Below are 72,089 nucleotides of genomic sequence, written 5' to 3'. Positions count from 1 at the left end.
TCCTACTGTCTGTATTTAATAAAATCACTTTTTATTTAGTAATTTACTCAGAGTATATATTAATACCTGGGGGAGCAAACAACTGTGCATATCTCTCTATCAGTGTTATAGAGGGCGAACAATTTATGAGTTTGCCCTGCATAAGCTTTATGCAGGGTAAAACGGATTTATCTGGGTTTAGACCCCATTGGGAGTTGGGCATCTGAGTGCTAAAGACAAGCACACCTCTGTGAGTTTTTTCAGGTAAACTTGCAGCTTTGGGACAAATGATTCAGACCCTGGGTCTGTGTCTGGAGCCAGACGGGAGTGTCTCGCTCAGCAAGACAGGGTGCTGGAGTCCTGAGCTGGCAGGGAAAACAGAAGTAGGGGTAGTCTTGGCACATCAGGTGGCAGCTCCCAAGGGGGTTTCTGTGATCCAACCCGTCACACTCTCCTTTAGTTCTTTATTAACTGAGTCCCATATCAGTTGCTTCATTATCTTGCCCAGGATCAAGGTCAGACTTACAGGTCTATAATTATCCAGGCCATCCCATTTACCCTTTTTAAAAATTGGCACAACATTAACTGTCATCAAGTCTTCTGGAACTGCCTCAGTGTTCCAAGACTTATTGAAAAATCAACATTAATGATCCAGTGAGTTCCTCATCCAGCTCTTTTAAAACTCTTGAATGCAAGATCATCTAGTCTGAGCTCCTGTATAACACAGGCCATAAAATTTCACCCAGATGCCCCTCTTTTCAGCCCAAATACTTATGTTTGACTAAAATCATATCTTCAAGAAAGGCACCCAGTCTTGATTTCAAGACTTCAAATATGCAGAATCCACCATGTCCCTCAGAAGTTTGTTCCAACAGTTAATCACCCTCACTGTTAAACTTTTAAAAAAAAGACAAATTTGTCACCAATTTTTGACCAGTTCTCTTTAGGGAAGTATGCAAATTATGACCAAGTGCTGGAGTCTGTGGAGAGTTGCACTATGATAATAACTTACTTGGGAACATGATTGAGAATGAGAAACTTATTTAAATTCACAAAGAAAAAATATGACTATAATACAATAGCAGCACAGGTTTAGTTTCCACTACAGAGAGATGCGTTTTCTCCAGTGAAAGCCAACAGGGTGCAGCTGGAATGATATTCTTCTCCACTCTGCCTGGTATTTAAACAGCAAGTTCATGTTTTGGATAATATCCCTTTAAACAGGAGATTAGAATATTAGAAATGGATTGTTACATCCCATATGGGAGTGGGGTTGTTGGATAGGGCTAAGGAAAGTGATCAGGATGTGGGTGGTCATGCCTAGTGGTTGGTGCAGGAGTCAGGCCTAGTGGTTACAACAGGAATCGGAGCCCAGGTGAGAGTCAGAGGCCAAAGGTCACAGTCGGAGTCGGGAGCCAGAGGCCAGATGCCAAAGCCAAGGGTCCCAGCCAAAGTCAGTGATCAAGATCTGAGCCAAAGGTCAGAATCAGGTTATTTGCAGCGAGGCAAGTCTGGGGCCAGAGCAGGTGCTATCACAGCCATGGGCAAATGCTTTGAATGACTGCTGGGCTTAAGAGGCAGTTTGCTGACTCTGCCAACCAATCAGACATAATAGCCAAGCAGCCAGCATAATACTTCAGGCCAGCTGCGCTCATTAGGTTGCCCAGAGAGATTGGCTCTCCTGCAGGGTTAAATTCCTGGCAGAGCAGTCTCAGAAAGGTTGTCTTCAAGAGGAGATCCCCTGAGGAGACAGGCAAACAATCAGGGAAGATAAACTAACAGGAAGCTGGGTAAACATGTGAGAAGAACAGGGAAAGGGATGTGAACATGACTTGGAGAAAGAAAAAGGGCTAGAACTGCAAAACTGGGGAGAAAATGAAAGTAGCCACAAACCAAAAAAAAAAAAAAAGTGAGAAACCTGCCTGAACTAGGGTGACCATATTTCACTAAAGTGAAAATGGGACACTGGGTAAGCAGCGACATCAGGTGGCTTGTGCCAGCCCGAGCCACTTGGCGTCGCCGCTCGCCCGAGCCCCACTGTGCGGGGCTGACAGTTCTAGCCCCCCCCCGGCTGACAACCCAAGCCACCTGGTGTTGTGACTCGCCCGAGCTGACATCATGACTTTTCTGGCAAAACTGGGCATTTGTCCCACTTGCTCTTGCCCGAATATTCCTCCGTGCCCAACGTAGGGCAAGAGCAAATGGGACAAATGCCCAGTTTTGCCAGAAAAGTCGTGAGATCCAGGACAGAGCTTAAAAAGAGGACTGTCCTGGCCAAAACAGGACGTATGGTCCCCGTAGCCTGGATGGAAATGAAACCTGCCTCCTGGTTACTGTCTCTCTGCACTGATGAAAGCCTTTGAAATGTTTGTATTATGCCTGGTCTGTCTTTTGCTTAAATTAAAGTGGCTCAGGCTCCTTTGGTAGCTGGTTAGGCTTCTCTCCCTCCAAAACTCACAGAGGAAACAGCACAATACAACCTGACGTTGAAAGAAAGCAGAACTGCCAGCTTCTTCCATTCACGTGCGTTTGAAACTACTCCACCCTTCTATCCTCAGACATAGACAACATCACAAGTTTCATCTCCTAAAGTCTTCCCTCCTTACACGTTTTTCCTCCCAAAGGAGAGAATGGAGTCCAAAGATAAGTTACTTATTTCTCCAGTTCACAAATGACTATCTGTAAGGCCATAGTGAATCAGTCCTGAGTAAGTTAAAGGGTCTAAGGGTGATGATACTAATTCTGGTGATTTTAAGTGACATGGTACACGGATTCCAGCTTACAGTGGCAACTATCTGAACAGGACTCCAGGTCATCCAAGGTGAAGGACATTTGCAAATCTCATAATCCTCTGCTTGTAAATACATATGATCTGGCTAAGGCAGGTGTATAATAGGATATCAAGTGTGCCCCACTAACCGAGATCAGTTTCAGCTTCTGAAAAACCCAAACATACTCTGTTTTATGAATATGATATCATCAGTTGGGCTGCTGTCTGTATGTGACCACGGGTTAGGGTGACCAGATGTCCCGATTTTATAGGGACAGTCCCGATTTTTGGGTCTTTTTCTTATATAGGCTCCTATGACCCCCCCCCCATCCCCATCTCGATTTTTCACACTTGCTGTCTGGTCACCCTATCACAGGTAAAGGTACAGCATCAAGCTCTGTGGAGGTCACCAACTGTGGCCCAAGCAGGGGCCGCTCCAGTCACCAGCGCACTAAGCGCGTGCCTGGGACGGCAAGTCGCAGGGGGCGGCCTGCCAGTCGCTGTGGGGGCGGCAGTCAGGGAACCTTCGGCGGCGTGCCTGCGGGAGGTCTGCCAGTCCCGCAGCTTCAGCGGTGGGTACACTGAAGGCGCGGGACCAGCAGACCTCCCGCAGAAACGCCGCCGAATCCGCATTACCAGCGGATCTCCCGCAGAAATGCCGCCGAAAGCCGCCTGACTGCCGTGCTTGGGGCAGCAAAATACATAGAGCTGTCCCTGGACCCAAGCACCGAAATGTTGTTCTACAGGGCCATGGTCGTCTATTTTTTGTTGTTGAATCAGGACTCGCCTCCATGAATACCCAGATAGAAGAGCCCCCATAAAGCACCTCTCTAGCTTTGAAAATACACACCTGTGGTTCCAGGTAGATAAAATATATACCACAGACACCAAATGAAGCATACAATAAAATATTCGAAGGAGAATCTTCAATTTAGGTGAGATTCATTAATATATTAGAAGAAATGTTACACTGGTGTGAGCAGGTGCTGTTCCCAACCGACTCTACAAATCCAGTCCGTACAGTATGTAATGTTCAAGTTCATCCCTTTCCTGCGATTTAATTTTATTAACAAAGACTGATAGCAACAATAAGATCAGTTCATGCCTTCTACCCAGGCTGGACTGTCCCCAGGGTTGCTCCCTATAACTGCTGAGCCCACACCTTAGAACATCTCTCTCCCATAGTGCCATACTCAAATAGGGTCATGAGCCAAGAAGTCAAAATAACTTTTTTAAGACCCTTTCCCAGTAGAATCAACACCTGTTCAAAGGGCAGAGAGCTTCAAGCAAATACTGCTGTGTTACATTTGGTTTTAGAATTCTGTAATTCGAATACTACTAATTTACATTTATAAACAAGGAGATTTCATCAGGGATCTGTGGCCAAGAGGTATTTTTTAAAAAATGATTGATGGCCTTGCCAATCAGGTACACTTGAAAAGTAACCTAAAGAACTCTAAAGTTTGTGTAGAAATGGTTCTTGCTGACGTGTATTGAAGGGTGGAGGGAGGAGATTTGAATGGGAAGAGTAAGAAAAGTTACCTATTGTAGTACACGTTTTTTATAAATTTACTTCTGATCTGTTATAAGTAATGACATTATCTATCTGCATGGCTAAAAAAGTGTTTGTAGTAAAAGAATTATTTTTAAAGTAATTATGGTGGTAGCCCTTAAACTTGACAATGGACTTAAATGCAAAATATTAGTAGCTAGATAGCTTTGGCATTGGAAGTGTTTCCTATAGTGAGAATATGGATGCACAAGGGAATGTGAAATGATCATTATTTTATTATTATTTGTATTGGAGTGCTTAGGGGTCCTGTTCATAAACCAGGATCCCATTGTGCTAGGTGCTGTACAAACACAGATCAAAAAGACAGTCCCTGCCCCCAAAGAACTTGCAATCTATGTCTAAGACAAGAAACAACAGATGGAGACAACAAACAGACCAACTGGGGAGTACAAAGAAACAATGAGACAATACTGGTCAGTGTGATAGTATGGTCTCAGCACACCATCAGCCTAATCATTGTCAAAATGTTTGTAGGTTTCAGTTCAAAGGGTTGACTTGAAGGAGGAGAATGAGTTAGTTTTGCAGATGTTTATGGGGAGCTCCTCCCAAGTGCCTGGGTCAGCACGGGAGGAAGCACAAAGGTGGGTGTTTAAAAATTTAACAACTGCATGATGGAGGCTGACATCATGGGCCAATCAGAGGTGGCAGTCAACCTTTTGATACTGAATGAGATGACAGGTAGGGTGGGGATAGGTCCTGAAGTAAACAGGGCCATGCAAAGGAGGGTTCAAACAGCCCCAGTGGAACAAGGCCTGGACCAATAAAGGGCCCTGTTTTTATACTACTTGCTCTTTTCTTCGGTCATGGGTCGCTAGCCTTCTCTGTAACTGCTCCCTTCACTTGACCTCAATTGACCTTATCTGTATTCCTGGACTCTGGGCCATTAGTTTCACTTGATATAAGTCTGAGTTTCACAGCAATATTATGACCGTTCACCTGATTTCTCTCAGAATTTTGGTTACACCTTCTACTTGCTACCACAGTCATTCCAAACCTAGTCATTCATTTGTTGGAGAATTCTTACAGCCAACCATAATTTCCTCCATGAATACCTACAAACACAAGAGTGGTGCTCAAAAGCACAAGCTGCAGCAGGCCTACGAAAAAGAAGATCAGAAAAGTGGGCTTGGTCTGCAATGTTTCTTGAAACGTGTGAAGTTTGGCCATGTACATGGTGAACAGTCTGACGATGGTTCTGCTACTTGCACTTCTGAGCCATCCTTAGCTAGTGAGGACGTTGAGTTGGGTTTTTCAGGCTTGTTGAGTGCTGGAGTCTGATTCCAACACACAACTTGGCACTGAATTGTTGGGTCCTGGAGTCTCTGATTCTGGGACAGAAAGTTGCCCGTTGGTTGCTAATGCAATTGTTATGGATGGGGGCACGGAAACTGGTTTGATTATTGAAAGTGTGGGGTGGAATTTTTGCCACAAGTGACAGATTCTGTTTGCCCATTTTTTTTTTTTTTTTTTTTTTGGTAGAAAATGGACCTGTTGTTAATTTAGAAAAAGGCTTTTCACCAAACAAACACAAAGAAAGGCAAGTATTAAAGCATGGTTCTTTTCAAAACTCCTAGTGGGGAGTTACTCCAGAAGTCTTGGTAGAAGCACAGTTTGACTCTTGCTTCCTTGTTCCTTGTCCTTGTTTCACTTATTTGCTTTTCCAGTCAAATTCCTCATCTTCCTCTGCAAACCATAAAACCGGGTTCAGAAACTTTTTCCACTTTAACGCATGAGTATGCCTATGTGAACATTCAAAAGAACATGTGGAGGCAAACACTCGCTGCTGCAATGGTTATTCACAAATTGTTCTATTTTTTGGAATTGTTCAAAGATTATAAATCCTGGTTTTGGCTTTCTGCTAGTTTTTGGGATGTGTTGAGAAAGCATTGTAAGATAAATGTGAACTTAAAGAATTAGAGTTAGTTACCTTAAGATTGGTTAACAAAATATATGTGTTGTAAAGACAGCCCCTGACTAGAAAGTAGGAGGCCTTGAAAATAATAACTTATAAAGCCAGAAGGAATAAAGTAGGGAGAATATCTGGTTGAAAGAGTAACTAAATGAGAAGGGAAATTTCTAAAAAGAAGGCCTCTGACCACTACAGATGACTACAGATTGTTTTAAATAAAACAAAGAGAATATGTCTTAAAATAAGCCAACATGGCCCTTACCAAACCACGCACCAGTCTTAAAGCCTACGTGAAGCCAGGTGAAATGGAAAAACTGTGGGGGAGCAAAAAGGAGCGGAGGAAAGGCTTTGGGAAGAAAGGAGGTTGTAAATCTTATCTGAATTAAGACTTGGTTTTTAGCTAAAGTCAGTACTTGGCAATGACATTACTTTTTTTATACCCCTTAACAAACAAGTGAAGTCTTAAAGGGTTCATTGCTAATACTTGTCTGACCACACTGTAAGTATCTTGATCAAATGCCTATGAATGTTTTGTTAATCTATTGGGTGTAGTAAATTGCTTCTTATTTAGGTTTTTAGGAATGTTTAGAGCAATTGTACAAATGCCATTTGGTGTTTGGATTTAACAAAGGAATTTAAATTAAATTAATGTTTGGTGGTTTCCCATATCAATATTAATAATTTCAAATATGAATAATTCCAACAAGCATATTAGCATTACATTAAAATGCCAAATCATGACAAGATGGTTAGCAAGGTTTGTGGCAATCCATCCACTTCAAAATCAGGTTGAGTGTGTTCTTGATGCTTTAGATAAGATCAACGCTTCACACACTCTTATGCCAGAATTAAGTCGGAAGTTGATAGCTTGCCAACGAACATTTCAGAGTTTTCATTCCTTGTTTTGGCTGAGACATGGTATACTCTCTGTCCAAAAGTTAACGTTGTGAGCAAAAAATTGCCGAGTCCAGACCGTGATATTAAAACATTTACTGCAGTTTACTTGGTGGCCTTTGAGATGCTTTGTTGGAATTATGGTCTTCTGGGTTCATTTCATGTAAGGAAGCTGCTACTTCACAGAATGAGATTCATAGATTCCAAAGCTAGAAGTGACCATTGTGGTCATCTGACCTCCTGTACAACACAGGCCACAAAACTTCCCCAAAATGATTCCTACAGCATCTTTTAGTGAAACACCCCATTTTTAATCCTGAGGAAATTCTGTGCCAAAAAATAAAAATTCTGCACACAATATTTTAAAATTCTGCAAAATTCATTTGTCAATAAAAAAATGTGGAGGCTCCAGCATGGCAGTGGGGCGCACAGGCCACTTGCTGCATGGAGGTGGGAGATCATCCTGCAGCCACCATCCCCTCCCCTCAAGGACATGGACTCGGTGGTCAGGCTGCCCCAGAAACACCCCGGGGCCCTGCCCTCTGCACCAGGGGCACCAGGTGTTAGCAGGCTCAGCCCAACAGGATCCAAGTGTGGAGGGGCTTAGTGTAGGGGGATCCAGGTGTGGCGTAAGAGGGTTTTGTGTGGGGCAATATGGGTGTGGGCAGCTCCGTGGGGGATCTGGATACCCAGGGGCTCGTCGCAGGGTTCCAGGTGCAGGGGTAATGGGACTCTGCAGGGGAGTCCAGGTGAAGATGGTTGGAGCTCAGCAGCGGGGGTCTGGGTGCTGAGGTGTGGGCCTTGGTGGGGTGGTGCCAGATGCAGCTGGTTGGGACTCAGTGGAGTGATGGGTCTGGGTGGGGGCGGGGGGAGGGAGGACTCATTGAAGTGGTCCAGGTTCAGGGGGGTGGGGCTCATCAGGGTGGGGGTTCGATGGGCCTGCTTAATGGGGCAGCCCCAGCTGCTGCTGCTGCTGAGGGGATGCCACATGCTGGGCTCCTGCGCCCCCTGCCCGCCATCTCCTTCTCTTCCCTATCCCCTCCCCCTTTCTCTCCCCATTGGGACCCTGCCCTATTCTCTTCCCCTTCCTCTCCCCACTGTCCCCTGCCTAACTTTCTCCAAAAATCACAAAATATTCCGGTGGCTTCCAGAAACAAGAGACCAGTCACTTATCCCAGATCAATTTGTAACTTGGATCTCACACCAAAGACAACGCGTGTAGCCAATCCTGTAATAAACTGACTAAAGGTTTATTAACCAGGAAAAACAAATAAAAGAGTTATTTACAGATTCAAGCAAGCATATACACAAATGAATTACTATCTATGGTTCCTAACGATGACAGAGATGTGTAATCTGTCATTTCAAAATATCTTTCAGGGCAGACCCAGGGGTAACCCCTGGGGATCTCTGCCTTAGTTTAGTGTCTCTGGCCCTGTGAGATAACCATTTCTTCTTGTGAGCAGCTTTATATCACTTTCTCCTGGAGTTCCACTGATGGTACAAGGGCTACTGCATGCAACTTCTTCATGGGTGGATGCAGCAATCAACAAAGCTTTTTGTGCTAGATGGCCCATTAAGTCTTGATAGTCCTTCTTGATGAGTGGGGGGAACCACTTTCCTGTCTGAGTTCACAAGTGCAGAGCAGGCATCTTTACAATTATAAAACAAACTTATGTTACCTTGCAGCATGGAATACAGACATTACAGGTGAGATTAACGCATGCAGTAACATAAATATTTTATAGACTCTAATCACTAACTGTGTTCTTATAAAGCTAATACCTATTTTGAACAAAAGTAACATACAGGTGAGCTGGTTTGGTTTCCAGCTATGACTTTGTCATAGCTACAGCCTTGGCCAGAGCTCACAGTTGGCTTACCAGCATCACACTGTGCTCAAGTCACCCCTTAACCGTCTCTTTGTTAAGCTAAATAATTAGAGACTCAAGGAGGTCAATGTATCAGGCACATTTTCTAATCCTTTAATCATTCTCGTGATTCTTTTGTGAACTTTGTCCTGTTTTTCAACATCCTTTTTGAATTTTGGACACCAAAACTGGACACAGAATTCCAGCAGCTGTTGCACCAAATGCCAAATGCAAAGGTAAAATAACCTCGCTACTCCTACACAAGACTTATTTATGCATCCAAGGAGTGCTTTAGCCCTTTTGGCCACAGAGATGTACTGAGAGCTCATGTTCAGCTGATTACCTACCACAACCCCCAAATCTTTGACTTTTTCAGAGTCACTGCTTCCTAGGATACAGTCCCCCATCCCGTAAGTATAGCCTATATTCTTTGTTCCCAGTGGTATACAATTGCATTTAGCCATATGAAGATGCATATTGTTTGCTTGCACTCAACTTACTAGGCAGGTCATTCTATATCAGTGACCTGATCTCTTCATTATTTACCACTACCCCAATTTTTGTGTCATCTGAAAACTTTCAGTGATGATTTTACATGTTCTTCCAGCTCATTAATAAAAATTCTACATAGCATAGAGCCAAGAACACATCTTTGCAGGACCCCACTAGAAACCCACCTGTTTGATGATTCCCCATTTACAATTACATTTTGAGACCTACCAGTTAGCCATCTTTTAATCCATTTAATATATGCCTTGTTAATTTTATATCTTACTAGGCTTTTTTTTTTAAATCAAAATGTCATGCAGTACCAGGTCAAATGCTGTACAGAAGTCTAAGTATGTTGCATCAAATGTGTGATCTCATAAAAAAAGATATTCGGTTACTTTGATGAGCTATTTTCCATAAACCCACATTGACTGGCATTTAATTATGTTACCCTCCTTTTCATTAATCAAATCTCATAGCAGCTGCTCCATTATTTTGCCCGGGATCAATGTCAGACTAACAGGCCTATAATTGCCCAGGTCATCTCATTTACCCTTTTAAAATATTGGCACAACATTATCTTTCTTCTCGTCTACTGGAACTTGCCTGGTGTCCAGTGATTAATGGTCCAGTGAACAACTCGGACAGCTCTTTTAAAGTTGTTGGATGCAAGTTATCCAGAGCTGCTGATTTTAAAATGTCTAACTTGAGTAGCTGCTATTTAACGTTCTCCTGCAATACTAGTGGAAATGATGTAGTCATATCATAATGCTCTTTCATCTGTTTTTCCCCAAATACAGAACAGTAATATTTATTGAAAGTTTCTGTCTATTCTGCATTATTATTGATAATTCTACCATTTCCCTCTAGTAATGGACCAATACCATCGTCAGGATGCTTTTTGTTCCTAATATACTTTAAAAACTCCTTCGTATTGTCCTCTAAATCTGTTAGCCATAGGTTTCTCATTGTGTCCCTTTGCTTCCTTTATCAATTTTCTACAATTCATAGCTTCTGAATTATATTAATTACTGTCAACTTCCCCTTTCTTCCATTTGTTGCATTATATTTTTATAGCTGCCTTCACTTCCCTTCTAAACCAGATTGATTTAAAAAAAAATATGGCCTTCCTCAATTGTGGGATTGTGTTTTTGGACAGCTAGTAAAGTTTTCTTAAACAATTGCCAATTACTATTCACATTTTTCTGATTGAATTCTTCCTCCCAGTTGGTTTGGCTCATAATTGTTTTGAAACGTTTAGCAATATCCATGCAGTTCAAAGAGAAATTATCTCAAAGGAGGAGAGTAAAGCCAGGTAAACTTGCAAAAGATGGAAGGTCATCCGACACAATATCAACACAGTTGGAGAATAGGATTCATAAGTACGATGGAGTCAGAGGAAGGTTTGCTTTTTTTCATGGGCAAGAAACTTAAAAGTATCAGGAGTGAAGACTAAAAAAGCACACACAACTCACCAAGCAGCTATCCTGAGGATGTAAACTCTGGAGTGTTGAGAACAAGAATGAGCTTTTCACCAGACTTTGCAAGCGAATTGTTAAGGATGACTTGGAAATGAAGGCACCCGTTGATCTCCTTAGCTACATTCACAAAAGGTCTTTAGATGCAAGAAACAGCACTGTATAATGTTGTGGTCTTCCTGTAACTGTAGCTGCTAATGAAAGGAGTTTCAGTGAGCTAAAACTAAGCAAGAGCATCCACAGGGCAGAAAAAGGTTAAATGATCTGGCAGTTATTTCAATAGAGAACCTGGAAGCAAGACAGATAGACTGGGATGAGTTAATTAATGAGATTACTTCAGAGAAGGCTAGGAAGGTCCCTTTGTAAAAGTTCTTAGTGTTGATTGCATTTCTTGGTTTTTTAGAGTGGGGGCAGAGTTGAGTTTTGGGAACCCTCTCCTGGAGTCAGGGCCGGCTCCAGGCACCAGCCTGGCAAGCAGGTGCTTGGGGCAGCCGCCCCAGAGAGGGGCGGCACGTCCAGGTATTCGGCGGCAATTCGGCGGACGGTCCCTCACTCCCACTCGGAACGAAGGACCTCCCGCCGAATTGCCGCCGCAGATCGCGATCGTGGCTATTTATTTATTTATTTATTTATTTATTTTGGCTGCTTGGGGCGGCCAAAACCCTGGAGCCGGCCCTGCCTGGAGTCAAGCACTTAAGTTGTTTTTTTACAAGAAATGCTGGAGGAGAAACCTCCTTTATAACTTTAGCCCAGTGGCTGAAGCACTCACCCAGGATACAGGAGACCTCAGTTCAATTCCTCACCTCTACCTAATGAGAGAAGGGATTTGAACAAAGGTCTCCTATCTCTTGGGACAGTGCTCTAGCCACTGGGCTATTCAAATGTGGGACTCTCGCCTGTTGAAGGTGTTTCACTCTCGATTGTGTGTTCTGTTCTCCAGCTCAGACTTGCATTGCATGGTTCCCTTTAATGGCTGACAACCACTTGAATTGTTTGGACAAATGTGAGAGACAGATGTATGCCAACTGTCTATTATTGCATTAGAAACTATAACAAAAGCAAATGTAATAATAAGCTTTACTTTTTTTTTTGCTGTATTCAATAATATGCGTTAAATAGGGTGGATTTACCAAGGCTCTTGTACTGGGAATGAACAAAAAACGCTGTTTGTGCTAGGGAAAAACTGAAGAGGGTGCATATACTAGCCCAACAAAAGTGCAGGGAAAATGCTTGTTCTTTCCACCCATGCGGAAAGAACAATTGGTCCTCCTCTGGTTCTATACTGAGTAAACATCCCAATGCGGGTCAAAGGCCCAGAATGAGGAAGAAGAAAAATAATACTCTAAGAACTTTTTTTTTTTAAATGTGAGATTAATTTCTTATCATAGCCCTGATCCTGCAAACATTCGTACACATTACGTTTTGTCTACACTAGGACTTCTGTCAGCAAAATCTTTGTCAGTCATGGGTGTCAAAAAAAAAACACCCCTGACCAATGTAAGTTTCACTGACAAAAGCAGTGGTGTGGACAGTGCTATGCTGGCAGAAGACATTCTCCCACTGACATATCTACCACCGCTCATTGCGGGTGGTTAATAGAGCAGCTACACGGGAGATGCCCTTTGGTGAGGAATGCCACTGGAAAATTCCAGAATATTAGCCAGGGGCTTTCATTTACTTTTGAGAGAGGACTGTTTCAGAGTTGTGAAACTTGTTGGAGGGTTCAAGGAAAATGGCCACAAGTATGTTTAGAACGAAAGTTGGCGCATAGCTTACACGAAAGGCTGAAAATACTGTTATGAGCTGGGTGAAGCCTTGTTATAGGTTGAGTTAAAAATTTGTTCAAACCGATACGTGAACGTGCCCTTCATTTAAGATCATAAGAGAAGGTTAAAGGCCCATATCTCAAACAGGTGGGGGTGGAGGGGAGAGAGGTTGTGCCTGAGTGAGAGAAAGAGAACACACAGCCAGACACCAATGACAGACAAGAACAGAGCAAGAGGCAGAAGTAGACAGCAAGAAAGCCAAACAGTAGCTGGTGGGTAGTGTGACACTGGGAAAAGCAAGAGAAAGAGAGCTTTGGAGTCTGTTGGCTAAAGAGGCTTGAGTCTGTATAAGCTACAAAACTGCTCCTTTTGTTCTTAGTTCCTTCTGTGCACCGAGAAGCAGGACTTTATGCATTCCTTGTAAATAAATGCAGATGCATCAAAGCGAATACCAGACTTCATCAATTTCTGCTTTGAAGTGGAGCATCCCCAGGATCCTGACATTTAACTAATCGCTCGTGTCAAAAAGGGGTAACACCACTCTCCAAGTGTACGGTTAGTGTTGTTACTGTTGCAGGAGTAAACCTCATTATGGTTGAGCACCAAAGCGGCCAAATGATACCCAGACCCCAATGCAGTATCTCAGCACACAGACCGCAGGGGCAGAGACTCAGACTTTCTGGACACAGACTGGAAACGCTTGTTACAGGTATTCCGCATTTGAAATAAAAAGGTGCTGGGATACTCGGGGAAAACTCACACAGCTACTACTCTAGATGCCCCAGGCACACGCACCACAGACACACACCCCGGCGGGCTCCCAGGACACACGAGCCCGGGCACAGACAGACACCCAGCGCCGCTCTCTAAGGACACGCGGACTCCGGGCACAGGCAGCCCCCAAGGGCCGCTCTCCAGCCAGCCACACACATGCTCAGGCGACCGAACCTCTTCTGTGGCCGCTCCCCGCGCACGTGTTCGCAGGCGGCTCCCCCCGGGGCCCTTTCTCTGTGCCAGCCCCGATGCCTCCTCCCCTAGCAGCAGAGCCGCCGCCGCCGCCTGCGCGGCCGCCCTGACCTGACCCAGACCGGGGGAGGAGGCGGAGGAAGGGAGATCCAGCCCGGCCTCCTCGCCGTCACAATAAGCGCTGGGCCGCCCCAACAATCGGCGCCTGCTCATGCTCAAGGGCCAGGGGGGTGGGGGGGGGGACAGACGCTTTCCTCCTCTCCCAGTCCTGCCCCGGCACCGGCTCCACCATCCAATCGCTCGGCGCGGGGCGGGGCTGCAGCTGCCTTGGCCGCCGCCTGCGGCTCTTTCTGGAGTGGGAAGCGATGGAACAAAAGAAGCGCTGAGCGCGGCGGCGGCAGCAGCGCCCAGGCCGCGCCCGGTGCCCCCTGCCTCGCGTCACTCGGTGTCCCCGGCAGCGGCATGGAGGGGACGCTGCCCCTCTAGGCTCCGCGGCGGCGGCAGTAGGACCCGGACCTAGCCGAGCCCCCCGCCCCCGGCCATGCCGAGCGGCAGTGCCGCCGCCGCCGCCTGCCCCCAGGAGGAGCCCCCCGAGGCCCAGCGTCTGACCCCGCCGCCGCTGCTGCTGCTCCAGCAGCCGGACACTCTGCTCCTGCGGGAGTGCCTGGCCGGGCTGGGCCTCCACGATCACGGCCTAGCGGGCAGCGGGGAGGCGGCCGCCCGGCAGCAGGCCCGGGAGCGGCTGGCGGGGCTGCCCCCGCTGCCTGATCCCGCGCGGGAGCCGGGGCCCGACGGGGCGGAGGAGGTCGAGGACGAAGGGGACCTGGAGCTGGAGGAGGAGCTGCTGCTGGCGGCGGAGGAGGAGGAGGAGGAGGACCCGGCCTCGCTGCTGCTCTCCTCGTCCTCCTCTTCCTCGCCCTCGCAGCTGCCGCCGGGGGGGCCGCCGCCGCCTCACCCGCTGCTGCCCGGGCTCGGCTCCGTGCTGCTCTCCCCCGCCGCCGCCTTCGATGCCCAGGAGACGGCGGTGGCCGGGGTGCTGTACGGGGCGGACGATCCCCAGGGCATGATGGCGGCGATGCTGTCCCACGCCTACGGTGGCGGCCTAGGCGGGGGGCCGGCGGCGGCGGGAGCCCCGGCTCTGAACGGGGAGCAGGTGGCGCTGCTGCGGAGGAAGAGCGTCAACACCACCGAGTGCGTCCCGGTGCCCAGCTCCGAGCATGTGGCCGAGATCGTCGGCCGTCAGGGTGAGTCCCGCCCGGGCAAAGGGGAGTCGGGACATTGGGGCGAGTCGTGCCCGAGCAGAGGGGGACGGGGCCTGGGCGAGGCCAGCGGGAGAGGGGGGTGCGGGGCTGAGGCCTTCCCGCTTGGTAGGATTGGAGGGAGCGGAGAGGGCCTGGTGCGGGCGGGGAGGCCACCGGCGAGGGGGGAGGCCCCGGGCCCGGCTGTGCGAGAGCAGGCCTGGCTAAGCCTCGCAGGTGAGGCTGTGGCTCGACAGGGGCAAGGAGGCCCCGGTGAGGTGCCTGGGACTGAAAAGTTGGGGAGGGCTCGGGTAGGCTCCCTGGGGATGGGGTAATCCCGGGGGAGCCCCTTGAGGGGGTTAGTCATGGGTAGAGGTGTGGCCAGCCTGGCAGGTGACCGTGGGAGGATGTTATAAGGGGGGCTGGGGACTCTGGGCCTGCGGGAGGGGGCGCCCCAGCGAGGTGGATGCCCACATGAGGATCTGCTAGGGTGTGGGGGGCTTTCCACGGAAAATGGCTGGCGACCAGTCCCTGAAGAGGGGACGTGTGTTGGTGTGAACCTTGGCCAGGAGACTTGGTATCCCCAGAGGAGAAGCAGGGTGTGGGTTGAGCCTTGCCAGGAGAATAGGCAGTAGCATGCCGGATGGGTGAGCTGAGCTCTGTGGGGACTGGGCCACAGTTCCTGCCGGGAGTTGGGTGGGATGAGCTTTCTGAGGGGTGAGCACTAGGTTGGTAGGGCAAGTTCTGCCAGGGCAATGGGCAGTAGTGCCTGGAGTAGGGAAACTTGCAGAATGCCAGAGCCACTACAATCACTGGCTCAAGCAAGGTGGTGGTAAGTATTTATACTAAAAGGGATAGGACTGTGGGGAGGTGAAATTTACCAGTCAAGTGGCCTGAAGTATGGGTGCACCAATGGGACAGGATGGCAGAACTGAGCTGGCACAGCACAGCTCTGGTAAAATGGGGAAACTGGAGTCTGCTTAACAGATTGGCGTTACTAACTAGACATGGAGGGGTATAGTATAGCTTATTCCAGGGAGAGGGGATGCTGGACAACCGCTGGAGCATAAACCAGCACAAGCCACTGTAGGGAGGCAGAGGTAGGGTTGTGAAGGAGTAGCGCTGTAATCTCTTCTTCTGGGCAGGCTGTTAGAATCAAAGACTGCTTGGTTAAACTTGATAAGGTTTTTTTCAGTTTTAGTGGCTGCAGCTATTCAGGTTTGCATAATGGCAGGAAAGAGCTGAATGAATGCCTCTCTTCATTCTCAGTCAGTGGGGTAAATTCTCCAACCAGTCCCTTAAACTAACTCCCCCAGTCTTTGATTTAGTTGGGGATTGGTCCTGCTTTGAGCAGGGGGTTGGACTAGATGACCTCCTGAGGTCCCTTCCAACCCTGATATTCTATGAGTCTATCTTTTTGTTTGGGGATACAATAACTGGGGCTCAGGGTTGGTGGGAACAGGCCTTTTCATGTAATAAAACATGAGACTGGAACGGCCTGGGAAGCCTGCATAAAGAGCTGAGTGCAAGAATAGTTCAAGCTCATACGTTTAGTGGTGATTACTTGGTTGTGTGTGTGTTAAACTTTAAACCAGAAATTTCAATATAATCTGCTTGAGTACAAATAGTTTTTTACTTTCAGTGTGGTGGTTTTTTAAAATACAATTTGTGGTAAAATTGAGTTTGAAATTTACTAACTTTAGGCCAGTTTCTGCAAACACATGCATGTGAGTAGTCTCATTGGCTTCTGTGGGTATGTGAATGAAGATAGTCACTTGCCTTGCCTGAATGTTTCCAGAATTGCATGCTTAGTCCTTTATTATGGCAAACTTCCATTCATGCTCATTCAGACAAATAAGATGATGAGACTTCCACCGTTAGCAAACATAACGGGGAATAAATGTGTGTTATTTCCCTTGTTGCTATTTTTAACTGTCGCTTGTTTGACTAAGTGTTCTTGCCCTCACACTCCAGTTTTTGCTTCCTGTTGATCTTACTGCAAAGTCACATGTTTGTTTTTCAAATCATGCTTTCATGATAAGGTCATGCTTGTGATGTCACAGATTCAGTATTGTCACTTTCTTGTGGTATCAAGGTGGGAGAGAGAGATGGGGGTGTTGGTAAGATCATTTCATGCACAAGTGTTTCTGGTAAGAAAATTAAAAGCATTTTTTTAATTTGTAAAGGGGGAGGGCCTAAATGATCAAACGTGGTTGCCTAAAGTTAGGTGCCTAGACAAAAGCACTCTGTTCCCTTCCCCTTTTTGTATTGCATTGTTTACATTTTCTGGTTGAGTCAAATGGTGAGTTAAACTACACAGTCCATGGTATTTCCTCAAAACAAAGTTAACTAAACAGTAAAAATAATTAATACGAAATAAGTGGAGCTAACAAGATGCATTCTAAACACAGTTCATTCACTGGGTGTACTTTTCCCTATCCTTTGTCTGTTATCTGTTTGGATTGTAAGCTGCTCAGGTCAAGGATTTTCTCTTTATTTGTTCATGAAAAGCCTATACACAAATACCTTTTTTTATTTAATCATTTCTGAGGTATAAGTAGTTGAAGTGTTCATTTAACAAACTTCAAAATCAAATGTTTACAGATTATTAGAGTAGAAATATGCCCGTTGACTACACAGATCTGAGACCCTTTCTTTAAAAGCGTGTCCATGAAAGCAACTAATAATTTCAGTATTCAGAAGTGAAAATGCTTTTCCAGGAAATAAACACAAGTGACTGAAGTCTTGGTCACGCATAACGGAAAACAGAATTGAAAAATGTTGTTTTCTGTATTTCTCTTCCTCTTTCAGAGGATCATAGAAATTAGATGTGAAAGACTCATTAGGTATCCAGTCTATTCTTCACTGGTTTAAGATTGTTCCTTGTACTATATTCTTCAGTACTTTTTTTTCTTGTTTTAAATGTCTCTCACAATGGAGTTTGCATGAAAACAGGATCTTTGTTCCTGAAGTGTTCATCTGCTCTGCCTCCTTTATTCCTCAGCTGACATACTTTTTTAGTTTGTGATAAAACACTTAGTTGCTGTGGAGAAGATCATGCCAAAAACTGAATGATGGCTTCAGAAGAGGACAAGTAGCAGAAGAGAGAACTCAGGATTTTCATTACTATCTTCTGTTACCAAAAACACTGACATAAAAGCATTGCTTTTCTTAAAGATGTATTGGCAGCTCATTAAAGGAAGTCTCTGCTTCAGATTGCTAAACAAATAGTTGGTATAAAAGTGGTATACTCATCAAAGGAATTTTCAAAGTTGTATTTAGAAATACCTGTTACTCTTCTAGTATCTCTATTTATTAAATAGAACTGTTCTCACGCGCAGACACAATCTACCCTTGTACTGATAGAGCAGTGATCCCGAACTTGATTGGTTCATGGACCACCTTCTTAAAAAAGTGTGTTGAGGTGAATGGATAGGACCATCAAGCTCACACTCAACAGTTTGGAACCACTGCTTTTGATTTTGATGCTAAATTCTGCCTTCCTTGTGTCCATTCCAGTATTAGTAAGGACACTGCAACTGCACTGTTGAATGTGGTTATCCCATCATATCTCCTGAAAATCTGGTTGCTTTCTGATTTTGAACTAACACAGCTTCTATAACACTACGCAGGGGTCTCCCGTTTTTATAATATTTTTGTTTAATAAAAAGAATATTTGTATGCAGTGCTGATGCAATTTAAAGGTGACCTATGAATGCTCTTACAATTGGGTGTGTGTGTGTGTGTGTGTATATATATGTGTGTGTGTGTATGTGTGTGTGTATATATATATATATATATATATATATATATATATATATATATATATATATATAAATATATAAATAATTTGTTGCTCTATTTATGTACAAAGAGAACCTGGAAGGTGTTCTCTTAATATGTGTTTCCTGATTGTTTAATCACTGAAATATCAGGAATGTCAAATCTGGTGTGGGTTTTCCTGGAGGACTCTTAGGGGTCTAAGGAGCATGTTTATTGTGTGCATTTAAAAGGAAGAGCTAGGGTGATTGGAACTTAACAAAAATGTTCTTTAGCCAAGCTGAATTTTTAATGTGGGGCGGGGGAATGGACTACCAGCATTCTTTATATACCATAGCAAAGCAAAAAAGGTGTAAGCTGACTTCTGTTTGCCAGTTATATTTAAACTTACAAAATACTTGTATTATATATTAAAAATGCTAACTTATGCAGTACTTTTAAAATATTGATACAGCACTTACCCTTCTGAATTGCTATTCCCACAGCCCTCCCACTTTGGGGACTTGTGCTGGGAACTGACAGATATCCTTAATGCCTAGATACTGGAGCAATTGGAGGCCATGTCTTCATTGCGAACAGTATAACGGCATCAGTACAGCTCCATAGCGATGCTGCTGTAACTCCATAGCGCTGATAAATAACTACAGCAATGGGAGGGATTTTTTCATCACTGTAAGAACTCCACTTCCCTGAGCAACAGGAGCCAACTTCACTGATTTCAGAGTGGTAGCCGTGTTAGTTTGTATCAGCAAAAACAATGAGGAGGCCTTGTGGCACCTTAGAGACTAACAAATTTTTTTGGGCATAAGCTTTCGTGGGCTGGAACCCACTTCATCAGATGCATGGAGTGGAAAATACAGGAGCAGGTATAAATACATGGAAGGATGGGAGTAGCCGTACCAAGTGTGAGGTCAGTCTAACGAGACAATTCAATTAACAGCAGGATATCAAGGGAGGAAAAATAACTTTTTTTATGTTTTTTATAAGTTAACTGAAGCATTTTTCTGTCAACCTAGCTTGGTTTACACCAGGGGTTAGGTTGGCATAGCAGTGGCGCTCAGGGGTGTGCATTCACACCCCTGAGTGCTGTAGCTGTGTTGACCTAATTTTAAAGTGTAGTCCAAGCTGAAGGAGCTGTGTTGTGTGGATATATTCAGCAGGTTTACACTAGTGAGGACGCATAGTGTGGACACCCTGCACTACTGCAAATTACAGAGGTTCTGTTGATGTATAAGTTGCAAATGTGCACTTCTCTTGTGTAGACAACGCTTCATTGAGGGCTGCTACTTCGGGCCTGGTCTACACTTAAAACAGGTCAAGATAGGTACTGTGCTTGGGGTGTGAAAAATCAACACCCCTGAGCACCATAGTTAAACCAATCTAATCCCTGATGTGGATGCAGCTTGGTTGGTGGAAGAACATTTAAGTCAACCTAGCTACCATAGCTCAGGGAGCTGGTGTTCGTACAGTGATAGAAAAACCCCTCCAGTTGTTGTAGTTTGTATCTACACTACGGGGTTATAGCAGCGTAGCTATGGCACCATACTATGTCTCTCTAGCACCCGTAGTTTAGACGTGGCCTTAGTGACCTAGTCGTATACGTTTCAGTCCTAGTCTTCCTACTGCGAGCGTTCACGTCCCATTAGAAAACACATGGAGGGAGGTATAACCCATTTGTTCCAATGAATTCATGCATTGTTTCCCAAAACAATATATTTTCCTTATAAATTCTGAAACCCCTAAGTTTTCCACAGGCCTTTTGAGCACTGGCAGAAAGGAGGGGAGGATAGCGACCTGCTGGCTGGCTTGACAAAGGATGGGTTAAATAACTTGCACGAGGTCACATAAGTCTGTAGCCAAACTCAGAAAACAGTTGACTTGGGCTGCCTACTTGGGCCCCAACATTGCTAATAGAAGTGGGGATTTAAAAAACAAAAACAGGACAAAAATGTGGTGTAGGGGGCAGTGGTGGAAGGAGATTGGGTGAAGCCTTCCAGAGGTTCCAGACATACAGGATTTTGAGGAGGAAAAATAAACTACAGAAGTTTTGTCCACAGTAGACTTATTTACCTCCTAAAACTTCCTACTGTTGCTACCATGGATATGCTTCCCCTGGTGAAAGCTCTAGTGTAGACAGAGTAAATAGCATATATAACTGCTCGTGCTTAAAAACAAACTGTTGTCACTGTTAAAAGTGGGAACCATTTTACCACCTGCAGTAGTTAACATATTGTAATATTTTTTTCACCTCTAGACCTTCCCATCCAGCTCACACCTGAAGTGTACAGATTTTCCATTTATATAGCTTGCCAAAGATCTTACGTAGATGTTCACACATGAAAATCCACAAGTCCAGACTAATGTACTTCTAAACCACACTGGACTAACTGGTCCTGGGGGAAACTATTTCACAAGCTGCATAATCAAATCTACCGGATCTTGAATGTTTCCCCATATGATACATATGGACTTAACAATCTGAGCAAGACCCTGACCGCAGTGTACCTCTAGATGCAGCACTTCAGCGGGATCAGTAAGGTGCCTCTTTTTAAAACCTATCTTTTAAGAATTGAGCTGAAAGGTCAAGGGCCGGTTCTCAAATGCAGATGAAAAAGATGATTTGGGGGGGGGAACCCCATAAGTTTACAACCCAATGCCAGTTTAAAAGGTTTATCAGCAGCTTTTAAAAAATCTTGTTGGGTCTTGGAAGCTTCAGGTTTTTTTTTTGTTTTGTTTTGTTTTTTTTAAAGGATAAAAAGTCCATGAAAAATTCAATGTTCTGCTTCATTTCAAGTTTGATATTTCTTTAAAAGGAAGCTCTCCCCAGATATCCTCTGTCTATCCAGGTATTTAACTGTCCATATTTTTCCACACACACACTTTTCCTGAATTCATAATACATTGTATCTGCATACTTTAAATCTCCTAGGTTGATGGTACAAACCATATGCTACTGCTGTTTCATATGAGGCTCTGTGTCCTAGGCAGCAAACTGCCAGGAAACTCTACTGCCCTCAAATGCAAGAGGGCAGTAGCCCTTTTTTGGCATTGATGACTTGGAAGTTATGCACTATAGGGGTTTGAATTGAAAACACATCAGTACTAGTCAAGGCTGTTGGGAGGGCAGTTGACAGTTGGGCCTTCTGACCTAAAGGGTTACCTGGGAGGTATCTTGGTTTTCTTGCTTGGGCAATCAGGGTGCATATTGAGACTGCCTTCTTCCCACAGTTGGCCTCCAAAAACTGACCAACTTCATTAGAAAAAAGAATAGGAGTACTTGTGGCACCTTGGAGAACTTCATTAGGCAGTTCAGGCTTGCGTCCATTGTTTCCTACCTTTTCCCTCCAGACCGAATTAAGCCTCTTGGCTTAAAGGTACCTACTTTTGTATAGTTATTGGAGTGACTCACAGAAAATACCTCAATTTTTATGTGGAAGTTGACGTTTATAAATAGATTGCAAGTTCTTTGGGGTAGGGACTGTCTTCGTTCTGTTGGTGCTAGGTGCTGTACAATGGGGTCCTGGTCTGTGAGTAGGGCTCCTTGGTGCTACAGTAATACAGATAATAAAAGGTGTTGCTCTCTGGTTTTTCTGTTGTGCCAAAGGTGTTTTCAGAGTGCCTGGCACTGGTTGCCACTCATCTCTGGATTGGCATATTCTTCTCATGAGACTTGCAGACTATTGCAGTCTGCAGATTTATAACGTATTGATAGTTGAATGGGGCCTTGTACCAACCCAAATAACTTTTCAGAAGGGCTAGCATGGACTGCCCTAGGGCCATTTCTTCCAGAATAGAGCTTAAGTGTCCCTGAATCAATCTTCCTCTGAGAGCTTAATCTAAAATCAGTGAGCTCTTACCTCAGGCTAATGGAGTAGATGGCCGCTTCTCATGTGAGACACCTTTATAAAAACTCATTTCAAATTAGCAAGGTTAGTTAGCAACAAATTTCACTCTAAATATGGATGACATTGGAGCTCTACTGATTATTCTTCAGTTTGTCTGCAAGCTGCCACCATGTGTTGAAGTGAGTTTTTCAGTATTCCATCCCCAGCTATTGTAACAGATGTTTCTTGGTTGAGGATCCTATCACCGGAGGCTGACCAGGTAGGGTTGGTGGAATGTGTGGGAGACTAACTTCCGTATAAGTGTTCAGGAGCTGAAAGTTATAAAGTGAGCTCTAAAATCTCGGTTGCCACGGATCAATGGCTGCATTGTTCAAATGCTAACAGATAGAACTACAGCTGTCTATTACATCAACAAAAAAGGAGGTGCAACTCTGGCAGAAGACATTGGCTTTGTGGGATTGCTGACTGCCCAAGTGCATCCCCTGTTTCTCAGTCTGGAAGGCAAAGAGAACACAGTATCAGTTCATAGGCTTCAGGAACATCACAGTTGATGGATTAAACAGATGGGTCTACTGTTCAAGAAGTAGGGCCGTGCAGCCATAGCCCTCTTTGTGACGAGCCTCAGTGCATGTCCTTAGTTGATTGTCTATTTATTCCACCACTAGTCATAAAGATAGACAGAGCCTGAGTTACACTGGTTGCTGCAACATGGGCCAAATGTAATTATTACACAATATTTTTGTGGAGCCTCAGTATTTCTTGCCATTATCTTCAGACCTGCTATCTTGCCTTCCATTCCAGTCTGGAATTGCTTTGTCTTGCTGTTTGAATCATGAGACATTTAATTACTTTTGACCTGACATGTCTTATATAAGTGCAGAAAATTCTGCTGCAGGTTAGAAAATAATCTTCATTGAAATTTTACTTTCAGAAATGGAAAAGGCTTTTTCTAAATAGCCCGTATCTACATACTACCTTCATATCCTGTACAGTAACTCCTCACTTAAAGTTGTCCCGCTTAACATTGTTTTGTTGTTAGGTTGCTGATCAATTAGGGAACATACTCATTTAAAGTTGTGCAATGCTCCACCCTTATGTTGTTTGGCTGCCTGCTTTCTCCACAGCTGGCAGCCTCCCTACGCGCGCTACCCCAGCGCTAGCCGCCGGCAGACCCTGTGGATCAGCGCCTTCCCCCTCCTCCCCCCGCCTCCTGCCCACGGCAATCAGCTGGCTTGCGGCGTTTTGGAGGCAGGAGGGAGAGAGGAGGAGTGAGGACTTGGTGCGCAGGCTCCCACTCCCTCCCCTGCCTCTTGAACGCCGCAGGCCAGCTGATTGCCCTGGGCAGGAGGCGGAGGGGACGGAGGGGGAGCCTGCGCCAAGTCCTCACTCCTGCCTCCTAAATGCCGCAAGCCAACTGATTGCCCCGGGCAGGAGGGAGAGGGAAGGAGCGAGGACTCGGCGTACCTCGCTCCTCCCTCCCCTGCCTCCCGAATGCGGCAATCAGCTGGTTTGCGGCGTTTAGAAGGGAGGGGAGGAGCCAGGAGGCAGCATGTGAAGTAAAGGGGGAGGAGGTGGGGGGGGGAAGAAGCAGGTCAAGGGTGGGGAGGTTGAAGAAAGGGGTGGAGTGGGCGGACTGAGGGTTGAGCCCCTGCCCCTGGTGCTTGCAGAGTAGGGGAAGCTGCCCTGGAACCTAACCCCCCATTTACATTAATTCTTATGGGGAAATTGGATTCACTTAACATCGTTTCACTTAAAGTCGCATTTTTCAGGAACAGAACTACAATGTTAAGGGAGGAGTTACTGTATTATGGACATCTTAGTGGATTTGAAAGTCTCAGCCTTTTCTAGTCTTACGTCAAGGGTATCTATCACTTCAGCATATCATCTGCCAGTGGACAGCTCTGTTTTCATGCATCTGTGGTGGGATGACTGTAGAGGTCTAGTCTTCCCACTGGTCAAATAATCTGATATACAATGGGACCCCAGCTGGTGCTGACAAGGTTGATGGGTGCCAGTTTAGGTGTTTACCTTGTAGGTGAATATTTATCATTCTACTTATATTTTTATTTGCACTTACAGCTGAGAAGAATGAGTTGCAGACTTTCCTCATCCCTGATTTATGCCAAATGTGGTGTTTGAATTCTGTCTAGGCACTCATTGTTCTCACAACACTCCTTTTGAAGTGGTCCGGTACTATTACCCCTATTTTACCGATGATGAACTGAAGCACAGGTTAAATGACTTGTTCAAGGTCACACAGTCTGTGGTAGAGCTGAGGAGGCCAAGTTCAATTCACAGTCCCAGGATAGTGCCTCAGTGACCATCCTTGCTTTATGAAATAACCTGAATCAGACCATTAATCATATGGAGTTGTTTCCAAAATTTCATTCTCATGTGAAGGAAATGACTCTATGTATGCCCTAGATGTCAAAAGGTCTTTGAGTTTTTATTTGACTAAGTCAGGTAGGAAATCCGCAAGACTTTGTGTGTATAAAGGGCACAGTGTAAAGAAAACTGCTTCATTCAATCAGTGCCTGTATAGGACTTTATGCTTTGGGCTTGGGTGTCTACCTCATGACATTCGAATTTACACTTCTAGGGCAAGGCAGTATTGAATGTCCACCTCATAACATGTCTATCATAGCAGTCTGCTGGGCTGTTACCTATTCTGTACACACTTACACAGCATTACTCTCCTGACGTGGGCACCTAGAGCCCACTTTCAGAGAGCGGTTCTACTATCTTTATGTAAACTAGAAGTTGTCAGCACACCTTCCTGAATTGCTAGAATTGTACTCTGTGCTAGACTTCCTATGGGGAAAGTAAAGGCTCCTTCAAAGAATCTGTTCATAATTAGTGGCTCTCTGAGAGTGTGGCCTCTATCTAGTCCCATCATGTCTTCTGTATTCTTTAGTCTTGCTAGAGTGATTGGAGCAATACAACCATTACATAATCTTACCCCAGCTGCTCAGTGCTATGAGAGGGCACTTGTGCAGACACCACAGGTTTGTCAGGGGCGGAGTTGGGGCCATATCCCACCACTGTGAACCCACAGAAGCAAAATTCTTTAAGAACCACCATTACCGTGGTAAATAAGTGATTTCTCCATTGTTCTTCCCCCCCCCCCCCCCCCCCCAAATTTTTTTTTACTTGGATGTTTTGCAAGGAGCCTTCACAAGTCCATCTTAAGAGTTGGAGGATCCCTGATCCTACAAGACGCTGAGTACTTTCAGTTGTCATCAAAACCAGTAGGGAATTCAGCACTATAGATCCCTTATTTATTTGTAGCACCTGTAGGCCCCAACTAAGGCCAGAACTCCTGGCAGTAGGCACTATACACACATAAGGAAAAGCCCTATCCCAAAGAGCTTACAAACTAAAATCTTGGATAAAACCCTTTGGCCCAATGCATTTTTGGCTCGTACTGAAAGTACTCAAATATAAGGCCAAAGTCCAAAAGAGCGGACATTGATGCGTTATAAAAAGGAAACAACTAAGCATGACTAAATTATAATGAAAGTGTTGTAAATAGCTATGCAAAGAATGAATCAGTATAGAAATGTTCCACAGGTCAGTAAAAGGACTCCAGATAATGCAGTGTAATTAAGTTACCACTGCAATCAGAATTAAGTGTTTAATGAGCGGAAGGACCAGAATGTCATCTTTATCAAGTTACTTTAACTTTTTTAACATGTGAGACCCACACATTGTCTTTCTCCCACTTGGAAAAGTCCCTCCAGAGCTCCACTTCCTCTTTTTTTGTACCTTTCAATAACTTACTTTCCTCTAGTATTGTTTGCCTTTATGGTAGAGCTCTGCAATGGGACTGGGGTACCATAGAACCCACTGCCATGGGGAGCAGGATAAAAATTCAAGAAACAATGTGGGAGCCGGTGGGAGTGGATATTGCAGGGCAGGATGGAAGCGAGATTAAAAAATAATCCCCTGCAGGGCTCTGCTTTGTGGTACTATTGTATTTGCAACTAGAAGTAAAAGAGGAGGCATCTCCTGTTTCTGTAGCCACCTCTCTCAAAAACAGGCTGAACCTAATTTCACCTCAAACTTGGTGGCAAAGGGATCCATATGTCTACCTTGACATCACACATTTTGAAAATAAATTACTCAAGAACTGCTTCCATGAGTCGTGAAAACCCCCATTGCAACAAGCTTGGAACCATCTAGAAGAGCACTGCCAGTTGGGGCTGTGTGAGTCGTGACTGTGGGCTCAAACATTCAGAGGAAAGTTATGAAAGAGACTGCCGACATGGGTGATGGTGTGAAACTGACAAAGTTAAAAGGACTGACCATTTGTCTGCAGCGTCGTCTTAAGTCACTACCTACCAGGAATCAACAGTGTAGATGATAGCATAAAGGAAAACAAGATAGGCAGATATCTGATCCTTCAAATTTGTCAACATCTGCACCATCTTTAAAGCATCACATGTGAGAGGAGGCCTGAGAGTCCGTCTGTTTTTCCCCCTTCTTTTGAGTACCGTCTGATCCATATGGAATGAAGTGCAATTGCTATGGCTCATTGCAGTTTAGAATTTAGAGGCTGACAATGCAGTCCAATCAAGGGGCAGCATGGTACAGAAAGAGGTCGCTGCCTGGGACACAGGAGGCACCCTGGGATCTGGTCTCAATTCTGGGACAAACTGCTGTGAACTTGAGCACGTCATTTCACCTCTCTGTGCCTCTCTCCCTTCCTGCCTTTTGTCTGGTCTGATTAGATTGTGAGATTTTCAGTAACCTTACTATGCGATTGTATAGTCCCTAGTACAGTGGTTCCCAAACTTTAACAACCTGTGAACCCCTTTCACTAAAATGTCAAGTCTCACGAACCCCCCTCCTAAAAATGAATATTTCCAGGGATTTTCTCCTACACCTGAGTATAAATTATAAAAGCAGTGATCTTGGAAATATAAAATTTGTTTTTATGACATGCTTATTACACACTATTATTAATTATTATTGATCATTACAGTATTTTTATTACATTATGAAAACGGCAACACTCTTCCAAGATCTCACTTTCGTAGCTTGTATCAGTTTGAATAAGCTTGTTATAAGACAAGGCTCCTATGTTTCATCAGATGTGAAACAGCATGAAGGTATTTAAGGAGCCAATTCAGAGTTCCTCCTACACAGGCATTCAGGGCTTGAGCAGTCCAGGCAAACAACGCACGTTACAACAAAGCTTAAACTTGTTCTTCGTAATCCATTTAAAAACAATACTAGCTGCCTATTTAATTTTAAAAACAGCAAAAAATATCCATCTCCCTTTCCATTTCTTATAAGGAGTCTTGAAGTTTAAATCTCCTCAGTGTGATAGATAGGCTTGCTTTGATTTGCTTAGCTCTTGGAAGTCAGGGGCTCCAGGCTGCTGGCCCTTATGCTGCTCAGAGTCCCTAGGGACAGTTGTGTCTGCCATTAGGGAATTTTTTCCTGAGAACCCCCTGTAACATTTCATCGAACCCCAGTTTGGGAACCACTGCCCTAGTACAATGGAAGCCCCAGTTTTTGAGGTCTGTAGGTGCTACTGCAGGAGCGGGCAAACTTTTTTTGGCCTGAGGGCCGCATTGAGTTTTAGAAATTGTATGGAGGGCTGGTTAGGGGAGGGGGGGGGCGTGGCCTGCCTCCCCTCCCCCCCCCCGCTTCTCACCCCCTGATGGCCCATCCCTGGGACCCTTGGCCCATCCAACCACCCCTTTTCCCTGTCCCTTGACCACCACCCTGAACTTCCCTGCCCTCTATCCAACCCCCCCCCCCCCCCCCTTTACCGCGCCGCCTGGAGCACCGACCGGTGGCTGACGGCGCTACAGCCACACACCGCGCAGCACAGAGCACTGGGTCAGGCCGGGCTCTGCAGCGGCGCTGCCCCAGGAGCTTGCAGCCCAGCCGCCCAGAGCATTGTGCCGGCTGCGGGGGAGGGGGAACAGCAGGGGAGGGGCAGGGGGCTAGCCTCCTGGGCCAGGAGCTCAGGGTCCCAGGGGCCGTAGTTTGCCCACCTCTGTGCTACTGTAATCTAAACAAAGTTCACTCCGTGCTGCTTATCTTTACTTGGAAAATTGTTTAAAAGTAGCTGCTACAACCAGTGCCAAGCCTGCTCTTTGTGTGCTTCTAAGTCTTCTGGGACTTGAAGCGACTGATCACTTTTCTGCCTCAGGGTGTCTCAAGGACACTCCCTGTCTGATTCCTTTCTATGGCAATGAGACCCTGAAGTCCAGCTGCCTAGATCCTGAAACAAATGCGTCTGCCGTCCTGACTCCCCTCTCCCCCTAGCTGCTTAGACATGTTCCCCTCCAGAGTCCACCTGCCTGCAGGAGCTCTGGTTTTCTGGGAACACCCCGGCACAGTGTGGCAGGAGAGTAAAGCAAGAAACCATTTAGCAAAAGAATTTAATATACATACAAACTCTTTAATAGTAAAGAGTATGGGAAAACAACACCACTCCTGAATGCAGTCCTCTGTGACCTTATTGCCTCCGTGAATTCTTTAGATCTTGCAACTCTTCCAGCCTTCTTGCCTCGTCCATGGCCTTCTGGCAGTGAAATGGCCCGCTTTGCATAGAGAACATTCCAGCCTCTGACTCCTTTCTGTGCTTCTGTTTGGGGAATTTCCAGGCTGCAACCCCCTCAGATTCTGGGCAGAGTTCTTCAGCATCCATGGCCCTGCTGCCATACTCACTGTTCCACTGAGGTAGAGCCATTCAAGTTTGATGCCCCTTGATTGCGCTGTAACAGTTTCCCAGACACATTGGGTAGGAAGTTCCTGCGGCACAATCAATGCTCACAGCCACCATACAGTTCCATTGAAAATGGAAGTTGTAATACAACATGGCTTTCACAAAGCAAAAATGGAATTTCAGTTGACACAGATACATCCACCAAACTGTCACGGTAGCTGTTTCTTTAAATGGGAAATGTAGAAGAACCTCAGTAGTCTGGGGGGAGGGGAAGGAGGAAGAGGTTCTAATCAATATTTTTTTGGAGTGAGAAAAATAAGGAGACTTAAACTATGTCTACACTACAGACCTTACAGCAGCACAACTGTACCGCTCTAGCAGTGCGTCTGTAAGGTCTCATGTGTAGCCGCTCTATGCCGCCAAGTGGGAGAGAGCTCTCCCCCTGGCATAATTAAACCATCCCCAATGAGCGGCGGTAACTGTCGGTGGGAAACGCTCTCCCACCGACATAGCGCTGTCCACACCAGCGCTTTTGTTGGTCGAGGTGGTTTGTTTGGTTTTCATAACCCTGACCAACAAAAGGTTGGCTAACAAAAGTGCTAGTGTAGACATAACTTTAGGTTGCGCCGATCTCAAGACCTCTAGACAGACTTATGTGAAGTTCTGGGGAAGAGCCGGTGGTTCTGGTATGCAGATACCAATAATATAGGGAAAGATATGAGAGCGGTCCTGGAGGCCAAAATTAGGCTGCTATGTAAGAGATTAAAGTTCAGGATTCACATGGTAGCATTCTTTGAAATGCTTCCAGTTCCACACACGAGGCCAGTTAGACAGGCAGAACTTCAGGGTCTCAATGCATGGAAAAGATGATGGTATAGGGAAGGAGGGTTTTAGGTTTATTAGGAACTGGAGAACCTTTTGGGGAAAAAGGGAATTTATACAGGAAGGATGGGCTCCACCTAAGCCAAAATGGAACCAGATTGCTGGCGTGTAAAATTTTAAAAAGTTGTAGAGGATTTTTTTTCTTTTAATTTTTTTCTTTTTTAAACTAAGGGAAAGCCAACAGATGCAAAGGAGCACACTGTTTGGGCAGAGACATCCCTGAGGGTAGATGTTAATAAAGTACAGGTAGGAATTGAGGGGAAACAGTCAAATGAAAGAGTCGCATTCAATTAAATCACATGAAGGCACACAACTTAATGTTGACAAATTGTATAAATGCTTGTATACAAATGCTAGAAGTCTAAATACTAAACTGGGTGAATTGTAGTAAGTGCCTGGTGTTAAATGCGAATATTGATATAGGCATCACAGAAACTTGGTGGAATGATGATGATCAGTGGGACTTGGCAGTACCGGGGTACAAAATATATAGGAATGACAGAGTAGGTTGTGTGGGGTACGGGGGAAGGAGCAATGGAGTGGCTGAAATAAATGTGTTAGTCTCTGAGGTGCCACAAGTACTCCTGTTCTTTTTTTAGTAAAAATCTTGACTCAAACTATGGGTAGAAATTCTGTGCATGAATAATAAGAGTATAGCAGTAGGAATATACTGCCAACCACTTTACCAGGTTGGTGGTGATAGTTGTGAAATGCTCAAGGAGATTAGAGAGGCTATAAAAATAGAAAATTCAATAATGTGGGATTTCAGCTGTCCCTTTATTGACTGGGTACATGTCGCCTAAGGATGGGATGCTGAGATGAAAATTTCTACATACCTTTGTTGCTTTTTACAGATCCAGACTAACGCGGCTACCCCTCTGATACTTAACTAATCTGTTAGAATTTTTTGAGGGAGTCAACAAGCATGTGGACAAGGGTGATCCAGTCAATCAGTGTACATGGGTTTGAATAATAAGAGTATCTGGATTTTTAGAAAGCCTTTCACAAGGTCCTTCACCAAAGTAAGCAGTCATGGGATAAGAGGGGAGATCCTCTCATGGATCAGTAGCTGGTTAAAAGACAGGAAACAACGGGTAGGAATAAATGTTCAGTTTTCATAATTGAGAGAGTTAAATAGCAGGGTCCCCTAGGGGTCTGTAGTGAGGCCAATGCTGCTCAGCATATTCATCAGTGATTTGGTTAAAGGTGTAAACGGGGGTGGCAAAGTTTGCAGAGGATACAAAATTACTCAAGAAAGTTACAGCCAAAGCAGACTGTGAGGAGTTACAGAGGGATTTCATACAACTGGGTGACTGGGCAACGAAATAGCAGATGAAATTCATTGTTGATAAATGCAAAGTAAGGCACATTGGAAAACATAATGCCAATTGTACAGATACAATGACAGGTTCTAAATTAGCCATTACAACCCAAGAAAGATCTTTGAATCACCGTGGATAGTTGTTGTTGTTGTTGTTGTTGTTTTTTTTTTAAATCCACTCAATGTGCAGTATCAGTCAAAAAAGATGACAATATTGGGAACTGTTAGGAAAGGGGTATAGACAGACAGAAAATATTATAACGACACTATATAAAACCATGATATGCCCACACCTTGAATACTGTTTGCATTTCTGGTTGCCCCATCTCAGAAAAGATATATTAAAATTGGGAAAGTTACAAGAAGGGCAACAAGAATGATTAGGGGTATGGAACAGCTTCCATATGAGAAGAAATTAAAAATACTAGGACTGTTCAGCTTTATAGACTTCTGTCAGATCCCCTGTTGGGTGGAGCGGGTCTATAAAATCATGAATGGTCTGGCGAAAGTGAATAAAGAAGTGTTTTACCCCTTCACATAACACAAGAACCAGGGGTCACCCAATTAAATTAATAGGCATCAGGTTTTAAACAAACCTACGAAAGTACTTCTTCACACAACGCAGAGTCAACCTGTGGAACTCCTTGCTAGAGGATGTTGTGAAGGCCAAAAGTATAACTGGGTTCAGAAAAGAATTAGATAATTTAATGGAGGATAGGTCAATCAATGACTATTAGCAAGGATTGGCAGGGATGTAACCCATGTTCTGAGTGTCCCTAAGCTTCTGACTGCCGGATACTGGGATTGAACAACAGGGAATGGATCACTTGATAATTGCCCTGTTCTGTTCAGTCCCTCTGAAGCAGCTAGCATTGGCCACTGTTGGAAGGCAGGATATTGGCCTAGATGGACCATTGGTCTGGCCCAGTATGGCCATTTTTATGTTCACCTCACAACTGGGTAGTGACTGCTTGTTAACCACCCATCATTGGGGATGTTCTGAGACCATTTGGAAGGAGAGAAGGATTACTTAACAGTAAGTGTTCTTTGACTATATTGCCTCTGCAGATCCATGCCGGATTTCCCACTTCTGAAGAATCACTTTGGAGGAGTCACTTCAATTTTAGTGGAAGGAAATAATTGAGGGAGATTGGGACTGGAGTTCCTTCCTTAATGTTTACGGGTGTGTCTACACTAGAGCAGCATAGCAATGGCACTGCGGTGCTCTAGTGTAGACCTGTGGTCACCAACTGGTTGATCGTGATTAACTGGTTGATCCTGGAGACTCTCCCAGTCGATCGCAATCTCTGGTCGCTAAAAGTCTGGTGCAGCAGGTCTGTCGCTAAGGCAGGCTCCTTGCCTGCCCCAGCCCCATGCCGCTCCCAGAAGCGGCCATCACGCCTCCGGGGGAGGGGAGGCAGGGGTCTCCGTGCACTGCTCCTACCTGCAAACACCACCCATGCAGTTCCCATTGGCCAGGAATGGGGAACTCTGGCCAATGGGAGCTGCAGGGGTGGTGCCTGCAGAGAGGGGCGTTGGCCCCTTCTGTGAGCAGCGTGGGGCCGGGGCAGGCAGGAGCCTTCTTTAGCCCCGCTGCATCACCAACCGGGAGCCACCTCAAATAACTGCAGCCTGGCAGAACCCCAATCCCCTGCCCCTCACAGAGCCAGCACCCCAATCCCCCTCCTGCACCCAAGCCTCAGCCCCCTCCTGGAGTCTGCACCCTGAACCCCCTCCTGCACTCCAGCCCTGAGGGGCCCCCAAGCCTGCACCCTGAACCCCTGTCCCAGCCCTGAGCCCCCTCCCAGAGCCAGCACCCCATACCCCCTCCTGAACCCCATATCCTTGCCCTGAGCCCCTCCGTGAGCCAGCATCCTGTACCTTCTGTCCCAGCCCGGAGCCCCCTCCTGCACCCAAACTCCCTCCCAGAGCTTGCATCCCTCACCTCCTCCTGCACCCCAACCCCCTGCCCCAGGCTTAGCCCGGAGCCCCCTTCCACAATGCAAACCTCTCAGCCCAGAGCCCACACCCCGTCCTGAACCCCAACCCCTGACCCAGCCTGGTGAAAGTGAGTGAGGGTGGGGGGGAGCGAGTGACTCGGGGGAGGAGGGGTGGAAGGGGTGGGGCCTCGAGGAAGGGGCGGATAGATCCTGGGTTGCCCTTAAATTCAAAAAGTGATCTTGTGCGTAAAAAGGTTGGAGACCACTGGTGTAGACACTTCCTACATTGAAGGAAGCTGTTTTTCCGTCAGGAGAGTTAATCCACCTTTTCAATAGGCGGTAGCTAGGTCAACCTAGCTGTGTCTACACCAGGGTTTAGGTTGACCCAATTACAGAGCTGAGGGCACATCCATTTTTCACAGCTGTGAGCAACATAGGTAGGTCGATCTCTTTTTAAGTGTAGACCAGGCCTCAGTGTTGGGCTGCATGAGAAGGGGCTCCAGTAGTCGTTGCTTTTCAAGATGGTTCTTTTATCAAGTCATTTTGACATTTCCCCTTCCAAATCTTGGTGCATGAAACTTGTTATCTTAACAGTTTGTCTCATCTGGTTTATGATGTCGAAGTCCATAAGAACATGATGATTATTGACTATTAACAAAAGATTAGAACTGTCTAGAGCAGTGGTGCCCAAGCTTTTCCTGCCCCGCCCCCCATACCAGTAATTGAATGTGTCCATACACACACACCTTCCATTGCCACACAGTTGGCAGCAGAGGCGCTTGGGCTGGGGGAGGAGCTGGGGCTAGAGGTGGAGAGGGAATGAGGGCAGGGCTGGGGGCAAAGCAGAGGGCAGAACTCGGCTAAGTGGTGCTCCCTCCCTGCCCCCCATGGGGCTGGCCTGGGCCCTGCTGTGTGCACACCCTCAAATGTTCCTCTGCACCCACTTACGGGGGCACACCCCATAGTTTGGGGGCCACTGGTAGGGCATTAGTATTACCATTTCAGCTGCTACATTTAGGAACATCAGTGTTTTCTCCTCAACTATTTGGTGTTGGTTTTTTTTGTTTGTTTTTTATTATGTTTTTTTTTAAATACTTGAAGCCAAAAGTTGAAATTTAATAGATATTTTAAAATTTGTTTGGCTGTCCTGCAGGGCTTTGGAGCGGAGCCCGGAGCTGGAGCGTGGAGCAGCTCCGGAGCAGTGGAGCTGCAGGTTTTTGCCTGGAGCTGGAGCACAGCTCCAAAGCCCTGCTCCTGTGCTCCTCATAGGCATCACTGTAGCTATAGTACAGTTGAGACATCTCCACTCCACACCCATATTTTGAGATTCCGATTTGAACAAATAAAAGCTCAGTAAAATTGCTAGGTACATACATCAGTTCTGAATCTGGAGTTGCCCTATCTACAGTGGCAGAACTTGGTAGAAACAAACACAGAACATCTTGGAAGGAGCTATTACTATAAAATAATTCTTGCCCTTTAAAAAGACTTAATAAATGATTGCATGGGGTAAATAAGGACATTCTTAGTGTAATCCTGACAGGCTTATTTATCACAAATCATCTTCCCTTCCCCTTTATGAACTGAGCCCTCTTCCTAAATGCCCTGGGTTGTGTATTGTAAATATATGTACATTTTAAATACGAAAAACTAACTAGATCAGGCAGCTAGCTAAGGCCTTTTACCTGGGCAATATTGTCCTAAAATATTACCCCTCCAGTGCCTCTGTGTATTGTATAAGGCTGAGCATGCCATCAGCACTTGTATGATAAATATTTGTCTAATGCAGTATGCTACCTCACTTGAAGCCATTAGTTAGCCATGTTTTCGACACTATTTTTTTTCTTAAACTCATGATTTGTAATAGCCACCCAGCCCTAGCTGATTAACGAACACACATGCCAAATCTGTTTTTAGGCTTTAAGACAGTTTATGTTGCCAAAGACCTATTTTGTCCTTTAGATATTTATTTGAGCCTAAACACATGTTTATTTGAGAGCTAAGACCTGCTCTAAAGGAGGAAATTGCGTTTCTTGGGGAAGTATAATATTTATAGCTTGTAAAATTCCTGGTCAGACAAGTCTGTCTTAAGAAAAAGGGGAGGAGGTTTGAGAAAGATAAGCCAAACCAAGTGTTCTCGTTTTCCTTGGAGTATCAACTTCAGGCTTAACGTACTTCTTCGTATATGACCAGCACAAATCAACCAGCAAATAGTTAAGGCCCCAATCCTTCAAAGACTTAGGTGTTGTCTACGCCTGTTAAATATGACAGCAAAAGGAGGGGGGGGAATCTTAGCGCTTCTCTATGCTTTATAACAATGTACACACTGGGGTGTGATTTCTAAAGTGCATCAACGTGTTTCCCATTAATTGGTCTGTGTTGACCATGCTAGTGCACGCTAAAAGTTTTCTAGCGCAGTTTAACATAGCGTAACAGCAGTGTGTTGAGGTGCACTACAGAACATTTAGTGCACACCAGCAGGTCTACATGGATCAATTAAAGTGCAGCGTGTTCGTGCACTTTAGAAATCATACCCTTATAATGTGCATTATCCCACTGTGTAGACAAGCCTTCAATTACACACATATATATAAAAGGTCTTATACAGTAACTCCTCACTTAATGCGATTTTTATGCAAAACGATGTTAAGTGAATTCAGTTTCCCCATAAGAATTAATGTAAATAGGGGGGGTTAGGTTCCAGGGAAACTTTTTTCGCCAGACAAAAAACATTATATGCATATACAGTATAAGTTTTAAACCGTTTAATATTGTACACAGCAATGAATGACTGTGAAGCTTGGTTGAGGTGGTGGAGTCAGAGGGAGGGATATTTCTCAGGGAATGCCTTGCTGCTAAATGATGAACTAGCACTCCGTTGAGCCCTCAAGGGTTAATACGTTGTTGTTAATGTAGCCTCACTCTACAAGGCAGCATGGACTGAGGCAGGAGGGAGGAAACACAATAGACGCAGGGCAGTAGCTGCAAACACTTCCCTGCAAAAACTGAACATGATGATGAACCCACGCCATCCAGCTGGAGCGCACCACTCCCTCTCCCTGACAGCATATGCACGGCTGCCCAAGTGCTGACTTTCCAAAGTGCTGGGGGGTGCGTGCATGAGAGAGAGACGTGCATTGCGCCTTTAAGTACGCTGACCCCACTTCAAGTATGTTGCCCTTTTAAGCAGATCAAACAGGAAGCAACAGCTTCCAGCAAGCTCCCTCCTTTCTGTCCCTCTGCCCTGTCCTCCTCTTCCGGTTTGTGGAGAGGGGGGACAGGAGCAGGGGGACATGCTGATATCAGCACCCCTCTCTCCCCCTCCCCCAGGAAGCTCCCGGGAGCAGCTCCAAGGCAGTGGGCAGGGCAGGAGCAGCATGGCAGTGGTCGGAGGGCCACCTGAACTACTGCTGGGCAGCTGTCAAGCCATGTACCTTACAGGGAATTTAGGGGAGCTGATGGGGGGGGGGAGGGGGAGACTGCTCCCCCCCATTTCTAATCCCCACAAGGAGGGGCTGCTCTTCCAGAGAATCCTCCAAACAGTGGACAAAGCAGGCAGCTGCCAAACAACGTTATAGGGGAACATTGCGCAACTTTAAACAAGCTTGTTCCCTAATAGATCAGCAACGTAACAACATTAAGTGAGACGTTACTGTACTGGTATAACTTTATTCACGTTCAGCAAAGCAAAATAAACTATACCAGTATAAAACCCCCTTATCTGGTGTAACCACATCTGCAAGAGGCTTTTAATGGCATAACTATATCAGTTTAAACAAAACAAAACAAAATCTCACCCCTTGCCGACAGCTATGCCAGTCTACACTTAACTTTACCACTGAGTAAGGCACGATAAAACTAAGCACAGTTGTAGGCCCATTTAAAATCAGTGGAACGACTCAAGTTACGGATATATTTACACTACAGTATCAATACAAGGGTTTTTTTGGTCGATATAGTTAGTCCACCTCTCCAAGAGGTGGTAGCTAGGTCAGTGGAAGAATTCTTCCATCAACCTAGCTGTGTCTACAACATGGGTTAGGTCAACCTTACTACCGTTCTCAGGATGAGAAATTTTTCATGGCACCACGTTGGGGACCCCTGTTCTGCATTATCTTGCATCAGAATTTCTATTCAATTCAAGAATTAGGAGACACCAGGGCGGAGGAGGGTTGGGGGATTTTTTCTTCATATGCATGCGTTTTTGTCCCTGACTCAACAGGCTGAGAAACCTCTTGATTTGTACAGTGGCCATATGACTCTTAATAGCTTAATGATTCCATGTCAGACTGAAAGCAACGTGCTCAGATGCAGCGTACTGTACAAGGAAATGGAATCGGCCAAGCTGTGCATCATCACCTCTGCAGTGACTAATAGAGGAGGGTAGGGAACCAGAACAGCCAAGTAAAAACAAATAGAAAAATCTTTCTAATAGAACTATATAATGAGGTTTAACGACCTTGTTATGACACAGTTGCCTTTTACAATAGTCTATTATGGGTGTCTTCCAGCTTTCCTAGCAAACTAAACTGAGTTGGTATTGATTGATGCATTCATAGGTCTCTGGTGTTGTACATGATGATTAGGGTCCTACCAAATTCACAGCCATGAACGCATCACAGATCATGAAATCTGATCTCCCCTGTGAAATCTGGTTATTGTAGGGGAGGGACAAGGTCGGGGGTGGTCCTGGCCAGGGCCAGGGAAAGACGGGACTTCCTCTTCCCCAGCAGGGGCCACTCAAGGAGCCAGGTCAGACCCACCTCTGGGAACCTAGAACTAGATAAATTCATGGAGGATAGGTCCATCAGTGGCTATTAGCCAGGATGGGCAGGGATGGTGTCCCTAGCCTCTGTTTGCCAGAAGCTGTGAATGGGTGATGGGATGGATCACTTGATGATTACCTATTCTGTTCATTCCCTCTGGGGCACTTGGTATTGGACGCTGTCGGAAGACAGGGTATTGGGCTAGATGGACCTTTGGTCTGACCCAGTATGGCTGTTCTTATGTTCTAACTTCACCTGGCTGCAAGAAGCTCTGCGGCTGCTGGCTGGGACAGCCTCCGATCCAGGCGGGAGGCTTCTGGGAAAACTTGGACATATGGTAACCCACCCCACCCATACTCTGTGAACCTCACTTCTTTGCTGCTGCTGGCGGTGGCACTGGCTTTAAAGGCTGGTTCACTAGAGGGGTGGTGAAGCACTGGAATGGGTTACCTAGGGAGGTGGTGGAACCTCCATCCTTAGAGGTTTTTAAGGCCCGGCTTGAGAAAGCCCTGGCTGGGATGATTTAGTTCAGGGGTCTCAAACTCAGATGACCCAGAGGGCCGCATGAGGACTAGTGCATTGGCCCGAGGGCCGCATCACTGACACCCCCCCCCGCTGCCTCTGGCCCTGCCCCCACTCCACCCCTTCCAATTAGGCCCCTTCCCTGCCCCATTCCAATCCCTGCCCTGAAGTCCCTGCCCCCAGGGGGTGCAGAAAGGGTGCAGGGTGCAGCAGGGGCTGAGGGCAGGGAGTTGAGGTGCAGGAGGTGTGCAGGGTGCTCAGGGCAGGGAGTTGGTGTGTGGGGTACAAGAGGGGTGTGGCAGGGGGTCGGGGTGCGGGGTGCAGCAGGTGGCTCAGGGCAGGGAGTGCAGGAGGGGTGTGGGATGTGGCAGGGGGCTCAGGGCAGGGAGTTGGGGTGTGGGATGTGGCAGGGGCTCAGGGCAAGGATTTGGGGTGTGGGATGTGGCAGGGGGCTCAGGGCAGGGAGTTGGGGTGTGGGGTACAAGAGGGGTGTGGCAGGGGGTCGGGGTGCGGGGTGCAGCAGGTGGCTCAGGGCAGGGAGTGCAGGAGGGGTGCAGGATGCGGCAGGGGGCTCAGGGCAAGGATTTGGGGGGCAGGAGGGGTGTGGGATGTGGCAGGGGGCTCAGGGCAGGGAGTTGGGGGGTGGGATGTGGCAGGGGGCTCAGGGCAGGGTGTTGGGGGTGCAGGAGGGATTCAGGGTGAGAGCTCCAGCCTGGTGCCGCTTACCTAGAGCGGCTCCGGGGTGGCAGCGGCGCTCACTGGGGCCGGGGTAGGTTCCCTGCCTGCCTTGGCCCCGGCTCCATGCTGCTCTGTTCCAGGAAGCAGCTGGAACCGTGTCCCTGCAGCCCCTGGGGGACAGGGAGGGGAAGGGGCTCAGGCTTCCCTGCTTGTGCAGCTCTTGCTGCTCTTCTAGGTACCTCCCATGAAGCTCCCATTGGCTGCGGTTCCCTGTTTCCGGCCAATGGGAGCTGTGGGGGGCGGTGCCTGGCAGGAGGCAATTCCAGAGCCCTCTGCCTCCTTCCCCCTCCCCCCGGCCCAAAGGGGCGTGCTGCCGGCTGCTTCAGAGAGCCGCGCGGCGCTTGCAGCATCAGGAGGCAATCCCATGGGTAGGCAGAGGGGCAGGGGAGCACGGGGAGCTTGGCGGGCCACACACAAGAGCCCCGCAGGCAGCGTGTTTGAGACCCCTGATTTAGTTGGTCCTGCTTTAAGCGGGGAGTTGGACTAGATGACCTCCTGAGGTCTCTTCCAAACCTAAACTTGTATGTATGTATGTATGTATATATGGTACCCAGCCAGCAGCCACTGCTCTCCAGCTGCCCAGCTCTGAAGGCAGCGCCCCTGCCTGCAGCAGTGCAGAAGTGAGGGTGGCAATCCCATGACCCCTCTACAATAACCTTGCAACCCCCATGACCCTCTTTGGGTCAGGACCCCCCCGTCCCCAGTTACACCCCCATGAAATCATAAAATAGATTATTTTTAAAATCCAATGACCGTGAAATTGGTCAAAACGGACTATGAATTTGGTAGGGCCCTAATGATTTCCTTCAGTGGCAGTTCTTTCTACCCTTTAGATGAAGTTTGAGAGTATACCTTGGATTTGGTGGAAAACACTTTCTTGTGAAGCCAATTTTTTAAATGTCCGAGGTATTGTTCTGCCACCTTTTGGCAAGACTCAGATCTGGGGCTTTGCTTTTTCGAGGCTGATGAGTCATATCTTAAAAGAAAGCCATGCTCCTCTTGGTCAGTGCACCATTCAGAATGCTGACATGTTATTAAACCTTCTTATCAATGTGAATTGTACTGGGGCTGAAGTTTATTAAAAGCAACATTTTTATGAGTTTTCAGCTGATGTGACAAGTCCCTGCAGGTTGCGAGGATTGGGTGTTGGAGACAGAAGACTAGCTACCAGGGAAACTTGTTTTGAATGTGTAACTTACTCAGATTGGTAAAGCACCATGGAAACTAGTATTCAATAGGCTCAAATCTGCTATTTTAAATCACATTTTGTGCCAAATCTACTCTAAAGTGTTTAAGGCTTTCTTTAAATGTTCATGTTTCATACCCTCTATGAAATAAAGACATATAGTATCAGTTATCCAAGTGGAATGAAGGAAATTAAAGTAATTCTTGCTAGTGTGTGTTGTGTGGGGGGGGGGATAGTTGGTGCACATGCAGAGGATATGACTTCAATTTGGGGGCATTCGGATAAACAAGACTTTACTGGATTGAAAAGTTTAGCAGCAGCATATTGGACTCTCAGTGGGTTAGTTTATCCCCAGAGGCAAATTTCATGTTGCTTTGTCAACTTAGTGTTTGTGGTGACATCCAAAACCAAGGGGAGGCTGGGCACTTATTCAGAGTGGGAAGCCCACAACACAATCTAGGGTGTACAGGGAGAAGAGGAAATTACCTAAATTAGGAGCTATATTGTACATTAATGTTGTTAGCAGAGAAATTGACCCTTTCTCCAAAAGTTGATCCCTACAACCTCCCATAATGCTTGTGACATCTGACTTTTTCTGAGTCCTCCCATTCAATTGCAGGTGTGGCAGTTGTCCTGCTAGATGGATTTGAATATTGGCAGACTCCACTCCCCAGTCACTTGCATAAAATCTTTCTTTACAAAGTAAATGGAAGGGACACATCGTCGCTTTTTGGCGGGTTTGTTTTTTTTACTAAATTTAATTTAAAATTTCCCTTTCTGCAAGCATCCTTGAACATAGTATAGCCTGGATATTTGATAGGAAATCCTTAATTTTTTTTAAAGAGCCTTTTCTAAGGGTTTCTGGTTTCTGGTTGACAGTAAGGGGCCTGCTCAGCAAAGGAGAGCAGTTGGGCACAGACCCAGTGCCACCCACACCATTTGTACCTGTTTCTTCTTCTCACCTGCCTGCTTTCTGGCCTTGACAGCAGCATTGCAACGTAGGGCTTCTTAGGGCACATCTACGTGAGGATAAAAGAGCCAGGGCATGAGCCGCTAAACGTTGCTGGGTAGATGTTCTGGCTTGGGCTGGGACCCTCCACCCTTGTAGGCAACCTAAGCCCAAACGCCTGCACACCAATTTTTTGGCTCAAGGCCCACAAGCCTAAGTCAGCTGACCTGACCTCCCCTGGGCTTCTAAACTCCTAGAAAGGATCTGCAGAGGAGCCCCAAGAGGTAATGATCTCCCCCCCCCCCCCGCCCCTTCCAACACACACACACACTCACTCCTGATTCTAATCATCAGAAGTGTTACTTGAAACAGTAGTAGGTAATGTTTTGAGACTGAAATGTTTGGGGAGCTTAAATTCATAGTTTCCCTTGCCGAAGTGCCCTTTGAATTGTTTTTCCCCCCTACGGCCGTTAAGCGGCTAATGTTAAAGTTGGCCTCTTTGGGTATGTTTACACTGCAGCTGGAAGCAAGTTTCCCAACCGAGGTAGACAGACTTACACGAGTGGGGCTGAAACTAGCGCAGTGTGACCATTGTGGCTTGGGCTTTCAAGCCTAGGGAATCGGAGCTGCAGCCCGAGTAGCAGTATCCATGCTGCTACTTTTTATCTGCTAGCTGGAGTCTGTCTACCTGGGCTAGGAGGCTTGCTCCCAGCTCAGTGTAGACATCCCTCGTGTCCTAAAGAACTTCTGCAGCTCACTGACCGACTCTGTTGGCTACTTCTGGGTCCTGATGATGTGCAGCGGGAATTCAAGTTGCTTGTGTGTGCAACATGCTAAAAATCCTCACGTATTTTTGGAAGAGGCCTGCCTGCCATTTTGTCCTCAAACTTTGAATTATACAAGTGTAAAGCTTCTTTAACTATTCATTTCTACTCCTCCAGCATTCATTGTGTAAATACAGCCTGAAAATCCCAGCAAGCGCCTAATGGACAAAGATTATACCAATTTATGTATAAGGAGAAAACTGGCAAACTCTTACTCAACAGGCTGGGAGGGAAGTCTCCACTTATCAAATGAGGCAAGAGTAAAGCATAAATGATACCAGTACTCACTGGTAACAATGACCCTTCTTGGGAAATGTCATGTTTTACTCATAGACTCATAGACTTTAAGGTCAGAAGGGACCAATATGGTCATCTAGTCTGACCCCCCGCATGATGCAGGCCACAAAAGCTGACCCCCTCACTTTCCCTTAGCTCTGCTGTTGAAGTCTCCAGATCGTGATCTAAAGACTTCAAGACGCAGAGAATCTTCCAGCTTGCGACCCCTGCCCTATGCTGCGGAGGAAGGCGAAAAACCTCCAGGGCCACTGCCAATCCACCCTGGAGGAAAATTCCTTCCCGACCCCAAATATGGCGATCAGCAGAACCCCGAGCATACAGGCAAGAATCTCTAGCCAGACCCTCATTTTACCAGCGATGGCCGTTATTGCCTAATTGATTAGAATCATGTAATCCCATCAAACCATTCCCTCCATAAACTTATCTAGCCTAATCTTGAAGCCAGAGAGGTCTTTCGCCCCCACCATTTCCCTCGGAAGGCTGTTCCAAAATTTCACCCCTCTGACGGTTAGAAACCTTCGTCTAATTTCAAGCCTAAATTTCCCCACGGCCAGTTTATATCCATTCGTTCTCGTGTCCACATTAGCACTGAGCTGAAATAATTTCTCCCCCTCCCTGGTATTTATCCCTTTGATATATTTGAAGAGAGCAATCATATCCCCCCTCAGCCTTCTTTTGGTTAGGCTAAACAAACCAAGCTCCTCTAGTCTCCTTTCATAGGAAAGGTTTTCCATTCCTCGGATCATCCTAGTTGCCCTTCTCTGTACCCGTTCCAGTTTCAGTTCATCCCTTTTAAACATAGGAGACCAGAACTGCACACAGTACTCCAAGTGAGGTCTCACCAGCTCCTTGTATAACGGAAGCAGCACCTCCCTGTCCCTACTAGAAATACCTCGCCTTATGCATCCCAAGATCGCATTAGCTTTTTTCGCAGCCACGTCGCATTGCCGACTCATAGTCATCCTGCGATCAACCAGGACTCCGAGGTCCTTCTCCTCCTCAGTCACTTCTAACCTATGCGTCCCTAGCTTATAACTGAAATTCTTATTAGTCATCCCTAAATGCATCACCTTACACTTCTCACTATTAAATCTCATCCTATTACTAATACTCCAATTTACAAGGTCATCCAAGTCTCCCTGCAGAATATCCCGATCCTTCTCCGAGTTGGCAACGCCTCCCAACTTTGTGTCATCCGCAAACTTTATCAGCCCACTCCTACATTTGGTTCCGAGGTCAGTAACGAATAGATTAAATAAAATCGGACCCAGAACCGAACCTTGAGGAACCCCACTGGTGACCTCCCTCCAATCTGACAGTTCACCTTTCAGTACTACCCTCTGCAGTCTCCCCTTTAACCAGTTCCTTATCCACCTCTGGATTTTCCCATCGATCCCCATCTTATTCAATTTAACCAATAATTCCTCATGCGGAACCGTATCAAACGCTTTACTAAAATCGAGGTATATTAGATCCACCGCATTTCCTTTATCTAGAAGGTCTGTTACTTTCTCAAAGAAGGAGATCAGGTTGGTTTGGCACGACCTGCCTTTCGTAAACCCATGTTGTAATTTGTCCCAATTGCCATTCACCTCAAGGTCCTTAACTACTTTCTCCTTCAAGATTTTCTCCAAGATCTTACATACTACAGAAGTTAAACTAACAGGCCTGTAGTTACCCGGGTCACTTTTTTTCCCCTTCTTGAAAATAGGAACCACATTAGCTATTCTCCAGTCCAACGGTACCACCCCCGAGTTTACAGATTCATTAAAAATTGTCGCCAAGGGGCTCGCAATTTCTCGCGCCAGTTCCTTCAGTATTCTAGGATGAAGATCATCCGGTCCGCCCGATTTAGTCCCGTTTAGCTGGTCAAGTTTGGCTTCCACCTCTGATACTGTAATGTCTATCCCCCCTCCTCTATTCCCCTCTGTCCTACTCCCTCTATTCCTAAACCCTTCATCGTTTTGAGGATGTTGATTTAAGTACCTAGTACGTGTGTGCATTGTCTGTTCCCTAACTCCTGTCAGTGTTGGATTTCTCTGTACTGAACACTTCTGATGGGCGGGGGGGGGGGCAGGAGAAGTCAGTGGACTGTGTGTTAATGCAAGCTGGTGTGCCTTGTTTGTTTGTTTTTTGTTTTTCGAGGGTTTAGCTTGTTCTTGTAGGTGTTCAGCATGCATCTTGAAATGATTGAGGAAATATACCACAAACCCAGAAACGCACAGAATTCTAGTTAATTTCCACAGTGCCTGTAAATGTAATAAGTGCCATGTGGTGGTGGTGGAGCCGTGTATACCTGACTTTTGCTCTGTAATGTGAGGGCATTTATCCAGAGTGTGTTTTTTGTTTGTTTTTAACAACTCATGGAGCACGAGTGTAGACAAGGCTACAGGTACGTAGGCCTAATTGACACGGCGTTGAAAGGCTGCCAGCACCTTGCCTGGTGTTCCCACTGTTACTACAACTCGTGGAGGTCTACAAGTGCTAACATTGAAAATTCATCACAAAGTAACTGATGTAGACGAGGCTGAAAAGAGTTGAATTGAACAGCTGAGTAGCAAAATTTCTACCCCCTCTCCCTCCCCCCCAACGTTGTCACAGGTAAACCCTTAGCATGCACCTAAGCCAGTGAATTTCTTTTCATCTTAAACGTTGACATCTATTAGAAGATTGCTTTTGTCAGTAGAACTGACATTCCATAAAATTCTCGATGGTGCGGTAAACGCTGTGCTCGAGGAGATGAAAACTTTTATTGCATCACTTACAACTCTGATATCTCAGTGAGTTTAATTTCACTTTCTTCTCTGGGAAACATTGGAAAGGTGCTATCTTTAATAATGTGTTTTTATAAAAAAAAAAAAAAAAAAAAACTATAGAAATAACACAGCCTCATCGAATAGGCCAAGCACTAGGGCAGTGGTTCCCAAACTTTAAGAACCTGTGAACCCCTTTCGCTAAAATGTCAAGTCTCGTGAACCCCCTCCTAAAAAATGAATATTTCCAGGGATTTTCTCCTTTACCTGAATATAAATTATAAAAGCCGTGATCTTAGTAATATAAAATTTGTTTTTATGAGACACTTTATTACACACTATTCATTATTATTATTAATCATTACAGTTTTTTTATTATATTATGAAAATGGCAACACGCTTCCAAGATCTCACTTTCATAGCCTGTATCACTTTGAATAAGCCTGTTATAGGACAAGGCTCCTATGTTTCATCAAGGAGTATCAGATGTGAAACAGCATGAAGGTATTTAAGAAGCCAACTCAAAGAGTTCCTCCTACACAATCTTTCAGGTCTTGAGCAGTCCAGGCAAACAACACACGTTACAACAAAGCTTAAACTTGTTCTTCATAATAATTTAAAAAAACAATACTATTGTTTAATTTTTAATGCCTATTTAATTTTAAAAATATCAAAAAATATCCACCTCCCTTTCCATTTCTTATAAGGAGTCTTGAAGTTTAAATCTCCTCAGTGTGATAGATAGGCTTGCTTTGAGCTGCTTAGCTCTTGGAAGTCCAGGGGCTCTGGGCTGCTGGCCCTGTGCTGCCCAAGATCCCTAGGGACAGTTCTGTCCGCCATTAGGGAATTTTTTCCTGAGAACCCCCTGTAACATTTCGCGAACCCCCAGGGGTTCACGAACCCCAGTTTGGGAACCACTGCACTAGGGGAATTGCCTTCAGAATAGATTGTAGTATTAAGGAATAATGTAAAAACACTTTTTTAAAGTGATTAAGAAAAATCAATTGAATAATGTTACTGCACAGTGTGTTAGTCTCACCCTTGTGGTCACCACAGATCAGCATGGAAATAATTGAGAGAGAAGTTTTTGCTGCTTTCACTGACGTTACTTGTGAGAAGACCAGATGGCTTCAGGTTTCACCCTTGCAGTTCCTTGGAGCTTGCAAGCGTTTTAAAACAGTAGATTGTTTTCTTGTGGTTTTTTTAAAATCATTCTTTACTAAATATGTGTTTCTTTCCTCTAAACAGGTTGCAAAATAAAAGCATTAAGGGCCAAGACGAATACCTACATTAAGACCCCTGTTCGTGGAGAAGAACCCATTTTTGTCGTCACTGGACGAAAAGAGGATGTAGCCATGGCTAAAAGGGAAATTCTCTCAGCAGCTGAACACTTCTCCATGATCAGAGCATCACGCAACAAAAATGGTCCTGCTCTGGGCGGGTTGCCATGTACTCCCAACCTGCCAGGTCAGACTACAGTCCAAGTCAGGGTGCCTTACCGTGTAGTTGGGCTAGTGGTTGGACCCAAAGGAGCTACAATCAAAAGAATTCAGCAGCAGACACACACATACATTGTTACTCCCAGCAGAGACAAGGAGCCAGTCTTTGAGGTTACAGGGATGCCCGAAAATGTAGACCGTGCACGTGAAGAAATAGAAATGCATATTGCCATGCGCACTGGAAACTACATTGAGCTGAATGAAGAAAATGATTTCCATTACAATGGTACAGATGTGAGCTTTGAAGGTGGCACTCTTGGATCTGCTTGGCTTACTTCCAATCCTGTCCCTCCTAGCCGCACCAGAATGATTTCTAATTATAGAAATGACAGCTCCAGCTCCTTAGGAAGTGGCTCCACTGATTCCTATTTTGGAAGCAATAGATTGGCTGACTTCAGCCCAACAAGTCCATTCAGCACAGGAAACTTTTGGTTTGGAGAAACGTTGCCTTCAGTGGGCACAGAAGATCTTGCAGTTGACTCTCCTGCGTATGACTCCTTACCAACGCCTTCCCAAACTATCTGGACCCCTTTTGAACCAGTAAACCCGCTATCTGGCTTTGGTAGCGACCCTACTGGTAACATGAAGACTCAGCGTCGAGGGAGTCAGCCATCCACTCCTCGTCTGTCACCTACATTTCCTGAAACTTTGGAACATCCGCTTGCTAGGAGAGTGAGAAGTGATCCACCCAGTACATGCAACCAGGTTGGCCTTCCAATATACATCCCTGCTTTTTCTAATGGTACCAACAGCTACTCCTCTTCCAATGGCGGTTCTACATCCAGTTCGCCACCCGAGTCTAGACGAAAGCATGACTGTGTGATATGCTTTGAGAATGAAGTTATTGCTGCCCTAGTTCCTTGTGGCCACAATCTCTTCTGTATGGAATGTGCCAACAAGATCTGTGAAAAAGAAACTCCATCATGTCCAGTTTGCCAGACCGCTGTTACTCAGGCAATCCAAATTCACTCTTAAATATATATAGATATTATATATGGACTTTTTAAACTCTTAAAGGCATGGGTGTAATGGTACCCCCCCCCCAGTAAACTTCCTAATTAATTCTGACTGTTATTGGGCTTTCTTGGGATTAGGCTAAAGTTGTTAGTAAATTTATACTTTCTAAAAGGCTGCTACGGTAACACTAAACCTAGATGGTCTCTGTCCGGTTTGGTTTAAACAGATGGCATGTTTATCAGAGATACATCTGGTATAAGGCTAAGGCACAGTAGGGGGGAAACTTTAGATCAATTTCATAACCAAGAAAACAAATGAATTTTACAGGTTTTCTTAGTGATCTGTATTAGTGTTGGTAATGTCTATGTTCCGGAGGCAATGAACCCCATAGCCTAAACAGAGAATTAGTCTGCACAGGAGGGTTCATGGTATTATTGATGTATCAAAAAACACTTCCAATGCTGCCTTCTTTACACTGCCAGTTTTGAAATAGGTTTTGGGTTTTGTTTAGTTTTATTTTACAACAACTTACGCCTAATTCTTCAGTATTGCAAATAACTTTTTAATGCACAGTTTGATTTTTTTTTTTTTTTTTTTTTTTTGGAATGGGTAAGGTTGTTGGCAGTTTTAAATAGATCACTGTTAATTGGGGGGAGGGGGGGAGAACGGGACGGACTGCCAAATTGACCTTCATCTCACCCAGTTTGTGAACAATGGTATGTTCAGAGGATCAGGAACGATTTGGTCTCCTTCATTGTGAATTCCTACCCATTGCTTTTCTTAATGGAATGTGGAGTAGCCTGACTGTGGCTTGATCCCATTTCAGTAAGGGCTTTGGGGTGCACATACTTTGGCTAATAGTGAGGATGCTAACATTCCATTCACTAGTCTGATCAAGGTGTTCTTAAATTACATTTTAGAGATTATATAGTTCAAAATGTGAAGCATTTTTATGTTCAATCCATACTTGTCTTGCACATTATATAAATATATATATATATATTTTATTTTAGTAAGGTAAAGGAAAATAGGGGAGGCGTGTATGTGCTCTTGTATAATTCCTGAAAGCAGCTGTGACCATGGCCCTTCAATTGTTTTACGTCATTTCAAAACTGTTTCCAATCACAACAAAAAATGTCTTTTGAATGTGCTGCTTACATTTCAACCTGTGGATGTCTCTAGCTTCTTCATCCTCAGTATGTTCCAAAATCTGTGCTGGCATATGAAAAAATGAAAACCCCCCACACACACAAAGTGGAATTTTCTATTATTTTTTTAAGCGTTATTTTCCCAAGACACACACAAGCTTTTTTCCTCAGTATAGCAAAACAAATTCTATGTATTGAACTAGTAAATATACAGAAATTTTATTTTTTATTTCCACTTGAAGAGTTACATTTCGTATAAAAGTTTACAAATAATGGTTTTTATTTGACGATTTTTTCAGTATAAGAGTTGCCTTGATGGCATATTATGTAATGCATAACTTTAATGCTAATTGCTTGTAGAATAGTTAAATGTCAGTATTGAAACCTAATCTTTAGCTGCAGTCTTGTAGATATGAACAAATGTTCACCAAGCATGTATTTTGTATTTTATTGCATTGTACACTGCAACTAATAAGCCAAGGAATCGACAGATATTAGGTGCGTGTACCATTTCTATAAACCACAAACTAACAATGACAAACTATCAATATAGTTTAGTATTTGCTAATTTTACTACACTCTTTTTGTTATGTATATGTAGGGAGGTCATAGGGATTATAAATTCAATTTGAGTAAAGTTTAAAAACCATATATTTTATGATAAAGGGCCTTTAACTTATGATGGCCAAAGCACTGATATTATATATTTGCTGTAAAGAGAATTATAAGAGTTTTATTTTTCTGATATTAAAAGTTACTTAATAAAGACTTGTTTCCATTAACTTGAATGTTTTCTGATTTTTGCTGTCTTCATGGTTCTCATTTCAAGCCACGTTTGGGAAACTATAATCTGACTTGGCTCCTTTTCCCTCCCTTAAAACTTGGGGGTTGTATTGCTTAAGTGCTTTGCAAGTGAATAGTTTTTAATTTTACACATAATCTTTAAAAAAAAAAAAATAGCAATGACTGACCAAATTTCAGAAAAGTTAGTTGTAGGACTGGTAATATCTGAGAGCAAATAGTCAAAATAATTTAGAAATTTTCTGTTCCAAGCCCATCTAAGATAAATTTATTTCCCTTCTTAGATACACACAAATGCAGCAGAAGAGAATTATCACATATTTGTTTGAACTAGTGTTTTACTTTCATTATTTCAGCAGTGTCAGTTCCTTGCTGATTTCAAGTTGCAGGTATAATTTTTTTTGCCTTTCCCATTTAATTGAAATTTTTAAACCATATCAGGTGCATTGCATTTGGTGTTAAACTGAATGTGAACACAGATGCGTTGAGGTCTCAAGCATGGTATCTGTTCTACTTACTAAGGGTCAGATTCTGTTGCTCACCCTCATTTTGATCCATAACTCGCTCTGCAAGCCACCCAGTTCTGATCCATTTTAGGAGTTTATAGCTCCCATTACTGTAGTGTTTGAGCATCTCAAACTTTAATGCATTTATCCTCTCAACGCCCCTGAGAGGTAGGGAAGTGCTATGATCCTGATTTGACACATGGGGACCTGAGGCACAGAGCAATTCAACTACTTGTCAAGGGTCACACAGGAATCCTGAGGCAGTGTGAGTTATTGAATCCCAGGCTGCTGCTCTAACCACTGGGCTACCCTTCCTCTGATTTCAGTGAGCTATAACTCAGCATGAGTAAGAGTGCAGAACTTGGCCCTAAATTGCCTTCAGAAACTGTCCAGAACTAGAAGGCGTGTGTATGTGTGTTAAAAATAGGTATAATCTAACTGGGGGCAGTAAAGGATTTCTACCACCCGGCCAGATTCTGATGCCTCTGGTGCAGGCTGCTGCTGCTCAGGGTATCAATCTGCTGCCTTAGGATTAAAAGGGAAGAGTGAAGACAAATGTCCCTGTAAAGAAAAGGAGTTCTCTGTTGACCTCTCCATTTGAAGGGCCTGGAATCTGCAGCACTGGGTTGTTTGAGCACCACGATGTACTTCAGTCCAAGCTCTTATGAAATGATGATGTAGCTCTTATAGTAATCACTATCCAGTAGGCATTGTTGAAGTGATTGCTCTCTGCCAGCAGCAATAACAAGTGTATTGAATAAAAGTCATGCTATTTATCTTCAAGCCTCTAAACATGCTGGGCCCTGATTATTTTAGAGACAGCCTGCCACTCTCTAATCATCGCCTACCCTGACTTCCGTATTCCTCGGCGTCTCTATAGATGCTCAAGCCTCTTGGGCAGTAGGCCCCCTGCTATGAAACACCCAGAAGATGTTGCTGTCCACCTTCAGATTGGAATGAAAGAGTCCTCTTTTTTCTCATTCACTTTTTTTCTTGATAGAACCCTGAAGAGGACAAATAAAACTTGACTTCACCCCATGCTCTCTTTTAGTGTGTCATATGGCAAGGGAATAATTTACCTTTCAGGCTTTGAGAAGATGCCACAATTAGGCATGTTTTATAATATCCAAATACACCGCTGATTTTCCAATAAAATCTGTTTCTTAACCAGTTAGCGTTCCAGCTATGTTAGATTGCGCAAGGCTGGAATTAGCTTAAAAGACTAATTTTGATTTTCTTATTATTGTATTACACTTTATTTTCCCTGCATCAGAAACACTTCTGATCAGTGACTAAAGTTCAGAATTTTAGCTTCTGTTCAGATAGAGGTGAAACAATTTCCATGAATCTTTAATTCATTGGCAAGTCAGTGTTTGACAGTTTTTTAAAATCCCATAGCTTTTGTTTACCGATGTAATAAAATGGTTATTAAAACTAAACACTTCTTTTAATCTACTTGTTTCAGTTCAGCTTGGGCAATAGACAGTCAAATCCATTTTACTTTCAGATTTTGGTGTTAAATAATAAAATTGCAAACACTAGGAGTGTCAGTTTAAAAAAAAAATGGTAGATTTTAAATGTGTCCTAAGTTTAACACAAACATCTACAAAAGTCATGCAAATTTTAAGCCAAATTTGAGTTGGTCATGTCATTTGAGTGCCACAAATGTGCCCAGCTGCAACATGTGTGTTGTAACTTGATTAAACATGTGAGTGTTACTTCCATTCCTCTGTGTGGAGGAGGTAGAGGGGGTGAAAAAGGATAGTTTTGTCTTAAGTTTTGATAAACGCATTCAATTTTGAACTCTCATTGGTAACTGCAGTATTAACCTTTCAAAAATCTGCTGGTCTGGAAATCATTTGTGGCACAAAAAATGAATCCTGTACCACGGAACTCAGAGCCAGAAGTTCCAGAGTTCAAACCCTGGCACAGATGCCTCTTCCTTTTAAACCTCTGGTCTCGTTTTCCTCATCTGCATAATGGATCTAATACTTGCCTCACAGGGGTGTGGAGGATTAATTTAGTGGTTTTTAAAGTGATCTAAAGTGCCATCAGTACATATATTTCAGCGCTGCCATCAAACAACTTTTATGAATTGCCAATGAAAGACCTGAATGAGTTTCTGTACTTACATAAGTGTTTTATAGTCAGAACTTTTATGATTGACACTTTTATTTTCCCTTCTGAAAATAGCAAAGGGAAACTTGGGGAGGAGGGGCAAGGGATAGTGTTTCTGATATGTCTTCATTTAGCTTTCATGAAACCATAATGTAAGCTGCTCCCTAAACATGAAGAATTATATCGGGCTACTCGGTGGTTATGGCAGAGGTAAGCAAAAGTGATAGTAAAGATTATAATTCACTTACACAAAGAGCCAAGACTTGATATGCAAGAACACTTAGTCTGCCTGGTAGTGGGATGATCTTAAGTACGATTTCAGTTAGCACATGGTCGGGTGGAGGCTTAGCAAATACGAGCACTCGATGAACGGAGCATTCCATTGCCTACCCCCATCTGAGCACCTTGCTCCTACGTAACTTTTTGATCAAGATTTTTAAAAAGCCTAAAATTAGGCTTCTAAATAAGTGGGCTGATTTTCCCAAAAGTGCTAAGCACTCAGCAATTCTTAATGAAGTCAAGAGGGAGCTGCTTGTGCACTGAACTTCTGAAAATCAGGCTGCTTAGGCAGGAGTCTATCCTTTAGGAACTTGTGCTTGTGGTACCCTGTTGTGGCTTGTAGATAAGCTGCTACATTCCCCACCAGTCAGCATTACCTATGATTGAAGACAGTCACTCTGAGACCAGTTGCAATGTTCAGCCCAAGGTCTCATGAAGACTTGGCTCACGACGGCCAGGTTTGAATCCAATAGGCTGAGGCATGGTATTCTTGCCAGATGCAGGTGGAAATGAGCATTTGTCATGGCCATCCTGTCATCCAATAGTAAGAAGTCCAATTGAGCCCCGAAACAGCAAGCAGCTACTGTCTCCTTCCCTAACATCCCCCTGTGCTGACAAGTTCTTTAATATGATTCCGCTTCCTCCAGGTGTTGACCTTGACTGGCCCCCAAGAAAGCTCTGTGGGTGTAATATAGAGCTAAGTGTCATGTAAATACTGATGGCTCTGCCATTGGTGGTCTCTCACCTGATCCCCTTCATACGGATGCTGACTAATACAGAGGAGATGATAGAGCTTGGTGGCTTATTATGACAGAGTCCAAAGATGAATATGGAAATATGACCATTGTCTATGGAGAGGAGGAGGTCATCCACCAGTGTTATTTACCAGGCCCTGGGTATTGACAGGGAACATTGGAAATGTTTTGGCTAAGCTTCATTTAGCTTGGAGGGGGTGGCAGGATAGGAGGCTGCAGTTTGCCCATTACTGTGGTATTTATGCACTGTAGACCTTGGGTGGTAGCTTGAGGTTGCTAGTATTGAGAGAGATCGTTAATACTAGCTGGACTCCAGGATGTTTGAGGGGTTAGTACATTTCACCTTTACCAGGTGCTGCCAATCATTGCTTAGTTGCAATTCCAAATATTTTCTCTCAACACCCAGGGAACAGATTTGGGGAGGGGCATAGGAGGCAAAATGCCAGTTCATTACCCTGAGCTAGGCTGCTGGATCACCTATCTCAGACACAGTGTTTGGGAGCAAATAAACCACTGGCTGATCTTCTTTGGCAAAGAAACAGAGCAACACCAAACAGAGTTTAAGTTTCAGGAGCTAACTCTGAGCTAATATCCTACTAGCTTAATTTTCTGATGCATCTACTTCCACAAGGGCAGTAATTCCTTTTTTTAAATCAGGTAAGTGGCAAAATTATCCACTGTTCAAAGCATTCAGCTGTAGTGTCTGTAAGTACCAAGTAGAGTTGGCCTAAAACGGGCATATTTTTCTCACACAAAATTGCAAAGAATTTCAGAACTTTTCAACCAGCTCCTTACCCTCAAGTAGGTTAAGAATTAAAATCTCTCTGCATGAACAAAGGGGGGTGGGGGCATGGTGTGAGGATGGAAAATAAAACAGCTTATGGGGTTCTGAAGTGTCAGGGCAGGGTGTAAAAGTGTTACATTTGCCTTTTTCATTCCAAAGTGCTACACAAACAGGATAGAGCAAGTGCTGCTGAAATGCATCTGGCAACCAACCAGTCCACAGCACACTGTTGTGTTAACCCTGCGTGCAAATGAATCTGTGGTTCCAGAATCTTTAGGTAGGTTCAGCCTGATGCCTTTTATATCCCATTATTTTAAAAAACACAACAAAACAAAGCTGCTCACATTTTGAAAAACAAAAAATGTGTTTGTTCCAAAGAGGCACTTAAAATGTTTTCAGTTTTTATGTACACTACCAGCTCTCGTTTAATGTACTAACTGCCTGTCCTGGGTTCTATTCCACATCCCCTGTGAAGGGAAGAACACCGGACACCGAAACTTCTCCGTTTTGAACATGTAGGAGCCCAAAGCAGTATTATGCTGGGATTGAATGTGGCTGAATTAGAACCACCTAGCTGTTTCTCCCAGGGAATGGCTTCAGAAGAACTCTAGACGGCATCATCCATCTGACGGTCACTCTAGTCAGGTAGGTGGAGGGAGGATTTCTTGGACTGAGCTTCCATTCAGTAGATGCCGTCTCTTGCTTGCAGAGGCTAAATAAACAGCCTTAAATATGCTACACATAATAGGTCAGACCTTCGACTTCTGCCAACTGTCCTAGCGCAATAGAAGGGCAAAGGAGCTCTGAAGAATTGACACTAGCTGAGAAGCTGGTCAGTTGTGTAGTGTATTTTGTGGATTATTCATGCACAATCGCCTAGCAGAAGGGGGGTGTAGTCAGTCTCTGAGTGGAGCTCACTTTACCAGCTAGCCAACGGAAACCACTTGCTCCAATAGCAGCAGGTGAAAAAAGACTCCATAAACTGCCTTTGCACTCAGAGAGGAGGGGCTAGGGCAGAAATGAATAAAATTAGCGGGGCCAAAGATGCATAATTAATTTGGAGGCGGTGGGTCAATACACACCAGAGGTTTTTACCCAACAACCTGTGTAGAGAATCTTCCTGGTGAGTGTGAGCACCAAGCAGGTTAGAGCTGACACGGGCCACACGGTAGCTGCAGGGAGCATATTGGATACATACTTTAAGGCATTCAAGAGTGATTGGTGGTTTGTGAGTGGGAAAAAATGAGTGAGTTGAGCCTTGGCTTTCTGCCAGAGAGGAATGAAGCTTTGCCTGTAGCTCAGAGAGAACAGCAGGGAAGCAACTGTAGTTCAGCGTGATCTATGTCTCCTGTGTTGCCGTGGGTTAGATTTGAGACCTATTGGCTCAGTAATCTCAGGGGAAAGGGTCCACGTTTCTGATGACACTCGCCGTCTCGCTACAATGAGGAGACTCCTCTGAGCCTGCCGAGTAGGGGTAAGCATGTGGTTTAATGTAGATTTCATCTTCAAGGTTTTATTGTAGGGTATTTCTAGTTCCTCATTAATGCTTGAATAAACTGGACTAAATTAGTTTACCTTATGGTACCCGGGGGGGTGTTGCTTCTAATGTGAAGATAATAAAGAGACTATGAACTAATTTTCTTTGCTTTCAAGACAAACTAAGCAATAAAATGAGTACGTACAGGCAGCAGGGTGAGGGGAATTATCTTCCCTAATGGGGCGATACAAATAGCTGCATAGAACGTTAAACCTCAAGCAGCCAATGTGGACTAAACCGATGCTCGTGCGTGAGAGACGTCCATCAGTGTAAATTAGAAAGGGAGCTGGTAGTTAGACTCCTTGTGCTGAAGTGGGAATTTTCTGTACTATTTTTGAGAGTCCTATGCATGTCCGTGAGTTATTTGATGAAGGATTGCTGCCCACGGTGTGCAAAAGGGTTAAAAAGCGGCGCTCAGGGTAGAGCCAGAGGCATGAGGGGTTTGTGTCATGTAACTATTTGGGGTAGTCTGAATGGGTTGTTAATCGACTGGCTGAAGCCCACCCGCATCAATGGGGGATCCAGAAAGATCATGGGAACCCCAGTGACTGAACAACTGACCCCTGTGAACAGGAAACTCCAGCAGGTAGAACATGTCAACTCTACAAGTGGAAGATAAGGGACCAAGAGGTGACAGGAGGCTAGAATAAGAGCTGGCTTGTGTAGAGACATGGGACCTCCCCTGGGACTGGGAGACAAAGGAACAGAGACAGAGAGAAGAACCCAAGATGTTTCCTTCAGCAGCACGGCTCAAGAGAACTGGCTTGGCCACCATGGACTATGTCTTAGCTTTTGCTTCTCTGTGCTAAGCTAAGAACTGCCTGATGCCTTGTTCCAGCTGACTAATAAATCCTCCTCTGTTTTGAAAAGGCTGCCTGGGGTCACTGCAAATACTTACTGAGGTGCATTGGTCCCTGGAGCGTGTAAAAGTCTCTGAACAGGAGACGATCCCAGCGGGACTTGCTGGGCAGCGTTCACAGTGAAACGAGTGCTACAGTCCAGAGACTCACTCATGGAGGCAGTGTAGCCATGTGGCCTATCCTTAAGGAAAAGTGGGGCCCCCTCAGGGGTCTGGCACACTGAAGGTGTTTCTCCAACGGACTGTTTAAAAGCTGGGATGCAGCACAGATCCTATGGATCTGCGACACCCCTCTATTAAGGTTGCCCAATGCTTCCATTATGTTTTTCAACCTTTTTTTGTGTGAAGCTTTAACATCTCCATGGTTTGCAGTAGGTTTTTGAAATCTGGAGAAAACACTCAGGGATAAGAAATCCAATGAAATTTCATTAAAGTTTAGCCAACTGTTAAAAATCGCCATTTTCCCCCCTCTCTCATTTGCGTTGCCCAGCAAAACTTTGGCAACAGGCCTAAATAACTCAACCTAACATTCAACACAACATTGGGCAGGTTGCTCAATCTCTGTGATGTGGTTCCTCGTATGTAAAAGAGAGAGAGTGCTTCCTGGTCTTACAGGCATGTTGTGAAGATAATACTTGTGAGGTGTTCTGATACTTTGGTGCTGGGTGCGTATAAGTACCTAGATCAGTGAATGAAGCACAGAGAAGCTAAGTGACTTATCCAAGATTATACAGTAAGTCTGTGGCAGATCACACAATAGGACCTAGGAGTCCTGTGTTCTAATCATTAGACAACACTGCCAATGATTCCTGAAAGTGTAATACTTTTTTCCAACAGAATCCTATCATGTGCTGCTAACGTGCTGGTAACTGTTCATAGACATTGCAACTTCTCATTCCTTGCATATTCATCAACGTCTATCTCAGATTTGGTTTGTATCATTTCTTGTATCAAAAATAACTTCAAGCAAAGATCGTGCTAGTCAAACTCCTGTCCCGGGCCGTATTGGTTTTTTTTAAATAAGCCAGCATGGGGCTTCCCTTAGTTCTTGTTGTACGGGCTTTAACACATTCCAGGGCGTGGTGCAGCCTCAGAAAGGACAATATGCTGGGCAGAAGACTGAAACCTGGGTGTCTGCGGGGGAAGCATTTTGGAGTCAGCAGTTTCACCAGTGACTCACCTATGCTGCATAAGCAATTGCCCAAAGAGGCTTTTTGCTAAGTAGTTGATGTTGTATTGCAGTACCTGGAGGAGTTTCTTTCTCAACTGCTAAAATGGGCAGCAACCACCTAATGGCAACTATAAAGGAAGTGACAGGATGGTCAGTGCTGAGTAAGGTGACTCATCTGTGTGTCAGGCAGACAAAGAACAACTTTATGGGAAACATAAAGGATAACTGGGCCAGGGAGGGACATGGGGCAAAAGGCATTTTTAGGGAACAGTTACAATGTTTTATTCATGACCAAACCATATGCAGGCGTGATTGTTGCCTCAATGTATTTTATCTGATGAACACTCCTTATTAAAAGCAGCATGATTCAATGGTCAGGGCACTTGACTTGGATTGAGGAGACGTGGTTTCTATTCCTTGGCCCTGCCACTGACCCGGGGGGTCACCTGCTGGACAAGTCACTTCACTTCTCCTCCCTGTGCCCCTTTGCTCATCTGTAAAACGGGGACAATGCTTCGTCTGCAAAATACATTGAGATCTACAGCTGAAAAACCATCAGAGCTGCATGTTGTGAATACTATTGGACTGGGGAGGGGGACAGCTTCCAGTTCAGGATGGCTGGTTGACTGACCACAGTGGAATCTTAAAGGTCCAGGTTTTCATGAACATTCCCAGACTGTTGTATCTGCAGAATGTGGTATCCTCCTTGGGGAGAAGGAGTTGTGCATGGCTATGTCGGTCTTTAAGATGCTGCTATGTGTGGGATGGGATGCAACAGTTATTTCATGCAAGGAGGGATGGCTACGGTGGTAACCTTCAGTATATGCTAATAGACAGTAATATTAGTGTAATGACACGCACACTCTGCCGCTTGGTCTGGAAGCTCTGAACCTAGGCACACATCACCTATTTCCTTAAACATGGGAAGATTCTTTGCTCCCTACGGGCAAGAGGACTGCACCTGTAAAGTGGTGCTGTAGGCCTTGTCTACACTGGGGGAGGCTTGCATCAGTCTGGCTACACTGGTACAAATCCCAGTACAGCTGCACTGCAATGCAAACTGATTTCCACTGGTGCAGCTTACCCCAGTGTAGCACGTGCCGGTGCAAAACTCTCTCCATGTGGGGGTTAACCTACATGAAAAGCAGCAGGCAGACAGTTCACACAGCTTTTTATGTAACAAAGAAACCTTTATTCCACTCTTGCTGTCACCATAGAATACAGGTGTCTGCTCTGCTCAGTGCCAGAGAATCTGCAGAGCTTTCAAGTCAACATATTTTTGTCTTCTGGCAATCAGTCTACGCAGGCAATCTGTTCTGAGCCAACTCCTTGTCCTCACAACCCGCAAAATGGAGCCATCTTTCACAAACGCGAGCACGCTCACGCGGTGCTGCAAGGCCATGGACGTTATGCGAATCTCACAGCCGAGAAACATCAATTCACGTTTCACCCAGCTCCAGTGTAATGTCTGGCTGCAGCTCCCAAGTGGTTAATGAAGACAGCTGTTCTTCACTGTAAGGGACTGTTTCTTTCCAGAATCTTAACAGAACACTGGACTTAAGAACAAAATTTAGATAAGATAATTATCTGAAATATGCAGGGCTGGGATCTCCTGCAAAATGGACTCAAACTTAAGGTGAAGGACCACAAATGACACTTCACCTGTGTGGGTCTCCTGTTTGTTTTAAGCACCTGCAACATTGACCCACATTCATTAAATATCTCATCTTTTGAATGTTTACAGGGGACCCAGTAAGGCAGTTGTAGTGTTTGCTGCAATTTCATCTGCATCTTTAGCAGTTCTGTGTCCCTGTTACTTTGTTCCATTTGGTTTCAGATCTGTATGACCTGCCTATATTTAAAATGAGCCTAGGAACAGATGATAAATTCTGTTACCCCACACAGCTGAAGTTTTATTCAGATTCAAGATGGTTAATTTGTACCCAGATTGTAGTAGTGGTGTTTTGGGTTCACTGCTCTTCAGCCAATGGGTTTACAAGGCATAGGTTTCTAGAGGAGACTTGGTCTAGTGATTAGATCATAGGAGTAGAAGGACTGCTGAATTTTGCTTCTAGCTCTGTCTTCCTGTGAGAGCTGGGGCAAGTTATTGAATCCCTCTCTGTCTCAGTTTACTCATCTGTAAAATGGGAATAAGAGTTAAATCTCACCTCTGGGCAATACTTAATTAATGTTTATAGAGTGAGCTGGGTGGACTGTCCAGCATGGAAAGTTTTAATTTTGTTAGGTTTGGTGGAGGGGAGGAGGTGTGGGGGTTTTTTTTGTTTCTGTTTTTTTTAAATGTCCCTGCTTGAGTTCACAAAACTTCTGTGAAACTGGAGCAATATTAAAAGACATTGGGAAAATTTCTGTGAAACTTGACACATGCTATTTTTTACTACTTAGATGTTGGCAAAAGCTCAAACTTGGAAATACAGCACAGGGATACGATGCAGAAGAGCCCAAGTTCCATTCCTTGATGCTGTTTTGCACGTTTATACAGCACTTCAGTTAATTAACGAGCTTCAGTTAATTAGGCTTTGCTACCATTGGCCAGACAGGGAATGTCAGGCTCCAGGGAGTCAGGATCTGTCATCTAGCGGATTAGCTACAGGACAGGCCACCAAGAGAGGTTCTAATCCTGGCTGTGACTGGAGCTAGTCAGAAAAAATTGGACTAAACCTTTGTTTCATCTGAATGTGCCGATTAGTCAAAATTGAAACATGCCTGGGACTGTCGATTTCGACAAACTTCCAATACAAACAAGGGATGCTTCTAATGGACCCCTGCCTGGTTTGCGGCCAGCTTGCCCGCCCAGCTTCTCAGCAGCCTGCATCATGGGTTGATGGAGCTGAGACCCTGAAGCCCTGGGAGTTCTGGCTTACATGATCCTTGCTCCTTAGCAGTCTGGGCTCCCAGGGTCCCCCAGTCTGGGGTAGCACCTCCCTAGGCAGACTGCCCCAGAGCAGGGACTCACCATACAGCTGGCTGGAGGACAGTATTTCCATTTAACCAAAGATTTCAACATTCTCCATTTTCATTCTCCATTGGAATGAAACCAAATCTCAACCTCCTCCATGAAATGGAGTTCCATTCTCCACCAAGCTCTGACTGCAACATTGGCTTGCATTATGATCACAGGTACATCACTCAGCCAGGGTTCCCCTAGCTATCGTAGAGGACTAGGTATGGGACAGGGAGGCGAGACGGGTTCTAACCTCGTAGTGACATTGGCTTGCAGTCTGATCATAAACACATCCCTTAACTTTAGCCTGGGTTTCCCTGTCTATAAATGAAAACAGTGATATTTCACTTAGTTCATAGGTGTGTTGTAAAGCCAGCCAGGGACAGGTGTGAATTAGACCTCTCCCAGTTAATCTTCTGATTGATAACTTTTGAATAGCACTTTCTCCTGATTCTTCAACTATCACAAGTATGAATGTGGGGGCAAAAATGTCCCCATGTCCTGCGCTGAGGTAGAAATCCAGACCTTTGGGAGAGGGCAAAATCATACAAAACAGGCAACAATCAATGCATGAATTTTTGTGGACACTTCTTGCCGTAGTCAGCCAGCTCTACGCTGCAGTCCTCGAATGGAAAGCGGTGCCACGTCACTGCAGAGAAACTGCAGCCATTGTCCAAGATGAGGTGCTGTGATGGGAGCCACTGCTAGCTTGGAGGAGTATGATGGGACAGAGGGATCTTAGATAAAATAAGCACATACATGGATGCATGGGGCCTGCTGCCAAAAAAAAAAAAAATGATTTAGAGTTAATTAGAATTTCCAGCAGCCATAAAGATAATCAGATTAGCCCTCAGATGCCTATAAATTATTGTATTCCTGAAGAAGCAGCAGCTTCATAATCTATCTCTGTAATTGAAGTAATACTTACTACACTTTGCATTCGCCACTGTGTGCTAGCGTTTAAAGTAAGCAAGTCCCCGTGAAGTCTATATTCTCATGCTGGACCAAGCCATGAGCTTGAGCATTTGAGTTTAATTAGGTCTAAATAATAGCATAGCATAGCAACCTCTCCGTTTCCCGAGTCCAGATTTATAAGCATGCGCGTTCATGCTGAAAGTGCTGCTCTCATTTTCTAACTTGTGAACGGCAATAGCGTTACTATTTATTCCTTGTGTGGGTGTGGATGTTTGTGTAGTGCGGTGGGAACAAACAAAAGCCTGGGTATGATTTAAAATGTTGGTCTTCACTGTTCGGTCTCCGGTTCTGGTTTGCTAATTGGAGTTAGTTCACGTGAAAGTAGCATTTGTCTGTAGGCCAGATAAAGCCGGGACTGTGTACTATGAGCAGGTAAAATTAGAGACAGCGGGAGAGATGTTTTTCAAAGGGTCTAAAAATGACTTAGGAGCACAAGTCTCATGGAAAATCAGTGGGATGTGTGCTCCGAAGGCCTGACCTACACACATTTTTTGTACTAATAGCACTGGTGGGTAGGAGGGGCTTTTTTTATTTATTTATTTTTTTAAAACCAATATAGTTATGCAAGTACAACCTGTAGCATGGCTGCAATTATATCAGAATAAAGGTACCTTATACTGGTATGATGATGATGATACCTAGTGCTTATATAGCACTTTTCATCAGTAGATCTCCAAGCACTTTACAAAAGAGGTCAGTATCATCATCCCCATTTTACAGAGGGGGAAACTGAGGCACAAGGAGGGGAAATGACTTGCCCAAGGTCACGCAGCAGATTGGTGGCAGATTGGTAGCAGAGCTGGGAAAATATATTGGTATAAGCACATTTATACGGATATAACTGCAGCTACAGTCAGAGGCAGATTAAGATTCTTCAGGGCCCTGGGTACCAAGAACTTTTGCACCCACCCCCACACCCCTTGCCACAGGGCCCTGCTCCTTCTCTACCCCCGCATCCCCTGAGCCCCTACCCTCAGTCAGGCCGGAAGCTGGAGCCAGACCATGTTAAGAGCTACTCAGGGCCGGCCTTAGGGGAAATGGTACCCTGGGAAAACTTGTATTTTGGTACCCCAGCCCTCATGGGCACAGTGGCCCCCATTGGCCCTGACCCTCATGTGTGCCCCCCATCACCCCTGGCCCCTGTGGGCTCACCACCCTCCTTCAGCCCTGGCTCCCAGAGGCTCCCACGAACCCCTCAGGGCCCTGCTGCCTCCCCCACCCCCGCAGCGCTTAATTTGTATGGAAAGAGGGGCTGGGGCTAAGCCCCAGTGCAAATTAAGCAGTGGCTGGGCAGCCAGAGAAGGATGTGAACAAACTGGAGAGTCCAAAGGAGAGCAACAAAAAGAAGAGCTTTAGAAAACAGGACCCACGAGGAAAAGTTGAAAGACTTTGGCACGTTTAGTCTTGAGACAAGAAGCCGGAGGGGCAGAGGCAGCAGGTATAAGAGGCCAGAGGAGGCTAAGCCTCCTCAAACAGCCTCCCTGCTGCCTTTGGAGCATGCCGCTGCCGAAAGGGTGGGCCCCCTGGCTGCGGCCCTACCCACGCTTCGCCCCGAGGCCCATCCTGCTTGTCCTCTTCAGCCCGAGGCTTCTGCCTGTCCTCCCCCATAGGAGCCTTGCGGGAGGGGATGAGGAGGCACACCGAACAGTGAGCGGCTGGCGGGCGGCCTGGGGAAGAGGCATGTGAGCAGCTGGCTGGCCAACAGGCAGGTTGGGGGGGGCCTGGGGGAGGGAGCAAAGAGGTGCGATTGGCAGGTGGGCAGGGGTCCAGGGGAGGGGGTCGAGTGGGGCATGGTTGGGGCTTTGGGGGGAGGAGGCTGAGCTGGGAGCAGGCCTCGGAGCGGGGCCACAGTCCAGGCCCAGGTGGCCTCCCCAAATGGAGTAGTCATGTGCTGCTCATGCTGAGGGGGGAACCGGATAGCAGTCTTCAAATATGTAAGAGGCTGTTACAAAGAGGATGGTGCTCGGTTGTTCTCCATGTCCACTGCGGGCAGGACAAGACGTAATTGACGTAGTTTGCAGCAAGGGAGTTTTAGGTTGGAGTGTTAGGAAAATCTTTCCAACTCTCAGGATAGTTAAGAACTAAAACAGGACAGGGATGCTGGGAAATCCCTGTCACTGGAGGTTTTTAAGACCAGGGTAGACAGCCACCTATCAGGGATGGTCTAGGTATCCTGCCTCAGCGTGGGGGGATGGATTAGCTAACCTCCTTGAGGTCCCTTCCATCCCAGCATTCATAAGAAGCTATGGGTCTATAATAATCAAACAAGTGCCCCTGTCCCATCCCCAGATCTAGACCCACACATCTGGCAGCCGAAGGATTAAGTAAGATGCTCATAGAAATCTTAGCAATATCCTGAGATGGGCTGACTTGTACAGACGTGCTATTATGAGACAAGCGGTGAAGGTTGGGTCTGGCATGGAACTGTTCCAAAGTTCAGTGTGTTCTGAGCTGGAGCATTAGTTTGAGTCCATCGCTACTTAGTATACGAAGATCCTTCCCTCCTCTCAGCTCAGCCTGTTCCCTTCCAAACTGTATCTACACACCAACACAACAGTGCTGCCTTCTTATTGCAATGTAAGCAGCTGTTCTTGTTGTTCACATGAGCACTATGGAGCCACTCACAGTGTACACACGTAAGTGCTTACTGTATATGGCCCAGGTCAGAAAAATGCATGTTGTTGCAGACATCTTTTGCCCAACTCCTCAAAGATGTTTAGGTGCCTGACTCCAGTTGTTTTCATCAATCCCAATGGGATTAAACACCTTTGAGGATCCCGGCCTTTGTTCTTTGATTTCATTCAAAATCTTTACCTTTCTTATTAATGAACTGGTAACTTCCTCTAGGCCAGGGGTCTCAAACTCAAATGACCACGAGGGCCGCATGAGGACTAGTGCATTGGCCCGATGGCTGCATCACTGACACACACCCCTTGCTGCCCCCGGCCCCAACCCCACGCCACCCCTTCCATGAGGCCCCGCCCCTTCCCTGCCCCCCTTCCCCGAAGTCCTCACCCCAACTCTGCCCCTCCCTGCTCCCAGGGGGTGCAGGAGGGCTGTGATGGGGGCTCAGGGCAGGGAGTTGAGGTGCAGGAGATGTGCAGGGTATGGCAGGGGGCTCAGGGCAGGGAGTTGGGGTGTGGGGTACAGGAAGGGGTTGGGGTGCAGGGTGTGGCAGGGGGCTCTGGACAGGGGTTTGGGGTACAAGAGGGGTGCGGGTGTGATGGGGGCTCAGGGCAGGGAGTTGAGGTGCAGGAGGTGTGCAGGGTGTGGCAGGGGGCTCAGGGCAGGGAATTGGGGTGTGGATGCAGGAGGGGTGAGGGGTGTGACAGGGAGTTGGGGTGTGGGATGTGGCCGGGGGCTCTGGATAGGGGGTTGAGGTGCGGGGTGTGGGCTCCGGCCCGGCACTGCTTACCTAGAGCACCTCCGGGGTGGCAGCACCGTGCACCCAGGCCAGGGCAGGCTCCCTGCCTGTCTGCCCTGGCCTCAGCCCTGCTCCGCTCTGCTCTGCTCCGCTCGGTTCCAGAAAACAGCCGGAGGCCTGGGGGGCAGGGGGAAACGGTACCATGTGCTGCTCTTGCTCCTCCAGGTACCTCCTCCAAAGCTCCCATTGGCCGCGGTTCCCCGTTCCCAGCCAATGGGAGCTGCAGGGGGCAGTGCCTGGAAGCGAGAGCACGGAGCCCTCTACTCCCTCCCGCCCGCGGCTGCAGGGACATAGTTCCAGCCGCTTCAGGGAGCGGTGCGAGGCTTGCGGCGCCACGGGGTAGGCAGAGGGGCGGAGGGAGCTTGGCGGGCCGAATGAAAGAACCCCACGGGGCCGTGTATTTGAGACCCCTGCTCTAGGCCATGAATCTATATCTAATATCGGCCTAAACCCTGTCACCCTCTTGGGGAACGCCACTTTATTTTTAATCCAAATGATTTGGTTGCTGACACTGCGCTGGCATTGAATGATGGCTTGCGTTAATCAGTGACTGAATGAAGCACTCATGGATATGCTCATGTACTTATGCCATGTGTTACATTATATTGAGGGACTGATAGGGCAATGGAAAAACATTCCTGAGAGTAACTACTGCAAATGGCTGTAGTGTTTTCCCGGAGTGAAGGGCTTAGATGCAGCTTGACACACACACAGACCACTGAAAATCAGGCCCAAGGAGTTTGTCTTCTTTTCCCCCTACTCTCTGATATCAAACTGGTTGAAGTAAATCTACACCAAGACCTAGTTGCCTGTAACTTCATGGCCAACTCAATCTTCACAGCAGCAACAAGCATAGAAGGCACAGCCTCCTCCTGGAGCAGCAGAAACTCCAACTACTTGTGCTACAGTAGATATCATTAGCTGTTACCAAGACAACCCCATTTTGCAAAGGTACGTAGGGGCTTACATCCCATCAGACCTCAACCTCTGGATGCTGAAATGAGGGTCAGTGAGGGGCAACAGGCCTTCAAATGAGGAACCTCAACTTTTTTATTGAACAGCCCACAGGTGCTAACTTGTATTTCCCTGATGGGTGCTCCACCCCCATTCTGCCCCTTCCCCTGAGACCCCACCCTTGCCCCGCCTCTTCCTCGCCATCTCTTCCAGTCCCCCCTTCCCGCCCTGCTCCAGCCCCTTCCCCTGGGGAGGCTGGCCTGCCAGTCTCTCCTCTCTGCCCCTTCTCCCTGGAGCACCTCCCACCTGCCGAACAGCTGATCAGCAGCCAGACTTGGGGCTGGAATCAGTGTGGCTGGAGGGTGCTAAGCACCCCCTATTCATTTTCCTTGGGGGCTTGAGCCCCAGCGCACCCATAGACTCAGCGCCTATGGAACAGACAGTTTTATTAAATATATATATATGTACAAGCATAGCACTAGCCTGGCATCTATTATAATATGTGGGTCCATGCACTGAAAGCAGACTTTATAGAGGAAGCCACTATTTACAATAACATTTAAAAAATGAATTTACGCTAATGCTCATAGTGACTGTGTTTTGTGTCATAGATCTCCTGCCCACAGTCCATGTCAGTTACTCCCCCCAGCCTCCCCTTCTCCATGTCAGAGATGCTGCCCCTGCCCTGCACGTCCCTCCCCCCACCATGTCAGGGACCCCCCCAGCCGCCCTTTCCCCCATCCAGCCACTTCTTAAACACACCCCCCTCCCCCACCTGCAGCCATTGGAGCACTTTCTAAGGCCTTGGCTACACTGGTGCTGTACAGCGCTGCAACTTGCTGCGCTCAGGGGTGTGAAAACGCCCCCTCCCCGAGCGCAGCGAGTGCGGCGCTGTAACGCGCCAGTGTAATCAGCGCCTGCAGCGCTGCACACTCGCTTGCAGTGCTGCAAGCTATTCCCCTCGGAGAGGTGGAGTACATACAGCGCTGTGAGAGAGAGCTCGCGCAGCGCTGGCGGCGCGACTGCGGCAGCGCTGTGAATTCTCAAGTGTAGCCAAGGCCTAAGCTGCACACTGCCCCAGAAGGGAACAGCACAGTGGTGGTGCCGCATGCAGGGGGAGGCACAGGTAACCGCTGGTGCCACCGGATGTCATTGTGTCTGGGTGCTGGAGCCATAGGCGCCGACTCCGTGGGTTCTCCAGGGTTGGAGCACCCATGGGAAAAAAATTGGTGGGTGCTCTGCACCCACCGGCAGCTCCCCGCCCCCCCCCCCCCCCCAGCCCCCCCCCCCCCCCCCCCCCCAGCTCACCTCCACCTCCTCCCCTGAGCGTGTCGCGTGCCCGCTTTTTCCCCTAGCTCCCAGCACTTGCGCCGCGAAACAGCTGTTTCACGCAGCTGGGAGGGAGGGGGGATGAGGGGGAACGTGGCGTGCTCGGGGAAGAGGTGAGGCCGGGATTTGGGGAAGGGGTCCAATAGGGGCAGAGAGGGGGCAGGGACTTTGGGGAAGGGGTTGGAATTGGGGCGGGGCAGAGGGGCGTGAGCACCCATCAGTGCTGGGGAAAGTTGTCGCCTATGGCTGGAGTGGGGACGTTCCAATGGCAAGGTGGGAGCAGGGAACAAGTTTACAAAGCAGGGCCAAAGGTGGGACATATGCGTGGTATACAGCCCGTTGATTTCAATGGGTGTTAGGCACCTAAATCCCTTTGAGAAGCTGAGCCACACAGCTTTTGACACACACCTAAGCTGTTCTGAGGCCAGCCAGTGCATGTGCACGTGACATTCAGTTTTTAATTTTCAAAAAAGAATTGCCTCTGCGGTCGCATCCCTGGGCCAAAATTTTCAAACGTGGATTTAAAGTTAGGCAACTAATTCTGCAGTTAAGCACCTAAATACATGGCCTGGTTCTATTCCCCGCCCTCCCTTCTCCAACCTTTGAAAATTAGGTGCCTAGCAATGGATTTAGGCACCTAACGTTAGGTGCTTATGGTGGAAAGCTTTAGACTAAATTTTAGCCCAAAGCTGAGCAGTTTCACTGACTGTAGCGATGACACAGCCTGTGGTAATACGGGCGCAGGCATGCTGGGTAAAAAGATGTAATAAAATCCAAAGGCCTTTTCTGTTGAATTCAAAGAAAGGGAACTTGCGCCAAGACCCTGTTCTGGAACGTGACATGAGTGTGGTGGAATGAACAGCTTTTGCTTATGCAGTAACTTACCTGCTCTGGGTTAAAAGCCAGCCCTTCCGGCAGCGGCTCACTATCAGCGCTGAAGGAGCAAGCTACGCTAGTACTACTTTCAAAAGAAGCCAATGTGCAGCGGAGACGTGGGGTGATGGGCAGCAGCGGGCAGGTGGTGGTACCTCAGCTGAATACAGTAACTCCTCACTTAACATTGTAGTTATGTTCCGGAAAAATGCGACTTTAAGCAAAATGATGTTAAGCGAATCCAATTTCCCCATAAGAATTAATGTAAATATGCGGCGGCAGCGGGGTGTGTGTGTGTGTGTGTGTGTGTGGTGTGTGTGTTAGGTCCCAGGGCACTTTTTTCGCCAGACAAAAGACATTATATACATATATAGTATAAGTGTTAAATAATTGTAAACAATTTAATATTGTAACCACCAATGATGATTGTGAAGCTTGGTTGAGGCAGGGGCGTAGCGGGGTTGGGAGATGGGGACTTGCCCCACTCCACCCCCCCTCCCCTCCCCGGCGCTCCTGCCAGGGAGTGGGGTCAGGAGCTTGTACGCTCCCTGGCCGGAAAGGGGCAAGCGCCCAGTGCCCCAGCCCTGCTCCCTGGCTGGAACGCCGGGTGGACAGAGTGATGCAAGCCCCCACTCCCCGGCAGGAGCCCTGGGCAGGCAGAATGGGGCAAGGCCCCGTGCCCTAACCCCGCGCCCCGGCAGGAGCCCCGAGCCAGCGGAGCAGGGTGAGCCAAACAACCTTATAATGGAACATTGTGCGACTTTAAACATGTTCCCTAATAGAGCAGCAGCCTAATACCGAAACAATGTTAACCGGGATGACTTTAAGGAGTTACTGTATTTCTGCACGCGCAAGCTGAGGGTTTTTTGTAAAAAAACCATTTTCATTTCTTGATGGTCAGCCCTTTGGCTTTGCTCCCTCCTGCCAACTTTCCCCAATTCTTGCTGAAGAGCAAGGTGAGTGGGGAGCCCCTCTGGACCCAATGTGACCATAAAGGCTTCAGGAGGACTGGGAAGCGGGGGATGTGAGGCATGGTTAGAGATTCATGCCAGAACAACTGGATTCCGCCCACTCCCCATCCCATTTCTGACGGGGCTGTGACAGGCTCAGCAGTGGCATTATAATAAACACTGCCGGCGGGACTGCTGGCACCACTGGAACATGGCATTGCCTAATGCTAAAGTGTGACACAACAGGCACTAGAATAGCTGCCAGGCAAAGCTTTAGCAAGCCAGCCCCAAGGTTACAAATAGGAATCTAATTAGGCGCCCTGTCTGAACTCAGCTGAGTCACTGCCACCCTCCAGTGCCTCAGTGTCCCACCTTCACCTAGTTTTGCTTTTTGCGTGTAAGTTCCTCACGACCGGGCCCATCTCTGACCACACGTATATTCAGCATCCAACACAACGACACTCGTACAACAACTGCTGCTTGAAGACAAGCTTTGTGTGAGCTGGGAAAGCTTGTCGCGTTCACCAACAAACGGGCCAATAAAAGCTATTGCCTCATCCACCGTGTCATGCTTTCCACACAGGCCATACCCCTGTGGTGACCCCTTGCCAGTGCTTTAAACTAGGTTCACCGGGGGAAGGAGCCCAAAGCCCTGAGGTAAGTGGGGAAGTGGGATACCGGGAGGAAGCGCGAGCAGGAGAATGCAAGCGGGGAGGACTCCTGTCTCATACTGAGAAAGTGGGACGATCAGCGAGTTATCTTAACTGCCTATACACAAATGCAAGAAGCCTGGGAAACAAGCAGGGAGAACTGGAAGTCCTGGCACAGTCAAGGAACTGTGACGTGACTGGAATAACAGACTTGGTGGGATAACTTACATGACTGGAGTACTATCATGGCTGGATATAAACTGTTCAGGAAGGACAGGCAGAGCAGAAAAGATGGGGGTGTTGCATTGTATGTAAGAGAGGAGTATGACTGCTCAGAGCTCCGGTATGAAACTGCAGAAAAATCTGAGAGTCTCTGGATTAAGTTTAGAAGTGTGAGCAACAAGGGTGATGTCGTGATGGGAGTCTGCTATAGACCATCAGACCAGGGGGATGAGGTGGACGAGGCTTTCTTCTGGCAACTAATAGAAGTTACTAGATCACAGGCCCTGGTTCTCATGGGAGACTTCAATCACCCTGATAGCAGCTGGGAGAACAATACAGCGGTGCACAGAAAATCCAGGAAGTTTTTGGAAAGTGTAGGGGACAATTTCTTGGTGCAAGTGCTGGAGGAACCAACTAGGGGCAGAGCTTTTCTTGACCTGCTGCTCACAAACCGGGAAGAATTACTAGGGGAAGCAAAAGTGGATGGGAACCTGGGAAGCAGTGACCATGAGATGGTCGAGTTCAGGATCCTGACACAAGGAAGAAAGGAGAGCAGCAGAATACGGACCCTGGACTTCAGAAAAGCAGACTTTGACTCCCTCAGGGAACTGATGGGCAGGATCCCCCGGGAGAATAACATGAGGGGGAAAGGAGTCCAGGAGAGCTGGCTGTATTTTAAAGAGTCCTTATTGAGGTTGCAGGAACAAACCATCCTGATGTGTAGAAAGAACAGTAAATATGGCAAGCGACCAGCTTGCTTTAACAGTGAAATCCTTGCTGACCTTAAACACAAAAAAGAAGCTTACAAGAAGTGGAAGATTGGACAAATGACCAGGGAGGAGTATAACAATATTGCTCAGGCATGCAGGAGTGAAATCAGGGAGGCCAAATCACATTTGGAGTTGCAGGTAGCAAGGGGTGTTAAGAGTAACAAGAAGGGTTTCTTCAGGTATGTTAGCAACAAGAAAGTCAAGGAAAGCGTGGGCCCCTTACTGAATGAGGGAGGCAACCTAGTGACCGAGGATGTGGAAAAAGCTAATGTACTCAATGGTTTTTTTGCCTCTGTCTTCACGAACAAGGTCAGCTCCCAGACTGCTGCACCAGGCAGCTGAGCATGGGGAGGAGATGACCAGCCCTCTGTGGAGAAAGAAGTGGTTCGGGACTATTTAGAAAAGCTGGACGAGCACAAGTCCATGGGGCTGGATGTGTTGCATCCGAGGGTGCTAAAGTAGTTGGTGGAGGTGATTGCAGCGCCATTGGCCATTATCTTTGACAACTCATGGCGCTCCAGGGAGGTCCCAGATGACTGGAAAAAGGCTAATGGACGAGGGGAAAGCAGTGGATGTGTTATTCCTTCTCTTTAGCAAAGCTTTTGATACGGTCTCCCACAATATTCTTGCCAGCAAGTTAAGTATGGGCTGGATGAATGGACTATAAGGTGGATAGAAAGCTGGCTAGATCGTCGGGCTCAACGGGTAGTGATCAATGGCTCGATGTCTAGTTGGCAGCTGGTATCAAGCGGAGTGCCCCAAGGGTCGGTCCTGGGGCTGATTTTGTTCAATATCTTCATTAATGATCTGGAGGATGGCGTGGACTGCACCCTCAGCAAGTTTGCAGATGACACTAAACTGGGAGGAGTGGTAGATACGCTGGAGGGTAGGGATAGGATACAGCGGGACCTAGACAAATTAGAGGATTGGGCCAAAAGAAATCTGATGAGGTTCAACAAGGACAAGTGCAGAGTCCTGCACTTAGGACGGAAGAATCCCATACACTGCTACAGACTAGGGACCGAGTGGCTAGGCAGTAGTTCTGCAGAAAAGGACCTAGGGGTTACAGTGGACGAGAAGCTGGATATGAGTCGACAGTGTGCCCTTGTTGCCAAGAAGGCTAACGGCATTTTGGGCTGTATAAG

At 46.1% G+C, this 72,089-nt stretch overlaps 1 protein-coding gene across 1 annotated transcript; it reads left to right on the top strand.

Moving 5' to 3' along the window:
* Positions 1-14,064: 14,064 nt before the first annotated feature.
* Positions 14,065-49,788, top strand: MEX3C (mex-3 RNA binding family member C). The gene is made up of 2 exons (XM_024205041.2): positions 14,065-14,939; positions 46,670-49,788. The coding sequence occupies exons 1-2, from the start codon at positions 14,237-14,239 to the stop codon at positions 47,893-47,895; spliced, it is 1,929 nt and encodes a 642-aa protein (XP_024060809.2). The 5' UTR covers positions 14,065-14,236; the 3' UTR covers positions 47,896-49,788.
* The last annotated feature ends 22,301 nt before the right edge of the window (positions 49,789-72,089 follow it).

This window comes from Terrapene carolina, unplaced genomic scaffold (genome assembly GCF_002925995.2).
Source record: "Terrapene carolina triunguis isolate 2854851 unplaced genomic scaffold, T_m_triunguis-2.0 Scaffold69, whole genome shotgun sequence".
Classification (NCBI taxonomy): Eukaryota; Metazoa; Chordata; order Testudines; family Emydidae; genus Terrapene; species Terrapene triunguis.
Note: the sequence above shows the minus strand (reverse complement) of the source record. Positions and strands in the feature narration are given on the sequence as shown.

Excerpts from the sequence above, each read along its gene's own strand:
- MEX3C (XM_024205041.2), top strand. The coding sequence starts at position 14,237 with ATGCCGAGCGGCAGTGCCGCCGCCGCCGCCTGCCCCCAGGAGGAGCCC. Across the intron at positions 14,940-46,669 it reads CGAGATCGTCGGCCGTCAGG|GTTGCAAAATAAAAGCATTA; the intron begins GTGAGTCCCGCC and ends TCCTCTAAACAG.